This window comes from Triticum urartu, chromosome 1 (assembly GCF_003073215.2).
Source record: "Triticum urartu cultivar G1812 chromosome 1, Tu2.1, whole genome shotgun sequence".
In the NCBI taxonomy this organism is placed as follows: Eukaryota; Viridiplantae; Streptophyta; class Magnoliopsida; order Poales; family Poaceae; genus Triticum; species Triticum urartu.
Window position 1 is genome coordinate 335420949 of NC_053022.1, and position 72089 is coordinate 335493037.

The 72089-nt window shown below is 44.8% G+C and overlaps 4 protein-coding genes and 1 non-coding gene across 6 annotated transcripts; 1 reads left to right on the plus strand and 4 right to left on the minus strand.

Annotated features, from left to right (window-relative positions):
- Positions 1–43906: 43906 nt before the first annotated feature.
- LOC125510630 (GDP-mannose transporter GONST3-like) lies at positions 43907–46531 on the minus strand. Its single transcript, XM_048675865.1, has 2 exons — positions 46302–46531; positions 43907–45369 (listed from the first exon to the last, which is right to left on the minus strand). The coding sequence occupies exon 2, from the start codon at positions 45367–45369 to the stop codon at positions 44263–44265; it is 1107 nt and encodes a 368-aa protein (XP_048531822.1). The 5' UTR covers positions 46302–46531; the 3' UTR covers positions 43907–44262.
- Positions 46532–47047: 516 nt separating this feature from the next.
- TRNAH-GUG lies at positions 47048–47119 on the minus strand. The gene has a single exon. It is a non-coding gene; the product is annotated as a tRNA-His (tRNA).
- Positions 47120–47802: 683 nt separating this feature from the next.
- Positions 47803–49209, minus strand: LOC125510637 (protein SAR DEFICIENT 4). Its single transcript, XM_048675876.1, has one exon. It carries the CDS (start codon positions 49114–49116, stop codon positions 48118–48120), a length of 999 nt encoding a protein of 332 aa, XP_048531833.1. The 5' UTR covers positions 49117–49209; the 3' UTR covers positions 47803–48117.
- Positions 49210–52739: 3530 nt separating this feature from the next.
- On the plus strand, positions 52740–56287 carry LOC125510642 (protein FAR1-RELATED SEQUENCE 5-like). Of its 2 annotated transcripts, none has more exons than XM_048675894.1 (7): positions 52740–52899; positions 52979–53203; positions 53694–53961; positions 54049–54737; positions 54924–55371; positions 55468–55755; positions 55829–56287. In XM_048675894.1, the coding sequence occupies exons 4-7, from the start codon at positions 54655–54657 to the stop codon at positions 56186–56188; spliced, it is 1179 nt and encodes a 392-aa protein (XP_048531851.1). In that variant the 5' UTR covers positions 52740–52899; positions 52979–53203; positions 53694–53961; positions 54049–54654; the 3' UTR covers positions 56189–56287. The 2 variants fall into 2 exon arrangements, with proteins under 2 accessions (XP_048531851.1, XP_048531845.1); XM_048675888.1 differs by having other exon boundaries at positions 53697–53961.
- A 14853-nt stretch (positions 56288–71140) lies between these two features.
- LOC125533099 lies at positions 71141–72021 on the minus strand. The gene is made up of 2 exons (XM_048696875.1): positions 71842–72021; positions 71141–71769 (listed from the first exon to the last, which is right to left on the minus strand). The coding sequence occupies exons 1-2, from the start codon at positions 71980–71982 to the stop codon at positions 71383–71385; spliced, it is 528 nt and encodes a 175-aa protein (XP_048552832.1). The 5' UTR covers positions 71983–72021; the 3' UTR covers positions 71141–71382.
- Positions 72022–72089: the final 68 nt, after the last annotated feature.

The window sequence follows — 72089 nt, forward strand, 5'->3', positions numbered from 1 at the left end:
GTGGCACCCGGTACAGGTGGCTTGGGACAGACTAGGCACAGTGGCACGGTGTACCAAGTGGCACCCGGATGGTGGGCTTGGGAACCCTGCACACATCGTTTGGGGCCGTGAGCGACACCCCGGCCGGATCTCCTTGCGGATGGAACCCGAATAGGCGATAAACCTGGACGAGAGACTTGTGTGGTTAGTCAGGTCGTGGCCGACTCCCTCGCCAGGCTTCGCTTGAAGGTTGCCGAGGTACATGACGTGTACAGGGCGATAAGTGGCGAGAGCGTGTGTGAAGAAGTAACACCCCTGCAGGTATCATTATCTAATTCGAATAGCCGGATTCTGCTGCTTGTAGAGGTGAGTACAAGTGGCATAACTGAGAGCGTGTGTGAAGAAGTACACCCCTGCAGGGTTATCATTATCTATTCGAATAGCCGGATTCCTCGGATATGGAAACTTGGACCCCTTGCATAGTTCATAGACAAGTGAAAGTGGATACTCTAAAATGCGCAAGATAAGCGTGAGTGCTATGGATGGCGTTCTCGTAGGAGAGACGGGAGCGGATCCATAGTGGTGTATTGATATGGTGAATTGTGGACTCGTGTGTGCCACCTCAAAAGAGTTACTTGCAGTCGTAGTTCAGGTAGCCACTGAGTCAAAGCTGGCTTGCTGCAGTTAAACTCCACCACCCCCTTTGTTGATACCGATGCATATGTAGTAGTTCTGATGTAAGTCTTGCTGGGTACATTTGTACTCACGTTTGCTTAATTTATGTTTTGCAGAGAGACTTCAGTCTCGCTAGTAGTTCCGCTTGGACTTCGACGTTTAGCTTGATACCTCAGCTACGATCTTGTGCCCTCGGCAGGTCTTGTAGATAGTCAGGCTTCTCCCTTTTTTTCATTTGTAGATGTCTGTACTCCAATGTTAAGCTTACGCATGTGCTTTGACTTGTATGCTCTGAATGTTGGGTCATGAGACCCATGTTTGTAATATCTCGCTCCTCGGAGCCTAATGAATAAATACTTGAGTCGTAGAGTTATGTTGTGATGCCATGTTGTATTTACACATATCGAGCATATTTGTGTGTATGATTGAAATGCTTGGTATGTGTGGGATCCGACAACCTAGTTGTTTATCCTTGGTAGCCTCTCTTATGGGGAAATGTAGTCTTGTGCTTCCATGAGCCATAGTAGTCCGCTACAGCCCGGTTCACCGGAGTCCTGCTAGCCCAGCACTACTGCTCCGGAACACTTGACTGGCCGGCATGTGATTCACTTTTCCTGTGTCTGTCCCTTCGGGGAAATGTCACGCGGTGACATCCGGAGTCCTGCCTAGCCTGCTACAGCCCGGGTTCCCCGGAGTCCTGTTAGCCCAGTGCTACAGCCCGGATTCGCACGCTGCTGACCGACATGCTCGATGTTGATTCATGTATGCCTGTCCCCATAAGTTAGTGCCACCTTGGGTTCACGACTAGTCAGTGTCGGCCCGGGTTCTCTGTCATATGGATGCTAGCGACACTATCATATACATGAGCCAAAAGGCGCAAACGGTCCCAGGCCATGGTAAGGCGACACCCGTGGGAATACCGTGCGTGAGGACGCAAAGCGATATGAGGTGTTACAGGCTAGATCGATGTGACTTAGAATCGGGGTCCTGACAGCTTTGGTATCAGAGCCTAACTACCTGTAGGATTACCAAGCCAAGCTGGTCATAGTCGTGTCTAGAAATGCTTTAGTTATATAAGGGAATGGATTGTGGAAGGGAACGTAAGGCTCTTTTTACTCCTTATCCTCATGACCTTCTGATCTGAGTCATCTTATCTTTTCTACGGGGTTAAGAACTAGGCTTCTCTTCTATCTCTCAGGATGACGTGTTACTAAACCGTAGTTGCCTAGGATTGTTGAGTTCAAGCCTCAGTTCAGTTCCTACTACTTCCATATGTTCATATGCCTCAGAACCTTGATATGGTGATGTTGTGGTTATGCCACCATTTTTGCAGGATGTCTCAAATCATTTTGAGCATTTACAGCCGTTATGTTGTCCGAGTCATCCCAGGTTTCTAAATAGTCTGATGCATTTGCAAATCCCTTCTTTCCGTTCTCGATGTTCCTTTGGGCCAGATTAAGCACACTAATCGGTCTGTTGAGGTACTCCGTTGCCTTGATATGTATGTTGGAGTTAGTATTATGGCCCTAGGTGTCTCAGAAGATTACCTAGTAATCTAGCATGTTTTGTGTTCCCGTGTGATGATTCTGGCCATCATTCTTGAAAGCATCCTGTGATGCCATTTAGTAGTAGGTATTCTACTCCTGTGTTCTTGACCCAAGAATCACTCTGTTCATTCGTGTTGATATTGCTGCTAGTTCCTTTAGGATATTAGTAACCTTTGCGATAGTCCTCGAGGTCCATGGTATTTCCTTCTTCCAAATACCATGAACCATTAAGGCAGAAGTTCTTTGAACCAAAAGATCACCATTAGAGTACTCCTGAGGAGTTCTCCATTCATAATTGTGACTCTGCCAGTCCTACCTCTCATGCATGGGTTATCCGGAAGAAATATGTTGAACTTGTTCGACATACTAACCTATGCATCCACAACTCAGAAAGTTAATATATTCCTTGAGTTGTCCCCCTTTAGTTGTATTCCGACCTTAGCCTATCAGTTGATAGTCAGAAGAGTATGTGTGCATTCGTGTTTATCGGTGCCTTTTACTCTTGTGGTCCGTCAAGCCATTCTATTCCAGAATGACTAGGAGAAACAAACTCCAGTACCTCATCCATTTCTAAGATTGGGTCAAAGCAGTTGTATTCCGCAGATCAAATGCAATCAAGCTTTTGAGTCTGTTCTACCCTGAAGTATTACCCACTTTATGTCAAGAATATCATGAGAATTGCACCATCTCTTATGAATTCTTGATGCAGTGATACTTCTTGCCATCATTTTTCATTCCTCGGTCCCGTGTTGTCGCAACCGGAATGCCGGCAAGTGAACTATGATGTGTGAAATAAATACTCCTAGCAACTCCGCTGCTTAGTAGTTAATGGACATTAATATCATTCTTAGTGTGCTGATTATTGAATCATCACCCTAAGGTTGATCGTGCTACCTAGTCCTTATTTCTGGTGCACTCTTCGATCAATGAGTTAGGATTTTCAACCCCTTTCTTATTGGATCATATCATCTTGCCTCGAAAGCAAGATTGTTCTCGAGCATAGTAACATATCGGTGGTTTGTGATGTTCCGAATATCTTCTTCGGAAGTATTACCAGGTTGACACCTGACCGCTATGTTGAGTTCGTGATCATGCTGGTTTTCCTCCACACCAAACCCATTCTCCAAGAATCTATCTGTGATTACAGCGGATACCCCGCTAGTTATAATCTGTACACATGAAATGTTCGTCGACGGTGGATAGTGTGGCGCACGGAAGCCGACGACGGCGGATAATAAGCCCGCAGCATGAACGCTTGTCCCCCCCGGTGCTTTTCCGATGATGATAAGAAACTGGCGGATATCTATCTGCGGTGGTACTCCCAGGAGTAACACACGACTTTAAGCCGGGCCTCCTGCACATCGTGTTGAGGGATCCCCTGAGCTAGTGATTAAGCTAAACAACAACTTGGAGAGTTGGAGGATAAAAGCTTGTCTGACTTAGTTCGTGTCATGGGATATCTTTTGTGTGTGTGTGTTGAAGGAAGATGATATCTCCGTCGATTGGTCCTCGTGATCAGTTATTGGATCTATTGCCTTGTCAAAACTTTGATTTGAGTATGGGCTATCGTCAAGTCAAATCAGGAACCAACGATGTGCGTAATGTTGTCTTACTCGTGGTTGGTTCCTCGAGCATACACCATTACATCCTTTGGGTCTGATCAATGCTATCGCCGTGTTCACATGATGGTGGAAGTCCAGTGATATGGAAATTCCGATGAGTTGCTGTTGAACCCATCAGCAACATTTTGTCTCCCCCATGATTCATGTTGAACATCAAGCTTGCATTGGAAACTTTGTAAGCAATGCCTTCGTGTTCCGTTCATGAAGCTTATGCTTGGATGGAAGAAGTGACTTCCTCAAATTCATGTGCATTTGGAGCAAGTTGCGCCATAGTTCGAGAAAGATTGTTTTGTTTCCTCTGGTACCATCCCAAGTTAGTTATGCATACGTGCGAAGTATTCTATGGTTTGGTAGATTAATTACCTCCAGTCCATATGTGTCCCTAGCACACCAAGCCACTGACTGATTTGTTCTAGGAGAAGGAGTTAAGTGCTAATCCATGGTAATGCACAAGACCTCGATATCCTCGATGATGGTTCCCCACCTGAACTCGGTAGTGTTTCATTATAAGACTACTACGTGGTCATGCTTGTCTGGGACAGTGTGTTCACATGTTTGTAGCAGAACCAGCTCATGTTTTGGAGCTTACCACCATAGTCCATTTCCCGAGAATCCTGCAACGTCATCTCGTCGACTTGTGTTGCAAACTTTCTTTTTTCTCTCTAGACTTGATGAGTCTGGAATATCCTGACACCAACCAGATCTGAATCTCAGGCAGATATGATGGTTGGAGCATTTTCCAAGAACTATAATATTGGTCTCTCGATAACCGGTAAAGTGGATGTCGTGGCCAACACATCCAGCCGGAAGACCTATTATTGTAGTATCTCGATTGAAGAAAGTTTGTAGGATCGAGAGTATGTCTAGAGGGGGGGTGATTAGACTACTTGACCAAATAAAAACTTAACCTTTTCTCAATTTTAGTTCTTGGCAGATTTTAGCTATTGTAGGACAAGTCAAGCAATCATCACAACAATTCAAGCAAGCATGCAAAGAGTATATTGGCAGCGGAAAGTAAAGCATGCAACTTGCAAGAATGTAAAGGGAAGGGTTTGGAGAATTCAAACGCAATTGGAGACACGGATGTTTTTCCCGTGGTTCGGATAGGTGGTGCTATCCTACATCCACGTTGATGGAGACTTCAACCCACGAAGGGTAACGGTTGCGCGAGTCCACGGAGGGCTCCACCCACGAAGGGTAATGGTTGCGCGAGTCCACGGAGGGCTCCACCCACGAAGGGTCCACGAAGAAGCAACCACCCACGAAGGGTCCACGAAGAAGCAACCTTGTCTATCCCACCATGGCCATCGCCCACGAAGGACTTGCCTCACTAGTGGTAGATCTTCACGAAGTAGGCGATCTCCTTGCCCTTACAAACTCCTTGGTTCAACTCCACAATCTTGTCGGAGGCTCCCAAGTAACACCTAGCCAATCTAGGAGACACCACTCTCCAAGAAGTAACAAATGGTGTGTTGATGATGAACTCCTTGCTCTTGTGCTTCAAATGATAGTCTCCCCAACACTCAACTCTCTCTCATAGGATTTGGATTTTGTGGAAAGAAGATTTGAGTGGAAAGCAACTTGGGGAAGGCTAGAGATCAAGATTCATATGGTAGGAATGGAATATCTTGGTCTCAACACATGAGTAGGTGGTTCTCTCTCAGAACATATGAGTTGGAATTGTGTATGTGTTCTGATGGCTCTCTCCACGAATGAAGAGGAGGTGGAGGGGTATATATAGCCTCCACACAAAATCCAACCGTTACACACAGTTTTCCAATCTCGGTGGGACTGAATCAACAAACTCGGTCGGACCGAAAAGGTAAACCTAGTGACCGTTAGAGATTTTCGGTGGGACTGACATGCAACTCGGTAGGACCGATATGGTTAGGGTTTGGGCATAACGTAATCTCGATGAGACCGATTACACAAACTCGGTGAGACCGAGTTTGGTAATAAGCTAACCAGAGAGTTGGTCAGGTAAACTCGGTGGGACCGATTTGCTCTTTCGGTGAGACCGAAAAGTTACAAAAAGGAAACAAAGAGTTTACACTGCAATCTCGGTGGGACCGATTCGCTCTTTCGGCGAGACCGAAAAGTTACGAAAGGGAAACAGAGAGTTTGCAATCCCATCTCGGTGAGACCGAGATCCCTATCGGTAGAACCAAATTGCTAGGGTTTGGCAGTGGCTTATGACAAGTGAAACTCGGTGGTGCCGGATAGAAAGAATCGGTAGGACCGAGTTTGGCTTAGGGTTTAGGTCATATGTGGATATGGGAAAGTAGTTGAGGGTTTTGGAGCATATCACTAAGCACATGAAGCAAGAGGCTCATTAAGCAACACCTCATCCCTCCTTGATAGTATTGGCTTTTCCTAAAGACTCAATGTGATCTTGGATCACTAAAATATAAAATGAAGAGTCTTGAGCTTTTGGGCTTGAGCCAATCCTTTGTCCTTAGCATTTTGAGGGTTCCACTTTCACATCCATGCCATGCCAATCATTGAGCTTTCCTGAAATAGTCATCTTGGAATAGCATTAGCTCAATGAGCTATATGTTGTTATGAATTACCAAAACCACCTAGGGATAGTCGCACTTTCAAAGTTGGCCACCTCCCCATGAGGATTTCGTAGGATTTACCTCCATAGTTAATCCTTACGGATTCTTGTGCTCCCGAAGTCTGACCTTTTACTTGATGTTCTATATATCAAACCATATCTATGAATGGGATACACTAGCACATCAAGGAGAACATTAGAAGCGGAGTGCTATATGTCTCTCGGTCGATCATCCAGATTTTGTTCCCTTGGCCTCGCTAAGGTGAAATCTAAGAAAGTGTTATTTTCCTTTGCATCTGCATCATCCATCACCATTCATCATCGTGGTATGTTGTGTTGCCAGGATCCTTGACACGGATATTGGTAAAACCTTGATGAATATGGAGATGCTCAAGTTCTTGAGAGCACGCGCAAGCACTAGGTTTTACCGTTGGCGTTAACTGGGATTTGCTTCCAGTTTCCTCGGTTATGATATAACCTTTTCAAACAATGGACTCACTCTCGACTGTTGAGTTCTTCCCCAGTTACCAGAATCATTCCCAACATTTGCATTTTGTTCCCAGCTTGCACCTTAGTAGTTGTTGTTCAGGATCATCTTCAAAAGTGGACTTACTATGGGTCCCTTCCATTTCCGGTGATAAGCAAAAATCATCCCTTGCGTTGTCTTCAACAAGGTAGTCCACATCATCCATCCTAGTCGGAGTATGCCATTCTTTCGAACCCCTTCCAACGATCGATTGTGATTACCTCAGGCTGGTATAAAGAGTTTCAATGATCTTTGTATCAAAAGTAATTCTTTTTGCCACTTAAGGGAAATGCTCTACGAGTCACCTTTCCCTAAGGTGTCCCGTTATGGAATCATGGCAATTACCTCCTCGCTACTTTGAAACCATGCACCATCCTACTCCGGCGTGGAATTGTTGCCTACCAATTTGAACCCTTGTCATCTATTACCTTCCATATCTCTCAATGTGTGTTTTGTGTCTCAGCTCAAGAGATGTTCTAATGTCTCACTCCATGAGTTGATCTTGAGTTGCTCGATCTTTGAGAAGATCGTTCCCTGTAGAGTTTCCTTCCGTCTTCATCGTGTTGGATGAAGATCTCGAAGACAAAGACGTCAAGAGCAATGTGATGCAATATATTGGTATCTTTGAGAAGGGCAGTTGGATCGAGAAGACTGTGATAGTTTTGTGACCCCTCTGTCTTCTTACTCCACTTCTTGAATCTCGGGACGAGATTCTTGTTTTAGTGGGGGTGAGTTTTCACAGCCCTAGAGTTTGATTGCACTTAGTTTCATAAGCATTCATGTCATCATGTTCAATTTAATAAATTTGAAATGGGGATTGATAAACCCTAGCACAAATGCAATTCAAATAGGTTCAACCAAAATATTTTCAATGACCTCAAAATATCCTTTTAAAAATGTTCATGATTTATGGAAAAAGGTGAAAGCCTCTACCAGAGATGATGCATATTTTTCCAGGACATTTTGGTCATTGAATTAAATCATTATGGTATTTGAGTTGGAGTTTAAAAGTTACCATTAAATATTGGTTGCTCCAAATATTCTGAAATTTATTGTGTGGTTTGAAAATAATTCAAATATTCCTCACAAAAATTTACAGAATTAACCAAAGTGTTTTGGTTGGTATTTTATTTGCAAACATAAAGCAGAAAAATAGAATAAAATTAGAAAGGACAGAGAGAGAGAAGCCCAGCCACTTACCTGGAGCTGGCCCAGTTGGCCCAGCTCACCAACCCCTGCCAGTCGTCTCCTAGCTTCTGCCAGGAGGACGACGCCGTGTCAACGTGCGCGCAACCGAGCTCCACCTCCTGCTTCCACCTCCTGCTCCCCCTTTGCCCTGTCCTCGCGACGCCACGAAGATGCCAGAGACCCCTGTCCTCTCTCTCCCTCGCCCGCAACCTCTTCCTCCCCTCTGCTCTCTCTCCCATAGCCGACCGAACGAGCCGGAGTGCACCGACGCCGTTCGGCATGGCTGCAGCCACTCCCTGGCTCCCTCTCCGCGTCCCCGAGCTCCGCCACGACCCCGTGGAGCAACACACCGACGCACGCGACCAGAAGAGGCCCCAGTCGACCGGAGCGTCGTCGTCTTCACCTCCGGTGCCTGGAGATCAACTCCATCGATTCGCCTCGTCCCGTGCGTCCCCGAGCCCGCTGAGCTTGTCTACGTGACCGCTGCGAGCTCACCGTCTTCTCCCCCTCGATATCTTCGTCGTTTGCGACCTCCAGCGTCCGTAACCGCCATGGCCGAGCTTCCCCTGCTGCCGGCCATGTTGCTGTCGTCATTGCAGCGACTGCAGCTCGAGCCTGAGAGCGTCACCGTGCTCAGCGTGTCTGTAGGAGCACGAAGCACCGCACTGCTCGAACCGCCATGCACTACAACGCTGATTCCGAGCTTGACCGAACCATGGCCGCCACAAACCTCGTCGCCGGCATTGATTCCGGCGAGCCCCGCGCCCAACTCCGCCTCCTCTTGATGCGGGCGAGCAAGGGCTATGCCCTGGTGCCCTCAGCGCACTAACCCGACGCCTCTAGCGCAAATCCGGCGCGCCCCGCCGTGTTCTGTGGTCGCCGCCGGTCATTAGTAGCTAACAGCCCCACTAATTAACCCTCCAATGACACCGACATATGGGCCCCACGCCCTTAATTATCCATAGTTTAGTTTCTGAATAGTTTTAACTAATAACTGTGGCCCCACCAGTCAGAGTTGACCCTGCTGACATGGCCATTGACCGGACCCACCTGTCCGTGACACTGATGACCCCGGGTCACTGACCAGTGGACCCCACTGGTCAGGTTTGACCTGGACCGGCCTGTTGACCCTGCTGACGTCACCCAGACGCAATGCTGATGCAGTAATTTATTTTCTGGATTTAAAATAATTAGAAAATTCTAGAAATGCCCAAAACTTCTAAAAATCATAGAAAATTATCTATCACTCCAAATAAGATAAATTATATATGAAAAATTATCAAAAAAATCCAATCTATCCATTTATGCTAGTTTCATGCATGTTAGAACACTTTAACCTTGCTGTTTAGGTGAAACAAGTTAATGCACTTATATGACTTCATAAAATGGGTTTGCATTTGAATCCTTGGTTCAAATGGACTCATTTCAATATGTTCTAGCTTGCATTAGCCCAAAACACATTCATATTGCCATGTCATAGCATGCATCAGATTGTTGCATATCGTCATGTATTGATTGTATTCTTCCTTGTTTGCCGGTAATTGCCCCCTCTCAGTAGACGTTGTTTCCAACGACATGATCGATGACACCGATGAAGAGCTATTCTATATTCAGAAGTGCCAGGCAAGCAAAACCCCCTTGTTCATTCCGATACAGTCCCACTCTCTCGCTCCTGCTCTCTTTTACTGCATTAGGGCAACACTGATTCAACTGTTACATGCTGCGGTAGTTGAACCCTTTCCTCTGCATGACCTGTCATTGACACAGTAAATAGATGAAACCCACTAGCATGAGTAGGAGTTGTTTGAGCCTTGATGTGCCTACTCATTCATGCTTGTTGTCATGCCTGCTACTGCTTAGAGTTGAGTCGGGTCTGATTCATCGGGAATGAATTGGAATGTGGTGAACATGTCCTACTATTGAGAGCTAAGTGTGTGAACACGATTTGGTAAAGGTAGCGGTGAGAGGCCATGTAGGAGTACATGGTGGGTTGTCTCATTGAAACCGTCCTCAGGAACTGAATTCTGTGTTTGTGATCCATGAACAGTTACTACCACACATTGGGCTCCGGGCGCTCCAAGCTCTCTCGACTTATTAATCAACTTGATCTCTGTCCAGGAGTTGCAACTAGTTTCTGGTGTTTGTAGGTATTGTTAGTAGTCTACCAAGTGGCACCCGGTACAGGTGGGCTTGGGACAGACTAGGCACAATGGCCCGGTGTACCAAGTGGCACCCGGATGGTGGGCTTGGGAACCCTGTACACATCGTTTGGGGCCGTGAGCGACACCCCGGCCGGATCTCCTTGCGGATGGAACCCAAATAGGCGATAAACCTGGACTAGAGACTTGTGTGGTTAGTCAGGTCGTGGCCGACTCCCTCACCAGGCTTCCGCTTGAAGGTTGCCGAGATACACGACGTGTACATGGTGGTAAGTGGCGAGAGCGTGTGTGAAGAAGTACACACCTGCAGGGTTATCATTATCTATTCGAATAGCCGGATTCCTCGGATATGGAAACTTGGACCCCTTGCATAGTTCATAGACAAGCGAAACTGGATACTTTAAAATGCGCAAGATAAGTGTGAGTGCTATGGATGGCGTTCTCGTAGGGAGACGGGAGCGGATCCATAGTGGTGTATTGGTATGGTGAATTTGTGGACTCGTGTGCGCCACCTCAAAGAGTTACTTGCAGTCGTAGTTCAGGATAGCCACCGAATCAAAGCTGGCCTGCTGCAGTTAAACTCCACCACCCCCTTGTTGATACCGATGCATATGTAGTTAGTTCTGATGTAAGTCTTGCTGGGTACATTTGTACTCACGTTTGCTTAATTTATGTTTTGCAGAGAGACTTCAGTCCCGCTAGTAGTTCCGCTTGGACTTCGATGTTTAGCTTGTTACCTCAGCTACGATCTTGTACCTTGGGAGGGTCTTGTAGATAGTCAGGCTTCTCAGCTTTTTTTCATTTGTAGATGTCTGTACTCAGACATGTTAAGCTTCCGCATGTGCTTTGACTTGTAAGCTCTGAATGTTGGGTCGTGAGACCCATGTTTGTAATATCTCGCTCCTCGGAGCCTAATGAATAAGTACTTGAGTCGTAGAGTTATGTTGTGATGCCATGTTGTATTTACACATATCGAGCATATTGTGTGTATGATTGAAATGCTTGGTATGTGTGGGATCCGACAACCTAGTTGTTTATCCTTGGTAGCCTCTCTTATGGGAAATGTAGTCTTGTGCTTCCATGAGCCATAGTAGTCCGCTACAGCCCGGTTCACCGGAGTCCTGCTAGCCCAGCTCTACTGCTCCGGAACACTTGACTGGCCGGCATGTGATTCACTTTGTTCCTGTGTCTGTCCCTTGGGGGAAATGTCAGGCGGTGACATCCGGAGTCCTGCCTAGCCTGCTACAGCCCGGGTTCCCGGAGTCCTGTTAGCCCAGTGCTATAGCCCGGATTCGCACGCTGCTGACCGACATGCTCGATGTTGATTCATGTATGCCTGTCCCCATAAGTTAGTGCCACCTTGGGTTCACGACTAGTCGTGTCGGCCCGGGTTCTCTGTCATATGGATGCTAGCGACACTATCATATACATGAGCCAAAAGGCGGAAACGGTCCCGGGCCATGGTAAGGCGACACCCGTGGGAATACCGTGTGTGAGGACGCAAAGCGATATGAGGTGTGACAGGCTAGATCGATGTGACTTAGAATCGGGGTCCATGACACCTGTGGGCGGTGGTTCCTCTTCGCCTCCCGCATCATTGTCCATACCGTCGATGTCTTCGGAGTCGAAGTCGAGCATGTCGGTTGAATCATCGATAGTGGCTATTAAGTGGGTGGTGGGTGGGCGTCGAATTTCTTTGTCGTCCACATCCCAATCCTGTTGGCCATGATACGGCCAGGGCTCTCCTGACAAAGAGAGTGACCTTAGTGAATTCAGAATGTCGCCGAAGGGCGAGTGCTGAAAGGTATCCGTGGCGGTGAATTTCATGATCGGTGCCCAATCAGATTCGATTGGCAGGGCGCGGATGGTTCGGGGTCCGGAAGAGAGTCTGGCACCTTGGAGTCACGGGCTGCACAGAGATTTATGCTGGTGTTCGGCTCGATCGCCGTTGAGACTGCAACCCCTGAGGCGGTGTCTAACCACCCGTCCTCTATTGGCGCAGTTGGCTCCGAACTAAGGGTCGGAGCTGATGCGGGCGCGGCTTCTGGGGTACTATTCGGCGGTAGAGCTAGGTCATACCCATCGCGATAGTGGGGCGCGCCCGACTGCAGCGCGAATCCTTCGAAGATCAAGTCTCCGCGAATGTCGGTCGTGTAGTTCAAACTTCCAAATCTGACCTGATGGCCAGGGGCGTAGCTTTCAATCTGCTCCAGATGGCCAAGCGAATTGGCCCGCAGTGCAAAGCCGCCGAATACGAAGATCTGTCCGGGGAGAAAAGTCTCACCCTGGACCGCATCGCTATCGATGATAGCAGGAGCCATCAAGCCCAATGGCGACAACACAAAGGAACTCTCAATGAAAGCATAAATGTCAGTGTCAAAACTGGCGGATCTCGGGTAGGGGGTCCCGAACTGTGCGTCTAGGCCGGATGGTAATAGGAGGCAAGGGACACGAAGTTTTACCCAGGTTCGGGCCCTCTTGATGGAGGTAAAACCCTACGTCCTGCTTGATTAATATTGATGATATGGGTGTTACAAGAGTAGATCTACCACGAGATCAGAGAGGCTAAACCCTAGAAGCTAGCCTACGGTATGATTGTATGTTGTGATTGTTGTCCTACGGACTAAAACCCTTCGGTTTATATAGACACCGGAGAGGGTTAGGGTTACACAAGGTCGGTTACAAAGGAGGAGATATCCATATACGTATTGCCTAGCTTGTCTTCCACGCCAAGTAGAGTCCCATCCGGACACGAGACAAAGTCTTCAATCTTGTATCTTCATAGTCTAACAGTCCGGCCAATGGAGATAGTCCAGCTGTCCGAAGACCCCCTAATCCCGGACTCCCTCAGTTGTCATTTGATGAACGAGATCACATCATTAGAGAATGATGTGATTGACTTGACCCATCCATTAGCTTAGCACTTTGATCGTTTAGTTTACTGCTATTGCTTTCTCCATAACTTATACATGTTCCTATGACTATGAGATTATGCAACTCCCGAATACCGGAGGAACACTTAGTGTGCTATCAAACGTCACAATGTAACTGGGTGACTATAAAGATGCTCTACAAGTGTCTCCGATGGTGTTTGTTGAGTTGGCATAGATCAAGATTAGGATTTGTCACTCCGTGTATCGGAGAGGTATCTTTGGGCCCTCTCGGTAATGCACATCACTATAAGCCTTGCAAGAAATGTAACTAATGAGTTAGTTACAGGATTTTGCATTACAGAACGAGTAAAGAGACTTGCCGGTAATGAGATTGAACTAGGTATTGAGATACTGACGATCGAATCTCGGGCAAGTAACATACCGATGACAAAAGGAACAACGTATGTTGTTATGTGGTTTGACCGATAAACATCTTCGTAGAATATGTAGGAACCAATATGAGCATCTAGGTTCCGCTATTGGTTATTGACCGGAGATGAGTCTCGGTCATGTCTACATAGTTCTCGAACCCGTAGGGTCCGCACGCTTAACGTTCGGTGACGATCGGTATTATGAGTTTATGTGACTTGATGTACCGAAGGTAGTTCGGAGTCCCGGATGTGATCATGGACATGACGAGGAGTCTCAAAATGGTCGAGACATAAAGATTGATATATTGGACGACTATATTCGGACACCGGAAGTGTTTCGGATGATTTCGGAGAAAACCGGAGTGCCGGAGGGTTACCGGACCCCCCCCCCCCCGGGGAGAAGTAATGGGCCTCATGGGCCTTAGTGGAGAGAGAGAGAGGGCCAGCCAGGGCAGGCCGCGCGCCCCCTCCCCCGGTCCGAATTGGACTAGGGAAGGGGGCGGTGCCCCCCTTTCCTACTCCCTCCCCTCCTTCCTTTCCCCCTCCTAGTAGGAGTAGGAAAGGGAAGTCCTACTCCTACTAGGAGGAGGACTCCTCCTCCTGGCGCGCCCTGCAAGGGCCGGCCGGCCTCCCCCTTGCTCCTTTATATACGGGGGCAGGGGGCACCCTAGGAGACACAAGTTGATTGTTCCAAGCCGTGTGCGGTGCCCCCCTCCACCATAATCCACCTCGATCATATTGTAGCGGTGCTTAGGCGAAGCCCTGCGTCGGTAGCAACATCATCATCGTCATCATGCCGTCGTATTGAGAAACTCTCCCATGAAGCTCTGCTGGATCGGAATTCATGGGACGTCATCGAGCTGAACGTGTGCTGAACTCGGAGGTGCCGTGCGTTCGGTACTTGGATCGGTCGGATCATGAAGACGTTCGACTACATCAACCACGTTCTCATAAAGCTTCCGCTTACGGTCTACGAGGTTATGTGGAAGATACTCTCCCCTCTCGTTGCTATGTATCACCATGATCTTGCGTGTGCGTAGGAATTTTTTTGAAATTACTGCGTTCCCCAACAGGTTGGGGCTCCGCACTTGCCCTTTGGCTTCGCCTTGAAGCGAAGTTCGGGCGCGCCTTGTGCCCGGGGGCTACTGTCGGTGTTCTGGGACCGGGGGTGCCCAGACTTGCCTGCCTGCAGCCCAAGGCGTGGCTCCACCAACGGCCTGGTATAGCCCATCTTCAATAGCAACAACTCAAGACCCTCGCAAGGGGCCAAGCCACGTGAGGCAGATGACGCCAAGACCTCCCTAAGGACAGCCTCACTAGGCAGGCTCCTGATACGTCCATTTTGCATCATGCTTTTATATCGATATTTATTGCATTATGGGCTGTTATTTCACTTTATGTCACAATACTTATGGCTGTTCTCTCTTATTTTACAAGGTTAACATAAGGAGGGAGAATGTCGGCAGCTGGAATTCTGGGCTGGAAAAGGAGCAAATATTAGAGACCTATTCTGCGCAACTCCAAAAGTCCTGAAACTCCACGGAACGTCTTCAAATAAATAAAGAAAATCCTCGCCAAAGATGAAGGCCAGGGGGCCCACACCCTGCTCACGAGGGTGGGGGGTGCCCCCCCCCTAGGGCGCTCCCCCCTACCTCGTGGGCCCCCTGGTGGCTCTCCGACGCCCATCTTCTCCTATGTGAAGTCTTTCGATGAGAAAAAAAATAAGAGGGAACTTTTCGGGACGAGACTCCGCCGCCACAAGGCGGAACCTTGGCGGATCCAATCTAGAGCTCTGGCAGAGCTGTTCTGCCGGGGATACTTCCCTCTCGGAGGGGGAAATCATCACCATCGTCATCACCAACGCTCCTCTCATCGGGAGAGGGCAATCTCCATCAACATCTTCACCAGCACCATCTCATCTCCAAACCCTAGTTCATCTCTTGTATCCAATTCTTGTCTCAAAGTCCGGGATTGGTGCTAGTAGTGTTGATTACTCCTTGTAGTTGATTCTAGTTGGTTTATTTGGTGGAAGATCATATGTTCAGATCCCATATGCATATTATTACCCCTCTGATTATGAACATGAATGTGCTTTGTGAGTAATTACGTTTGTTCCTGAGGACAAGGGAGAAATCTTGCTATTAGTAGTCATGTGAATTTGGTATTCGTTTGATATTTTGATAAGATGTATGTTGTCTAGCCTCTAGTGGTGTTATGTGAACGTCGACTACATAACACTTCACCATTATTTGGGCCTAGAGGAAGGCATTGGGAAGTAATAAGTAGATGATGGGTTGCTAGAGTGACAGAAGCTTAAACCCTAGTTTATGCGTTGCTTCGTAAGGGGCTGATTTGGATCCATATGTTTCATGCTATGGTTAGGTTTACCTTAATACTTTTGTTGTAGTTGCGGATGCTTGCAATAGAGGTCAATCATAAGTGGGATGCTTGTTCAAGTAAGAACAGCACCCAAGCACCGGTCCACCCACATATCAAATTATCAAAGTATCGAACGTGAATCATATGAACGTGATGAAAACTAGCTTGACGATATTCCCTTGTGTCCTCGGGAGCGCTTTTCCTTATATAAGAGTTTGTTCCGGCTTGTCCTTTGCTACAAAAAGGATTGGGCCACCTTGCTGCACTTTATTTACTTTTGTTACCTGTTGCTCATTACAATTTATCTTATCACAAAACTATCTGTTACCACTTGTTTCAGTACTTGCAGAGAATATCTTGCTGAAAACCGCTTATCATTTCCTTCTGCTCCTCGTTGGGTTCGACACTCTTACTTATCGAAAGGACTATGATAGATCCCCTATACTTGTGGGTCATCAAGACTCTTTTCTGGCGCCGTTGCCGGGGAGTGTAGCGCCTTTGGTAGGTGGAATTTGGTAAGGAAAAAATTATATAGTGTGCTGAAATTTACTATCACTTGTTATTATGGAAAGTACTTCTCTGAGGGGCTTGTTCGGGGTATCTTCACCCCGTCCAGTAGAGCAAAGAGTTGCTCCTCAATCTACTGAACCTATTGAAAATGAAACTCCTTTCGAATTTCCTTTGGGTATGATGGAAAAACTGCTAGCTAACCCTTTACAGGAGATGGAACAAAGCATCCTGATGAGCACTTAATATATGTGGATGAAGTTTGTGGATTATTTAAGCTTGCAGGTATACCCGATGATGTTGCTAAGAAGAAGGTCTTCCCTTTATCTTTGAAGGGAGACGCATTGATATGGTATAGGCTATGTGATGATATGAGATCATGGGACTATAAAAGATTGAAATTGGAATTTCATCAAAAGTATTACCCTATGCATCTTGTTCATCGTGATCGCAATTATATATATAATTTCTGGCCTCGCGAAGGAGAAAGCATCGCTCAAGCTTGGGGGAGGCTTAAATCAATGTTATATTCATGCCCCAATCATGAGCTCTCAAGAGAAATGATTATTCAAAATTTATATGCTCGGCTTTCTAATAACAATCGCACCATGCTCGATACTTCTTGTGCTGGCTCTTTTATGATGAAGACTACTGAATTCAGAAGGAATTTATTGGATAGAATTAAACGCAACTCTGAAGATTGGGACCTCGAGGAAGGTAAAGAGTCAAGTTGTAACGCCCTCGATGCGGCTATATCTCCCACGTGTCAAAGCACGACTTAGAGGCATAACCGCATTGAAAGCAATGTCGCAAGTGAGGTAATCTTCACACAACCCATGTAATACATAAGGGAAAGAGATACATAGTTGGCTTACAATCGCCACTTCACACAAATACATGAATAAAGCATTACATCATCCAAATACAATCAGGGTCCGACTACGGAACCAAAATAAAAGAAGAACCCCAAATGCGACAAGGTCCCCGATCGACCCCAACTGGGCTCCACTACTGAGCAACTAGAACGAAACAACACAAAGGACAAGATCTTCATTGAGCTCCTCCTGAGCTTGGTTGCGTCATCTGCATGGACTCATCGGCACCTGCAAGCTGGTTTGGAAGTATCTGTGAGCCACGAGGACTCAGCAATCTCGCACCCTCACGATCAAGACTATTTAAGCTTATGGGTAAGGTAAAAGTTATGAGGTGGAGCAGCAGCAAGCGACTAGCATATATGGTGGCTAACATACGCAAAAGAGAGCGAGAAGAGAAGGCAAAAGCACGGTCGAACAACTATGATCAAGAAGTGATCCTAGAACAACCTACGTCAAGCATTACTCCAACACCGTGTTCACTTCCCGGACTCCGCCGGAAAGAGACCATCACGGTAACACACGCGGTTGATGCATTTTAATTAAGGTTAACTTCAGGTTTTCTACAACCGGACGTTAACAAATTCCCATCTGCCCATAACCACGGGCACGGCTTTCGAAAGTTCAAATCCCTACAGGGGTGTCCCAACTTAGCCCATCACAAGCTCTCACGGTCAACGAAGGAATAGACCTCCTCCCGAGACATTCCGATCAGACTCGGTATCCTGGTTCTACAAGACATCCTCGACAATGGTAAAACAAGTCCAGCAAGACCGCCCGATGCGCCGACATCCTGATGGGAGCTGCACATATCTCGTTCTCAGGGCAACACCGGATAAGCAATCCGTACAACTAAAACCAGCCCTCGAGTTTCCCCGAGGTGGCGCTGCAAGGGGCTCTAGTTTGGACCAACACTTAGACAGGCACTGGCCCGGGGGGTTAAAATAAAGATGACCCTTGGGCTGGCCTAACCCAAGGGAAAAAGGCTAGGTGGAGAATGGTAAAACCAAGGTTGGGCCTTGCTGGAGGAGTTTTATTCAAAGCGAACTGTCAAGGGGTTCCCATTATAACCCAACCGCGTAAGGAACGCAAAATCCGGGAACATAACACCGATATGACGGAAACTAGGGCGGCAAGAGTGGAACAAAACACCAGGCATAAGGCCGATCCTTCCACCCTTTACCAAGTATATAGATGCATTAATTAAATAAGATATAATGTGATATCCCAACAAGTAAACATGTTCCAACAAGGAACAACATCTCCATGTTCCAAACATGGAACAAACTTCAATCTTCACCTGCAACTAACAACGCTATAAGAGGGGCTGAGCAAAGCGGTAACATAGCCAAACAACGGTTTGCTAGGACAAGGTGGGTTAGAGGCTTGGTTCAACAAAATAGGAGGCATGATAAGCAAGTGGTAGGTATCGCAGCATAGGCATAGCAAAAGAGCGAGCAACTAAGTAAGCAAAGATAAAAGTGATTTCGAGGGTATGGTCATCTTGCCTGAGATCCCGCAAGGAAGAAGAACGAGTCCCTGAAGAAGACAAATGGACGTAGTCGAATGGTTCCTCACAAACGCGACGTTATCGGAACTAGCCCGAAGAAGCAACACCGGAAAGGAGCAAACAACGTAGTAAACAACCATCACATAAGCATGACACGATGCGCAAACAAGTATGATGCATGTCCGGTTTAATGAGGCATGGCATGGCAAAGTGCACAAACAGCCCTACAAATTAAGTGGAGCTCAATATGCAACTCCGTTGCACATTGACGAAACACCACATTCAAGTTATTTAGTTCGATCTCATTTATGTACCCCACAATATTAAATGTTGTTAAGCATGTCAAGAGGTGAAACATAAAGGGATTATCTATCTAAACAATTTAAATGGGGCCGGATATAGCAAACAACAAATCCGGTAAATCCCCATATGCATTAGTAAGTTAATGCAAACAACAATTTTAAACATTCAAAAGTTGTTAACATGATGCGGATGACATGTTCAAGTTTTATGCAAGTTTTATTAAAAGTTGACAGGATAAGAGATGAGGCATTTGACATCGTGGTGGAAACAAAAGGGGTGCCACGGTGATGATAACGAAAACGGTGCCACTGCAACGTTCTAGTTCCAGTAACTCGATTGAGATACCGATGCAAAGGAGAAGTGTGCGGATGCATGCAAAAGATGGTGGGGCACTCCCGGATACAGGGTGTCCCATGAGTCGACGACGGTGATAAGGCAAAAGAGGGGCAACGTGCACCGACAATTCGGGCACAGAGCAAGCACGGGCATCTCAAACAACATGCATTCATTCTCGGAAGGTCGTCTCGGCGGTTATACCTTCGAAGCGTGCAAACAAGACGGTTCGAGTTCGTCGAGGGATGTAGTCGTTCCGCGATGGTAGAAGAAGTAGTGGTACAATTGGTCCTCGGCGGTAGTGGTACACGTTCGTTTTAAAGAGGTACTTGACGCATCCAAGGTTTCCGAAGGCGACGGTAGTGGAACTTGGTGAATCCGAGTTCTTCGAAGGTCGTCATTGAACTTGGTCAAAAAAACACGGCGTGGGTAGACGTTCACTCGAAGGTCCTTGGCAACGGTCACCGTACACGGTTCGTAGACGTTCGGGTCTTCCGTAGAGGTACTCAACGCACTCCGGGTGTGTAGTCGACACGGTTCATAGATGAACTTGGCGGGTCCTCAACATCCTGGTACTTGGCGTTCGGAGCGGTGGGCGTTCATGTGTCGTAAGTCGTGGTACTTGCCGATCTTGGTGAATCCAAGTGTCTCGGTGGCGGCCATGGTACTCCTTGATTTGGAGGGTCTTGACAACGACAAGAGGGGCCAGAGGTTGTGCACGACGGCAGCGAGAGCTTCAGTGGCATGCAGCGCACGGCGGCGATGCTTGGGTTCCATGGAGGGGCACAGAGGCAAGCAGGAAATGAGGCAGGGGCGACGTGGGAGGAAGCAGGGGTGCCGGACGCGCGTGGAGAGGCTCGAGGTCGAGCTCCTGGTTCCGGCGAACTACGAACGGAGCGGCAGGGACCTGTTGGCTTGCTCCGGCGTGGTGGCGAGGACATGGTGGCGGCGTCGAGGTACGGGGCCCCGCTGGAAGAAGGAGTGGAGGGGCTCAGGCATGAGCTCCTGCTCAAGGAAGACGATGGGGAGGCAGCAGAGCAGGGTGAGGTCAGCCTGATTCGGAGCTGAATGGCAGCAGGACGGCGGCGGCTGCAGGCATCCATGGCCTTGACGAGGAAGCAGACGATGCAGCGGGGCGACGAGGATGGACGGCGCCGGCGTAGAAGAGGAAGGAGGGCGGCGCTTGGCGTCCCCGGCGATGCGGCGGCCTCCTGGCGATTTTTGTTGGAGCTCCGGAAAATGACGAAAGAATTTATGGGCAAAGTTTGGAGACCAAGAATTGAGATAATAAAGGCATGGGATATTTGCAAGTGTGTTATGGTTAATTCCAAATAAATGGAATAATTACTATGGCTCTCTAAATATCGAGAGGATATGTTGTAAAGAGAATCACCATGTGAATTCCCTTGGTTTAAATGGATCGAAGATCCATACGGTTTATTTAGTTGAGTTAAGAAAAGAAATTACATGATGGCATGATGACATGATGCAATGCACATGATGCAAAGATGAATGCAACAGACGAAACAAATCACACAACGAAATCTCGGAAACCCTGTAAGACATCTGAAGCTCTGGTCTTGGGGCGTTACACAAGTATGACACCTAAGTTTGATTTTGTTAAATCTTTTATGGACACCAATATTTTCCGTAAGTTTAGCACTAAATATGGACTTGACTCTGAGATAGTAGCTTCTTTCTGTGAATCTTTTGCTACTTATGTTGATCTCCCTAAGGAGAAGTGGTTTAAATACCATCCTCCCATAGAAGTAAAAGTAGCTGCACCTATTAAAGTTGAAGAAAAGACTGTCACTTATAATGATCCTATTGTTCCTACTTCTTATGTTGAGAGACCACCTTTCCCTGTTAGGATAAAGGATCATGCTAAAGCTTCAACTGTGGTTCGTAAAAGCAATATTAGAACATATACACCTCCTGAGCAAGTTAAAGTTGAACCTAATATTGCTATTGTTAAAGATCTCTTGTCTGATAATATTGATGGGCATGTTATTTACTTCTGTAATGAAACTGCTAGAATTGCTAAACCCCGTGATACAGATAAACCTAGACCTGTGCTAGGCATGCCTGTTATTTCTGTTAAAATAGGAGATCATTGTCATCATGGCTTATGTGATATGGGTGCTAGTGCTAGTGCAATACCTATTGACTTATACAAAGAGATTATGCATGAGATTGCACCTGCTGAGTTAGAAGGTATTGATGTCACAATTAAACTTGCCAATAGAGATACTATTTCACCAATTGGAATTGTTAGAGATGTTGAAGTCTTGTGCGGGAAAACTAAATATCCTGCTGATTTTCTTGTTCTTACTTCTCCGCAAGATAGCTTTTGTCCCATTATATTTGGTAGACCCTTCTTGAACACTGTTAATGCTAGGATAGATTGCGAAAAGAATGTTGTTACTATTGGCTTGGATGATATGGTTCATGAGTTTAATTTCTCTAAATTTAGTAAACAACATCGTGAGGAAGAATTACCTAGTAAGGATGAAATTATTGGTCTTGCTTCTATTGTCGTACCTCCTAGTGATCCTTTAGAACACTATTTGCTAGACCATGAAAATGATATTTTCATGAATGAAAGAAGGGAAATAGATGAAGTATTCTTTAAATATGAACCTATTCTGCAACACAACTTGCCTGTTGAAATTTTAGGGGATCCTCCTCCACCCAAGGGGTTTGAACTTAAACCTTTGCCTGAATAATCTTAAATATGTTTCATCTTGATGAAAAGAAGATGTATCCTGTATTATTAGTGCTAACCTTTCAGAGCATGAAGAAGAAGATTATTGAAAACTCTTGAAAGAAGCATCGTGCTGCTATTGGATATTACTCTTGATGATCTTAAGGCATTTAGTTCCCACTCTATGTCAACATAAAATTAAATTTTGGAAGCAGATGCCCAAAACCCAGTTCGTCATTCCTCAACGACGTCTGAATCCTAAAATGAAAGAAGTGTAAGAAAAGAAATACTCAAGCTTCTTAGAGGCAGTATAATTTATCCCGTTGCTGATAGTCAGTGGTAAGTCCTGTCCATTGTGTCCCTAAGAAGGGAGTATTACTTGTTTCCTAATGATAAAGATGGATGATTCCACAAAGAATTATCACAGGTTATAGGATGGTAATTGATTTCCGCAAATTAAAAAAGGCTACTAAGAAAGATCATTACCCCTTACCTTTTATTGATTCAAATGCCTAGAAAGATTATGCAAACCATACACCACTATGCTTTCTAGATGGTTATTCTGGTTTCTCTCAAATACCTGTGGTCGGCTAAAAGACTACTTTTACATTCCCTTTTGGTACTTTTGCTTATAGACGTATGCCTTTTGGTTTATGTAATGCACCTGCTACCTTTCAAAGATGCATGATGGCTATATTCTCTGACTTTTGTGAAAAGATTTGTGAGGTTTTCATGGACGATTTTTCCGTCTATGGTTCCTATTTTGATGATTGCTTGAGCAACCTTGATCGAGTTTTGCAGAGATGTGAAGAAACTAATCTTGTCTTGAATTGGGAAAAGTGCCACTTTATGGTTAATGAAGGTATTGTCTTGGGGCACAAAGTTTCTGAAAGATGTATTGAAGTTGATAAAGCTAAGATTGATGCTATTGAAAAGATGTCATGTCCCAAGGACATCAAAGGTATAAGAAGTTTCCTTGGTCATGCTGGTTTTTACAGGAGGTTCATTAAGGACTTCTCAAAAATCTCTCGGCCTCTGACTAATTTATTGCAAAAATATATACCATTTGTCTTTGATGATGATTGTGTAGAAGCATTTGAAATACTTAAGAAAGCATTAGTCTCTGCACCTGTTGTTCAGCCACCTGATTGGAATTTACCCTTTGAAATTATGTGTGATGCTAGTGATTATGCTGTAGGTGATGTTCTAGGGCAAAGAGTTGATAAGAAATTAAATGTTATTCATTATGCTAGTAAGACTCTAGACAATGCTCAAAGAAATTATGCTACTACTAAAAAAGAGCTTTTAGCAGTTGTATTTGCTTGTGATAAGTTCAGACCTTATATTGTTGATTCTAAAGTAACTATCCACATTGATCATGCTGCTATTAAATACCTTATGGAAAAGAAAGATGATAAACCTAGACTTATTAGATGGGTTCTCTTGCTACAAGAATTTGATTTGCATATTGTTGATAGAAAGGGAGCTGAGAACCCCGTTGCAGACAACTTGTCTAGGTTAGAGAATGTTCTTGATGACCCACTACCTATTAATGATAACTTTCCTGATGAACAATTAAATGTTATAAGTACTTCTCGTAGTACTCCATGGTATGCTGATTATGCTAATTATATTGTTGCTAAGTTTATACCACCTAGCTTCACATACCAGCAAAAGAAAAAGTTTTTCTATGACTTGAGACATTACTTTTGGGATGACCCACATCTTTATAAAGAAGGAGTAGATGGTGTTATTAGACGTTGTGTACCTGAGCATGAACAGGAACAGATCCTACGCAAGTGTCATTCCGAGTCTTACGGAGGACACCACGCTGGAGATAGAACTGCACATAAGGTATTGCAATCTAGTTTTTATTGGCCTACTCTCTTCAAGGATGCTCGTAAGTTTGTCTTGTCTTGTGATGAATGTCAATGAATTGGTAATATTAGTAGACGTCAAGAAATGCCTATGAATTATTCTCTTGTTATTGAACCATTTGATGTTGGGGGCTTTGATTATATGGGACCTTTTCCTGCCTCTAATGGATACATACATATTCTAGTTGCTGTTGATTACGTTACTAAGTGGGTAGAAGCTATTCCAACTAGTAGTGCTGATCATAACACTTCTATTAAAATGCTTAAAGAAGTTATTTTTCCGAGGTTTGGAGTCCCTAGATATTTAATGACTGATGGTGGTTCACACTTTATTCATGGTGCCTTCCGTAAAATGCTTGCTAAATATGACGTTAATCATTGAATTGCATCTCCTTATCACCCACAGTCTAGTGGTCAAGTAGAGTTGAGCAATAGAGAGCTCAAATTAATTTTGCAAAAGACTGTTAATAGGTCTAGAAAGAATTGGTCTAAAAAACTTGATGATGCATTATGGGCATATAGAACTGCATACAAAAATCCTATGGGTATGTCTCCGTATAAAATGGTTTATGGAAAAGCATGTCACTTACCTCTCGAACTAGAACATAAGGCATATTGGGCTATTAAAAAGCTTAACTATGATTTCAAACTTGCCGGTGAGAAGAGGTTATTTGATATTAGCTCACTTGATGAATGGAGAACCCAAGCTTATGAAAATGCCAAGTTGTTTAAAGAAAAAGTTAAAAGATGGCATGACAAAAGGATACAAAAGCGTGAGTTTAATGTAGGTGATTATGTATTGCTATACAACTCTCGTTTAAGATTTTTTGCAGGAAAACTTCTCTCTAAATGGGAAGGCCCCTATGTTATCGAAGAGGTCTATCATTCCGGTGCCATAAAAATCAACAACTTCGAGGACACAAATCCGAAGGTGGTAAACGGTTAAAGAATCAAACATTATATCTGTAACATCCCAAATTTTCAATTTGGAATGTTATACATAGATCATCCATGCATATCATGTTTTATTGCTTTTCCATTCCGTAATCCTCGAAATCCTAAGCAGCTCAAGGACCCTCGGAGAGAGTTTGGGATTTCCCGGTCTTCATATTTGATTCTTTTATCAAATAATGAAAAGAGGATTTGATTTTAATTATTTCTCTCCGAAAAATATTTCACATTAAAAATTAAAGAGAGGAGATAATATGACTTCTCCAAAATAAATGAAATATTGGAGGAAAAATATTAAAATCATTAAATTGATTTTTTATTTGATTTTATTCGGATTTTATTTGCAAAATTGCATGTTTTTTCAAAATTGCATTTTAGGGCCAATTGGCATTTTTATGTTTTTATTTATTTTTTTCTAGGATTTTATTTCGGTCGGCGAAGTTTTTTTAAAAAAAAGGTTCCGCGCCGACTGGGCCTAAGGCCCAGCCGCGCCAGGCCGCCACCGCCGCTCCTGCGCGCACGCTGCCGCCGCCGCCACTCGGACCGGAGTCCGAGTTGGACTCCGCAGCCGCCGCGCCTTGCCCCCTCCTCCAAGTCGCCGCCCCCGCCCCTTTATATACACCGCCACCCCCGCCCCAACACCACCACCACCACCGCCAACCCTGCCGCCCGCGCCGCGCTAGCTGCCGCAGCCGCCGCCGCCGCCCGCGCTCGCCGCCGCCGCCAAGCCCCGCCGCCCTCGCGAGCCGCTGCCGTGCCTCGCCGGAGCCCTCTCGCCGGAGGTAGCCACCGCACCCCACCGCCGTTTTTTTAATAAAAACCGTTCGGTTTTTTTCAGAAACCCTAGATCCGTTTTTTTGGGGGATTCGCCGGTTTTTTTTGGTTCTTCCAGTTAGCGGACGTTCGTCCGTATGTTCGTTTTAACGAACGGTTTTCGCCCATTAGTTACAGCTAACGAACGCTCATTCGTTAGTCTGTTCGTGAGTTTTCTTTTATCGGATTTATTCCGCGATTTTTCTGATCGTGATTTCTGATCCAATCTTAGTTTCTGTTTATCTTTTCGCTTGTTTAACGGAATCAGGCGATTCAAGCGCCTGGAGTTTCGTCTCGAAACCCTCTTTCCGTTTAACCAACTCAAATAAGTGTTTGCTACTGTAAAATTTGACCTAGTTTCATATTAGTAAACGAAGCTTCTTTCTTTCGCCGTTTGAGTTTCGTTGCTCCGTTTGATTTGATTCTTTTTGCGAACCGGAGTTCTTAATTTGAACTTTCTAGTCAACCTCTCTTATTTGAGTTTTGCTTGTGCATCGTTGCTTGTTACTTATGTATGTTATTGTTTGCTTGCGATAGAATTCCCGTAGTGTGAAGCGTGTTACTATGAGTCTCTAGGATTCGCGGATCGTCAGCAAGGCAAGTAACACTTTGATCATATCCCATTATTACCCAGTTTTTATGCATGAGTTCCAATCCTCAAACATTGCATGATTAGGATGTCATTAACTTGTGGGTTGGGAAGTAGTTGTTGAGGTAGAACCTATTGCCCTGTTATATTCAAACCCTTGGGAGTTACTTCTACGTATTGCTTATTGCTATGCTATGATCGTAGACGTGGTTTGGGTTTGAGTGAAATTCATGTCAGATGTGAGATTGTTAATTAATGGTTCAACTTAAGGTGGCAACTTAATCAAACAACTGGGTGGATTGAGGCACCTGGGGAACCCAGTGTTGTCTGTTTATTTTGGAAATCCCGGGGTACCCGTGTGATCTTCCTATGGACCGCCACCCAGGCTCAAAGGGAACTGAGATGATTCATGCTAGAAACTTCCGTGTGCAGCCACAAGCTATTATGGGCTCTAGCATAGTTGAGTAAGTTACATGAAGCTCTTGAAGAGGTAGATCAGCAGGTGGTGGGTTTTGTAGGTTTGGTATGGTCTACCCGGAGTAGAGAGTTAACGTTTCTGAAAGACTGTGTCTCGGTCATCCGTTTCTCAAACACCATGTAGTGCGAGAAATCCAACGGAGGCGATCGAGTCTTGTGGGGAAAAGTGCGCAAACCTCTGCAGAGTGTACAATCTAATCATGGTTAGCCGTGTCCCTGGTTATGGACAATTCTTGAGTATCTAGTACTTGGGTTATCCCATGTATCTCACCATGCTTAATTAATACTGTTGAGATGTTAATCACTTTAATTGGGATTGAGTTGGGGATACCTTCTCAATGATGTTTCAACCACCATTATAGTAAATTAAAATCTATTCTGTTGTTGTAGGGAAAAATTGGCTTTTCGCAAAAACTACAACCATACAGCTTTCCACCAGCCATATATGCATGTAGTGATAGCATTATTCTGTTTCTGCTCTACTGTGTTATATTGCCAGCATATTCCATGTGCTGACCCGTTTTCGGGATGCAATGTATTATGTTGCAGACTTTTCAGACAAGGGGTAAGGTTCGTTAGGTCGTTGCCGTGCAGCTCAGCTATGCCGTTGGAGTTGATGGACTCACCCTATCTTCCAAGCCTTCCGCTGTTATCACATTAGATGGCCTTAAGCCATATTATTGTAATAAGTTCTCTTTGGATACACTCGATGTAATAGTGTGTGATTGTTACTCTGTTATAAATCCTTCGAGTATTGTGTGTGTCAGCATTACCGATCCAGGGATGACACTGAAGCACAGAGACTTGACCATCTGAGGTCGGGTCGCTACAAGATGGTATCAGAGCACACGCTGAGTGTAGGACACGACCACTAAGATAAACCCTAGGTCACACTTCTCTTCTCATTTCTGACTCCTCTCCATTTTCTACTCTTTAGGATGACGGAGATGAAGAACAAGTTTGCACAACCGGATGAGGACACACCTTTTGGATGCCACTTGAAGGAAGTCACTAGGTACTTGAACATTGGAATACCAAGCTTCACCGGGACGTACAACGCCACTTTACCTGAAGAGGAGCGCTGGATGATTCAAGTACAAGTTCCAGGAAGGACGTTCTCGCCAACTTCTAAACCCATAGAATTTTCCTTCGATGCACCAACCTGGAGTTTAGGAAAGAGTATGGCAGCTCACATCACCATGGGACGCATTGGAGAAGTTTACAACAGGGAGCTTAAGGACACTATTTACCAAATATGTGGGCGCCGAGACGAGCAATGGGAAGTAATCAGCACTAAGAAGGATAGATCCATTGTAGCTTTCATCCAGGAGTTAAACCAGCACGTTCGACGTCAGGAGAACCAGATGTGTGCGGACATGATGGACTTGAAGAAGGCGAAGAATAGGATCATCGAGCTGGAGGAAGAACTCAAGTTTACCCGCGATGGATATGAGGAGGAAATCAAGACCCTACTGGAGAAGAATGACGACTTAGTCAAGAAGATCGGAGTATTCATGGGAGGACCAGCACCAATAGAAGAAGAAGAACCCAAGGAAATACGCCCCGAGGACTACATAATCATCGACGACACCGACTCCGACCCTAGTGATGATGTCTTTGAAGACGAAGCTGGAGCAGACATCATGGACTCTTCCACCGATCAAAATTTCTAGATGACTACCATATATTAGTAGTATTTCCCCCATGTATATAGTAGTAGTGAGCACTTTTGTGATAGTTCTAGACCGTTTGTATACCCTTGCTTGATCGATTGAGTGAAATGATTGTGTTTGTCTCATGTGCATATGGGTAGTGTTCTCTCATTAGACCTCTTCTATTCTAAATCTCTCCCATCTAAACCCCTTAGATGCCTCCGAGACGTGACACCGGTTTTGCCTTCCCGCCGGAGCTCACCCAGTTGATCCAGCAGCAGAATGCCTTGATGCAATTGCTAGTTCAGAACCAGGGCAACAACAACAACAACAACCCACCACCAGTGGACAACCTAGCCCGTTTTCTAAGGTTACAGCCGCCGGTGTTTTCCAGTAGCACCAAGCCTATAGTTGCTGATGATTGGCTATGCCGTATTGGAAGGGAGTTGACCACCGCAGGTTGCATAGATGCTGAGAGAGTGCGCTTTGCCGCACATCAATTGGATGGACCAGCAGCCTCATGGTGGGAGAATTACACGGCCACTTTTCCTATAGCCAATGTCACTTGGGACCAGTTTCAGCAAGCTTTCCACACAGCCCATGTCTCCACTGGAGCTATGCAAATGAAGAAGCGGGGGTTCCGCAACTTACGCCAGGGGAACCGTACTGTGGCTTAGTACGTGGATGAGTTTAGCAAGTTATCTCGCTACGCCCCTGATAATGTGGCCACAGATGCCGCGAAGTAGGAGAAGTTTATGGAAGGGCTGAATGATGAGATGAGCATGCAGTTGATGGTAGCAACCTTCAACAACTACCAAGAGTTGGTAGATAAGGCTCTTATGATTTAAGGGAAACAGCAGCAGATTGAGAGCCGCAAGAGAAAGTATGGGCAAGGGAAGTATAACTCAGGAGCTCAGCAGAAGCCTCGCCTAACCCCGAACACGGGAGGACTTGTTCACAACCATGGAGGTCACAACCACACTGGAGGAGGATCACATAACCACAGTGGTGCTAAGAATGGGAATGGGAATGGAGCTAACAACAATCAGAACCGCTCCAACCCGTCCACTCCCGCCAAAAGAGACTTAAGTCAGGTTACCTGTTTTAAGTGCGGGAAGACAAGGCACTATGCCAATGATTGCCCCGAAGGAAGGAATGGAAACGGAAATGGAAGCACTAGGAAGAAGCCTAATCCATTCAACAAAGGACAAGTGAACCACGTTAACGTGGAGGAGGTTGAAGAGCAGCCGGACGCGGTAATAGGTAAGTTTTTGGTTAAGTCATTTACCGCTCTTGTTCTTTTCGATACTGGTGCATCGCATTCATACATATCAAGGGGATTCGTGGATAAGTTTAAACTACCAACCCAAACCCTTAGGACCCCTCTTTTAGTGAGTTCACCCGGAGCAGAGTATATGGCTAGCCGATGGTGTGACCAGATACCCTTAACCATTGGTACACATGTTTTTCCGTCTGACCTAATTATCTTGGAGTCACAAGGATTGGATGTGATATTGGGTATGGACTGGATGTCAAAGTTTGGAGGAAGCATTGACTGTGCTAGTAAGTCGATTTATCTCACCACCCCGGAAGGAAAAAGGATTAAGTATGTATCTAGGCATGTGCCTAGGAGGAGTCAAGTGAATGCCCTTACGGGGGTTGTTCAGGAGGAAATGCCTGTAGTGAAGGATTACCCGGATGTTTTCCCAGAGGAGTTACCAGGCATGCCACCAGACAGAGATATTGAGTTTTTGATAGAGCTGTTACCAGGAACAGGACCAATATCCAAGAGACCCTATCGGATGCCCGCAAATGATCTGGAAGAAATTAAGAAACAGATCGAGGAGTTATTGGAGAAAGGATATATCCGAAGAAGTTCATCACCTTGGGGAGCCCTAGTACTTTTGGTTGAGAAGAAGGATAAATCCCTAAGGATGGTTGTTGATTATCGAGCATTGAATGAAGTGACGATTAAGAACAAGTACCCACTGACGATGATCAACGATCTGTTTGATCAGTTGCAAGGAGCTAAAGTGTTTTCGAAGATCGATTTGCGATCGGGGTATCATCAGTTGAAGATACGAGAGAAGGACATACCAAAGACGGCGTTCACAATGCGATATGGATTATACAAGTACACGGTCATGTCGTTTGGACTGACTAACGCCCCTGCCTATTTCATGAGCATGATGAACAAGGTGTTCATGGAGTATTTGGACAAGTTTGTTGTGGTGTTTATTGATGATATCATGGTATACTCGAAGAACGAGGAGGAGCACAAAGAGCATTTGCATTTAGTTCTCGAGAAGCTCAGGGAACACCAGTTGTATGCTAAGTTTAGCAAATGCGAGTTTTGGCTGAAGGAAGTCGGATTCCTTGGACATGTTATATCAGGAGAAGGTATAGCAGTAGACCCCAGCAAGGTTCAGTCAGTCACTGAATGGTTGGCACCCACCTCAGTTAGCAAGATCCACAGTTTTCTTGGACTCGCGGGATACTACCAGAGATTCATTGAGAATTTTTCCAAGATTGCAAAACCAATGACTGAACTGTTGAAGAGGGACACCAAGTTTAAATGGACAGAAAATTGTGAAGCAAGTTTCCAGGAGTTGAAGAAACGTTTGACTACAGCCCAGTGCTAGTACTGCCAGATATACATAAAGAGTTCCAAGTGTATTGCGACGCCTCTCGCTTAGGACTTGGATGTGTGCTTATGCAGGACGGAAGAGTTGTTTTGTATGCCTCATGACAACTAAAACCCCATGAGTTGAATTATGCCACGCATGATTTGGAGTTAGCAGCCGTAGTGCATGCATTGAAGACCTGGAGACATTACCTTATTGGAAACCGTTGTAATGTGTACACGGATCACAAGAGTTTGAAGTACATCTTCACCCAGAAGGAGCTGAACCTTAGGCAGAGGAGATGGTTGGAGCTTATAAAGGATTATGACATGAAGCTACACTATCATCCAGGAAAGGCCAATGTCGTAGCAGACGCATTGAGTCAGAAGAGTTATGCTAATACCCTTGAAAGTAAAGGACTGCCGAAGGAATTAGCAAAGGACATCATGGAACTTCGGTTAGAGATTGTACCTAGAAGGTTCATTGCCACAATGGAGGTTCAGTTGACATTGTTGGACAAGATTCGGGAAGCTCAGAAAGATGATAAAGAGATTGCCGAGATAAAGGAGAAGATGGGCAAAGGAAAGGCCAAAGGATTTCATGAGGATGAGCACGATACCCTATGGTTTCAGGACCGAGTTTATGTGCCCAACAACCAGGAGATTAGGAAGTTAATACTTCAAGAGGCCCATGACTCACCATACTCGATACACCCCGGAAACACCAAGATGTATTTGGATTTGAAGGAACGTTTCTGGTGGAATGGTATGAAGAAGGACATTGCCGAGTATGTAGCCGTATGTGATGTATGTCAGAGAGTTAAGGCAGAACATCAGAAGCCAGCAGGACTGTTACAGCATATGCCGATACCCGAATGGAAGTGGGATAAACTTGGCATGGACTTTATCACCGGATTACCCAGGACTAAAGCAGGATAAGATTCCATATGGGTAGTAGTTGATCGTTTGACCAAAGTAGCTCACTTCATCCCAGTGAAAACCACCTATACAAGTGCAAAGTTGGCCAAGATCTATATGTCCAAAATCGTATGTCTGCATGGAGTTCCGAGGACCATCATATCGGATCGAGGAACACAGTTTACTTCAAAGTTTTGGCATCAGTTACACCAGACTTTGGGAATGAGATTGGAGTTCAGTACAGCATTTCACCCGCAGACAGATGGACAGACTGAGAGAGTCAATCAAATTTTGGAGGACATGTTGAGATCCTGTGCGCTAGATTATGGATCCAGTTGGGATGACAATTTGCCATATGCAGAGTTCTCATACAACAATAGCTACCAAGCCAGTTTGAAGATGGCACCGTTTGAAGCCATGTATGGACGCAGGTGTAGAACACCGTTGATGTGGGATGAGGTAGGAGACCGACAGTTGTTTCGACCTGACTTGATTAAAGAATCTGAGGAGAAGGTAAAACTGATCCGAGACCGATTGAAGATTTCTCAGTCCAGGCAGAAGAGTTACGCAGACTCAAAACGCAAGGAGGTAACCTACGAAATTGGAGATAGAGCATATCTGCGAGTATCACCCTTGCGAGGAGTGAAACATCTTAGAGTTAAAGGAAAGTTAGCCCCGAGATTTGTAGGACCGTATCGCATTTTGGAACGGATGGGAGAAGTCGCCTACAAGTTGGAGTTACCTGAGGGATTGTCAGGAGTCCACGATGTGTTCCACGTTTCACAGCTGAAGAAGTGTCATGCTGAGATGGCGGAAATACCGTTAAGAGATACAGTACCCTTGGAGGCAATTCAATTGGACAGTGATTTGACTTACGAGGAAAAGCCAGTAAAGATTCTTGAGTTTGCCAGCAGAGTCACCCGCAGTAAGGTTATCAAGTTTTGTAAAGTTTAGTGGAGCCACCATACCGAGGATGAAGCTACCTGGGAACGAGAGGATGATCTCCGCAAGGACCACCCATACATATTTTCTAGCCAACCCGAATCTCGAGGGCGAGATTCATCTTAAGGGGGGTAGGTTTGTAACATCCCAAATTTTCAATTTGGAATGTTATACATAGATCATCCATGCATATCATGTTTTATTGATTTTCCGTTCCGTAATCCTCGAAATCCTAAGCAGCTCAAGGACCCTCGGAGAGAGTTGGGGATTTCCCGGTCTTCATATTTGATTCTTTTATCAAATAATGAAAAGAGGCTTTGATTTTAATTATTTCTCTCCGAAAAATATTTCACATTAAAAATTAAAGAGAGGAGATAATATGACTTCTCCAAAATAAATGAAATATTGGAGGAAAAATATTAAAATCATTAAATTGATTTTTTATTTGATTTTATTCGGATTTTATTTGCAAAATTGCATGTTTTTCAAAATTGCATTTTTAGGGCCAAGAAAACGTTCATCTTGTTCTAAATATTTTATTTAGACGGTGAAAAATTGTTTTGGCATTTTTAGGTTTTTTTTCTAGGATTTTATTTCGGTCGGCGAAGTTTTTAAAAAAAGATTCCGCGCCGACTGGGCCTAGGGCCCTGCCGCGCCAGGCCGCCGCCGCCGTCTCCTGCGCGCGCGCGCGCTTCCGCCGTCGCCGCCACTCGGACCAGAGTCCGAGTTGGACTCCGCAGCCGCCGCGCCTTGCCCCCTCCTCCAAGTCGCCGCTCCCGCCCCTTTATATACACCACCACCCCCACCCCAACACCACCACCGCCGCCGCCAACCCTGCCGCCTGCGCCGCGCTAGTTGCCGTAGCCGCAGCTGCCGCCGCCTCGCGCAGCCGCCGCCGCCGCCCTCGCGAGCCGCTGCCCCGCCTCGCCGGAGGTAGCCACCGCGCCCCGCCGCCGGGTTTTTTTATAAAAACCGCTTGGTTTTTTTTCAGAAACCCTAGATCCATTTTTTCTTGGATTCGCCGGTTTTTTTTTCGTTCTTCCAGTTAACGTACGTTCGTCCGTACGTTCATTTTAACGAACGGTTTTCGCCCGTTAGTTACAGCTAACGAACGCTCGTTCGTTAGTCTGTTCGTGAGTTTTCTTTTATCGGATTTATTCCGCGATTTTTCTGATCGTGATTTCTGATCCGATCTTAGTTTCTATTTATCTTTTCGCTCGTTTAACGGAATCAGGCGATTCAAGCGCCTGGAGTTTTGTCTCGAAACCCTCTTTCCGTTTAACCAACTCAAACAAGTTTTTGCTACTGTAAAATTTGACCTAGTTTCACATTAGTAAACGAAGCTTCTTTCTTTCGCCGTTTGAGTTTCGTTGCTCCGTTTGATTTGATTCTTTTTACGAACCAGAGTTCTTAATTTGAACTTTCTGGTCAACCTCTCTTATTTGAGTTTTGCTTGTGCATCGTTGCTTGTTACTTATGTATGTTATTGTTTGCTTGCGATAGAATTCCTGGAGTGCGAAGCGTGTTACTACGGGTCTCTAGGATTCGTGGATCGTCAGCAAGGCAAGTAACACTTTGATCATATCCCATTATTACCCAGTTTTTATGCATTAGTTCCAATCCTCAAACATTGCATGATTAGGATATCATTAACTTGTGGGTTGGGAAGTAGTTGCTGAGGTAGAACCTATTGCCCTGTTATATTCAAACCCTTGGGGGTTACTTCTACGTATTGCTTATTGCTATGCTATGCTCGTAGACGTGGTTTGGGTTTGAGTGCAATGCATGTCACATGTGAGATTGTTAATTAATGGTTCAACTTAAGGTGGTAACTTAATCAAACAACTGGGTGGATTGAGGCACCTGGGGAACCCAGTGTTGTCTGGTTTTTTTGGAAATCCCGGGGTACCCGTGTGATCTTCCTATGGACCGCCACCCAGGCTCAAAGGGAACTGAGATGATTCATGCTAGAAACTTTCGTGTGCAGCCACAAGCTATTATGGGCTCTAGCATAGTTGAGTAAGTTACCTAAAGCTCTTGAAGAGGTAGATCAGCAGGTAGTGGGTTTTGTAGGTTTGGTATGGTCTACCCGGAGTAGAGAGTTAACGTTTCTGAAAGACTGTGTCTCGGTCATCCGTTTCTCAAACACCATGTAGTGCGAGAAATCCAACGGAGGCGATCGAGTCTTGTGGGGAAAAGTGCGCAAACCTCTGCAGAGTGTACAATCTAATCATGGTTAGCCGTGTCCTCGGTTATGGACAATTCTTGAGTATCTAGTACTTGGGTTATCCCATGTATCTCACCATGCTTAACTAATACTGTTGGGATGTTAATCACTTTAATTAGGATTGAGTTGGGGATACCTTCTCAATGATGTTTCAACCACCATGATAGTAAATTAAAATCTATTCCGTTGTTGTAGGGAAAAATTGGCTTTTCGCAAAAACTACAACCATACAGCTTTCCACCAGCCATATATGCATGTAGTGATAGCATTATTCTGTTTCTGCTCTACTGTGTTATATTGCCAGCATATTCCATGTGCTGACCCGTTTTCGGGCTGCAACGTATTATGTTGCAGACTTTTCAGACGAGGAGTAAGGTTCGTTAGGTCGTTGCCGTGCAGCTCAGCTATGCCGTTGGAGTTGATGGACTCACCCTATCTTCCAAGCCTTCCGCTGTTATCACATTAGATGGCCTTAAGCCATATTATTGTAATAAGTTCTCTTTGGAGACATTCGATGTAATAGTGTGTGATTGCTACTCTGTTATAAATCCTTCGAGTACTGTGTGTGTCAGCATTACCGATCCACGGATGACACTGAAGCACAGAGACTTGACCATCTGAGGTCGGGTCGCTACAATATCTCAGGTAATCCCATAAATGTTGAAACCAATATTATTGAAACCGTAACCCCGGAGGAGTACATAAGGGACACTTTCCAGAACGTTTCAGACTCCGAAAAGGAATAAGTATGTGGTACGGTAAGTAAACCGACTCCAAAACAATTTTTAAGGCAATATTTCTCCGTTTTAGAATATTTAGAAAAATAGAAAAATAAGTAGCAGTCCGGGAAGGACACGAGGGCCCCATGAGGGTGGTGGGTGCGCCCTACCCCTCTAGGCGCGTCCCCTACCTCGTGAGCACCTCGTGTGCCTTCCGGACTCCGTTTTCTTGCACGATACGTATTTTGGTCGGTAAAAATTCATTATATATTCTCCCAAAGGTTTTGACTCCCGTATCACGCAAATATCCTCTGTTTTTGTTTCGAGCTGTCCCGTTGCAGATTAAATCAACATGTCTTCCCAGGATTCGGAAGGAGAAATCTATGTGGATGATTACTTAGCAAATCCCAAGGTCTATGGAGATGTGGAACACGATGGATGGACCACGGAGGAAGAAGAGGACTATGAACCCAAAGGGAAGGAGGAGATGAGCTCAGATGAAGATGAAGCACCATTACCTCAACCTGGGGACATGCACGTGGAGTTCAAAAAGTCAAGTCTCCCTGATAGGGTAAAGAAACCCAAGTTCGAGTTTATCCCTTTTCGTCTCTTGCAGGAAAATAAGCAGGACCTATGCAAAAAGATATTAACCCTGGAGTGGGAGATTGGTGATCTGAGGGATCAAAATGCCGTCCTCAAGCGCAAATTAAGGGAGAAGGCTGAGCCATCAACTAAACCAACATCACCACTACCTTCTTCACCGACAAAGGAGACATAATCACATGGGTATGGGCACTCCCCTTGGCAACTGCCAAGCTTGGGGGAGGTGCCCCAGTATCGTATCACCATCACAACTCCTATCTTTATCGTTTTTTCCTTAGTTCGATCCTATTAGTAGTATCTTGATCTAGTAGAATAAAGTTTATGGCATGATCTAGTTTTGAGTTTGCTTTATGATCTCTCTTTGTAATCGAGTCCGTGAGCTATATATAATAAAGTTTAGTGTTGAGTCAAGGGCTTGATTATTTTGCCATGATCTTGGGTGAATAAAAGAAAAGAGAAAAAGAATAAAAAGAAACAAAAAGTTCATATTGATCTTATTAAGAGTAATGACTTCACATAGAAAGAGTATGATGATTAAAAGTTGTTGGGAGTTGGCAGACATAGCTTTGGTCATTGTTGCAATTTAATAGGAAGTAATAAGGAAAGAGAGGTTTTCACATATAGATATATTATCATTGACATATTTTATGATTGGGAGCACTCATTAAAATATGACATGCTAAAGAGTTGATGTTGGACAAGGAAGACAGCGTAATGAGTTATGTCTTTCTTATATCTGAGATAAAGTATGTTGTCATGGATCCTCTAACTTGTTGAGCTTGCCTTCCCCCCTCATGATAGCCAAATTCTCAGCACCAAGTAGAAATACTACTTGTGCTTCCAAAATCCCTAAACCAGTTTTGCCATGAGAGTCCACTATATCTACCTATGGATTGAGTAAGATCCTTCAAGTAAGTTGTCATCGATGCAAAGCAATAAAAATTGCTCTAAATATGTATGATTGATTGGTGTGGGAGAAATAAGCTTTATACAATCTTGTGATGTGGAAGTAATAAAAGCGGCGGACTGCATAATAAAGGTTCATATCACAAGGGGCAATATAAAGTGACGTTCTTTCGCATTGAGATTTTATGCATCCAACCATAAAAGCGCATGGCAACCTCTGCTTCCCTCTGCGAAGGGCCTATCCTTTATTATTATCTTCTACCTTATGCAAGAGTCATAATGATCTTCACCTTTCCTTTTTCATTTTATCCTTTGGCAAGCTTAGCATGTTGGAAAGAACATGATATATATATATATATATATATATATATCTAATTGGATGTAGGGGAGCATGAACCATTATTGTTGACATTACCCTTGAGGTAAAAGGTTGTGGGGCAAAACTATAAGCCCCTATCTTTCTCTGTGTTCGATTAAAACTCCATAACCACAAGTATTGCGTGAGTGTTAGCAATCATGGAGGACTAGATGATAGTTGAGTATGTGGACCTGCTTTTTAGCTCTGACATAGACTCTTTCTGATGTTATGATAAATTGCATTTGCTTCAATGACTGAGATTATAGTTTGTCGGAGCCCAATAAGGTTTATGATTTATACTTTTGCATTGTGAATAGATCATCACTTGAACATAAGTAATCATATGACAAAATCTATATATGTTGCTGTTATGAGAAAACTCATGATGCCTTCATGTCCGTATTTTATTTTTATCGACGCCTCTACCTCTAAACATGAGGACATATTTATTATTATCGGCTTTTCACTTGAGGACAAGCAAGGTCTAAGCTTGGGGGAGTTGATACGTCCATTTTGCATCATGCTTTTATATCGATATTTATTGCATTATGGGCTGTTATTTCACTTTATGTCACAATACTTATGGCTATTCTCTCTTATTTTACAAGGTTTACATAAGGAGGGAGAATGCCGGCAGCTGGAATTCTGGGCTAGAAAAGGAGAAAATATTAGAGACCTATTCTGCGTAACTCCAAAAGTCCTGAAACTCCACAGAACGTCTTAAAATAAATAAAGAAAAATCCTCGCCAAAGATGAAGGCCAGGGGGCCCACACCCTGCTCATGAGGGTGGGGGGCGCCCCCCTAGGGCGCTCCCCCTACCTCGTGGCCCCCCTGGTGGCTATCCGACGCCCATCTTCTCCTATATGAAGTCTTTCGATGAGAAAAAAATAAGAGGGAACTTTTCGGGACGAGACTCCGCCGCCACGAGGCGGAACCTTGGCGGATCCAATCTAGAGCTCCAACAGAGCTGTTCTGCCGGGGATACTTCCCTCCCGGAGGGGGAAATCATCACCATCGTCATCACCAACGCTCCTCTCATCGGGAGAGGGCAATCTCCATCAACATCTTCACCAGCACCATCTCATCTCCAAACCCTAGTTCATCTCTTGTATCCAATTCTTGTCTCAAAGTCCGGGATTGGTGCTAGTAGGTTGCTAGTAGTGTTGATTACTCCTTGTAGTTGATGCTAGTTGGTTTATTTGGTGGAAGATCATATGTTCAGATCCCATATGCATATTATTACCCCTCTGATTATGAACATGAATGTGCTTTGTGAGTAATTACGTTTGTTCCTGAGGACAAGGGAGAAGTCTTGCTATTAGTAGTCATGTGAATTTGGTATTCGTTTGATATTTTGATAAGATGTATGTTGTCTAGCCTCTAGTGGTGTTATGTGAACGTCGACTACATAACACTTCACCATTATTTGGGCCTAGAGGAAGGCATTGGGAAGTAATAAGTAGATGATGGGTTGCTAGAGTGACAGAAGCTTAAACCCTAGTTTATGCGTTGCTTCGTAAGGGGCTGATTTGGATCCATATGTTTCATGCTATGGTTAGGTTTACCTTAATACTTTTGTTGTAGTTGCGGATGCTTGCAATAGAGGTTAATCATAAGTGGGATGCTTGTTCAAGTAAGAACAGCACCCAAGCACCGGTCCACCCATATATCAAATTATCAAAGTATCGAACGTGAATCATATGAACGTGATGAAAACTAGCTTGACGATATTCCCATGTGTCCTCGGGAGCGCTTTTCCTTATATAAGAGTTTGTTCCGGCTTGTCCTTTGCTACAAAAAGGATTGGGCCACCTTGCTGCACTTTATTTACTTTTGTTACATGTTGCTCGTTACAATTTATCTTATCACAAAACTATCTATTACCACTTGTTTTAGTACTTGCAGAGAATACCTTGCTGAAAACCGCTTATCATTTCCTTCTGCTCCTCGTTGGGTTCGACACTCTTACTTATCGAAAGGACTACGGTAGATCCCCTATACTTGTGGGTCATCAGCTCCTGAGGAGCGGAGATATCTATGTAGGGAGCACCTCGCGAGGTTCACGTGACGTGAGCCATGACGACCAAGGCCAGGCGGGCGCCAGCGGGCGCAGTGTACCAGTTTCCTCTTTGGTGCTAAGGAGGCAAGCGCAGGCGCGAGGTCCCGAGGAATCAGGAAAAGGTTTCCATATCGGTGCAACAAGACCAAGACTAGAAGGACGACAGGACGGAGGTCATCGCGGAGCCCACAACAGCATCACCACCAGAGCCTTCGGCAGGCGAAGACCACCTTTTGTCAGGATAGCATGTACTTGTTATCCCCCTTCAAACTTGGCTGTTGTGGGATCCCTTCCCGCCTAACATTTGGGAAGAGGACCAAGGCCACTATAAATAGGGCCTAGCCACCACCATGGAGAGGGGTCGGAATCAGATTCATTCCACCCTAACAAGCTCACCAGTTCATCCATCCCAAGAACACCTCACCTCCTGAGGCGGTTCATCCATTGTACTAGTTCATCCTCAGCCCCTCGAGGCAATCCACCCACAAACTGGAGTAGGGTATTGCACCGCAAGGTGGCCCAAACTAGTATAAACCCTCGCATCTCTTGTTCTTTGGGTCTGTCGAGCTAGGCCGTGGAATCGTTGAGCAAGCGAGCGAGGAAGAGAGTGTTCTTCGTGCGCACCCCAGAGTTCAAACCTCACAAGGGTTTGCCAGAACCCGCAATCCGACAACGGTATATGATAATGTTCATCATATAAATCAAAGAGGTTCAAGCCTATTCAGGAAATGAAAAATTTGCATAAAGTAATTCGTAAGGATGTGGTGTTGGTAATACTCATCTGCGACAAAGTCAGTCAATGCATCATTTGCAACAAACTGCACGAACTCTTAGTAGAATCCGGCTTCATTCATGAAGGCATTGTGTGGCCATTCGCACGTTGAACCTCTGTCCTACGCGAAATGTTGAGGTCGCTATCTGAGGAGTCCCCAAGGACTCCCTTGGCATTCCGTTTAGAGGAACTCCTCTGGAAGAAATTCATTTTTCCTACGAACAAATTTCTGAAATTTTGGGCCACAAAATGATATCAGTAAAACTTCACAAGATTGATAGCAACTACTCATATGGATGTCTAGAGGCTATATCAAGCATTCAAACTACTTGAAACTCAAAGAATTCAACATGCAAGCTCATTTTCAGTAGCACCAAGAGCAGCTAATTATGCAACATATAATCCACTAAAGAAAAAACTGATTGCAGCAATGGAGGAGTCACATACCAAGTAGCAATCCCCCAAAATAGTTTCGAAAACAGAACTCAAAGCAAAGAGTTTGAAAATCTTAGGTTTGGGAGTAAGAACACGAGAGAGAGAGAGAGAGAGAGAGAGCTACCAGGAATTTTTCCTAGAGTTAAGGGACGAAGTGAGCTAAAGTAATAAGTGAGTGGGGCCCTATGTGGCCCACAAGCCACCAGGGCGCGCCTAGGGGGGTGGGCGCACCCTGGTGCCTCGTGGGCACCTGGGGCAGCCCCCGGGGTGTTTTCAGTGTCAGGAATTCTTAAATATTCTATAAAAATTCATGTTGAAATTTCACATCATTCCGATCACTTTTATTTTTGGGCTATTTTTATTGCACAGGTAATTCAGAAAACAGGATAATCATGGCATTTTATTGCATTTAACTAATAATAACAGAGAGCAAAAAGTAGGTATCATACGTCTCCAATGTATCTATAATTTTTTATTGTTCCATGCCATTATAGTACCAACCTTAGATGTTTTATATACACTTACAAGCAATTATATATCATTTTTGGGACTAACCTATTAACTTAGTGCCCAGTGCGAGTTGTTGTTTCTACCTACTTTTGGTTTTTCAGAATATCAGTACCAAACGAAGTCCAAATGCCATGAAACTTTTTGGAGATTTTTTTTGAACATAAGAAACCCTGGAAGCTTCGGGAGGGGACAAGAAGATGGAGCAGTGGCCCACAAGGCACCAGGGCGCACCCTGGTGGCTCGTGGGGTCCACGTGGCTCCGTTTGACCTAACTCTGACTCTATAAATTCTCTAAAATCGGGAAACCAACAAAGGTGTCCACGAAATACTTATTCCGCCACCGCAAGTTCCTATGTCGAGAGATACCATCCAGAGGCCTTCTCCGACACTCCGCAGAAGGGGGAATCAATCACAGAGGGGCTCTATATCAACCTTGTTGCCCTTTCGATGATGCGTGAGTAGTTTACCACAGACCTGTGGGTCCATAGTTAGTAGCTAGATGGCTTCTTCTCTCTGTTTGTTCTTCAATACAATGTTCTCCTCGATGTTTTTGGAGTTCTATTTGATGTAATTACTTTTTGCGATGTGTTTGTTGGGATCCGATGAATTGTGAGTTTATGATCAGATTATCCATTATATTACATGAGTTTTCTTTGAACTCTTTTATGCATGATTGTTATAGCTTTGTATCTCTCCGATCTGTTGATTTGGTTTGGCCAACTAGATTGATTTATCTTACAATGGGAGAGGTATTTTGTGATGGGTTCAATCTTGCGGTGCTTAACCCCAGTGACAGTAGGGGACATGACACATATTTGTATTGTTGCCATTAAGGATAAAAAGATGGGGTTTATTCATGCGTGAGTTTACTTTGTCTACATCATGTTATCTTGCTTAAGGCGTTACTCCGTTCTTTATAAACTTAATACTCTAGATGCATGCTGGATAGTGGTCGATGTGTGGAGTAATAGTAGTAAATGAAGAATCGTTTCGATCTACTTGTCTCGGACGTGATGCCTATATTCATTGATCATTGCCTCGGATATCGTCATGATTATTTGCTTTTCTATCAATTGTCCAATAGTAATTTATTTACCCACTGTATGCTATTTTCAAGAGAGAAGCCTCTAGTGAAAACTATGGCCCCCGGGTCTACTTCTATCATATATTTAAAACCCTAAAATACCTTGCTGCAATTTTACTTTATTTGTTTTTATTTGTATTTTTGTTCGATCTATCTATCTATCACCATATGATTTAATCTTGTAATTAACCGCCAAGGGATTGACAACCCCTTGTTCACGTTGGTACAAGGATTTTTTTATTTTGTGTGCAGATACTGTTAACGAGTTGTTGCGTGATTCTTCTACTAGATTGATGACCTTAGTTTCATAACTAAGAGAAATACGTATCTCTACCATACTGCATCATCTCCTCCTCTTTGGGGAAAACCCAACGCAACTCACAAGTAGCAGGAAGAATTCCTAGCGCCGTTGCCGAGAAGATATCATCAACATCTATCAAGTACCTACACATAAACTTTCATCTCTTTGCATTTACATTATTTGTCACGTGCCTCTCGTTTTCATCTCCCCCACTTCTAATTTTTTTTTACAAAAATACAAAAATATTTTTCGTTTGCCTTTTTGTTCATTTATTTGTTTGCTTGCTCGCTTGCTTTTATTGCGTTAATGTCAACACTCAAAAATTAAAAAAGGAACAAGAAAAGTAAAGACATATGGATCCTCATCCACTTGCTAATCTTTTCAAAAGATCAAATTATGATGAACCAATTGCTATTGAGTTGAGTGCACTAGATTATCTTTGTGAAGCTTTGCTTGAAAATCGTGAATCTGAAAATTGTGACGGAATATTAAAAGAATAAATTTATAAGGTGATCCATGATATCTCCTTGAACAAAAAGCATGATTGTAATGATGTTATTATAAATTCTATTAATGTCAATTGTGCCAATAATACACAAAACTAGAAGTTTGGGGATGTCAATTTTGTCATGTCCACTACTCATTGTAGTGGTCATGATTGGGGGAGCCGCATGCTGGGACATCTTAACGTAAATCAGGAAACTTCAAAAAATGATTTTTGAATTCTTGAATTTTTCAAGAAAATTCACAAACTTGAAACTTCATAAAATGATTTTTGAATTTTTCAGAAAAGGGGCTCCATGGAGCCCAAGCTCCAATAGCAATTTTCGTATTACCCTTATAAAGTACACTGTTAAGGGTATTTTTCCATCTAGTGTGGTTTGCTATCTCAAAATGAACCCAAAAAGACAGTGCATGGGGTGATGGCTCGCCAAAAAGGTAGTCCATTACAGTACGAACATACAATATGTGTTCCACTCAATGTGCCACCGCTACTGCTAACAACTAAGAGAAAAGAAAGAAAATGATAAAATAACTAAATAAGGAAATGTCTACTGTATATGATCTGCATTCAGGGATCAGGCCCTAGAGCTCAGCGGTTCTCTCTAACAAACGAAAACGATAAACAATAACAAAAAAGAATCGTAGAATGATACTGAGGTTCCTCTGCATTTCCTAACTAATCTCAACTATGCCCTGTAGATAAACATTTCTTTCCAATGGTCCACGCAAGCTGTTGCCAGAAGTGAAGTATCAATAACAAACTTCAGCGATGAGGCTTATGAGGAATGCTCTTCAGTTGAACTGATGTCACGCCCTTGCTGCATCTCAAGCAACTTCTGTTCCTCCTCATCATTCTCTTCCTTCGGCTCAACATTTGGTGCCTTGGGCTTTGTGGTGGATTGCTGGTACAGAACACCACCAGACATGCAGATCAACAGCCCAATTGTTCCCACAAGGGATGAATGCTTGTCCCAGATAAGCAGATTAATCACGACAGTGAGGAGCTTGTTTACTATACCAAGGACCGTAAATCCAGTAGCTGAGATAGCCCGTCTGCAGGAGAACCCAAAGAAGGATATTGCTAACCCAAAAAGGCACGACAAAGCAACCGGAAGAATCATGTCGAATGACAGCCAGTTTGTCATCTTAGAGCTGTCGACCTTCATCTGACTGAACTCTCCCATTACAAGGAGCTCAATGGGGAACAGCATCAAGGCCTCAAGATTGTTGTAAAGCACAAGGCCCCATGTATTCAGGCCAATGGTCATGACAACGTGCTTGATGTATACGAAATCAATGGACATACTCGCTAGGTAGGCCACTGCCCAGCTATAAGCAGTCACAGTGAACTGGTTGTCTGTGAAAACGTAGATCACACTTCCACCAAGTATGGTGGATAGTGAAAGCCATGTCTTGAATGACGGCCATGGTTGGTGAAGGTACAACGTCTCTCCGATGGCCACAAATATTGGCACAGCAGAGCGAAACACAATGAAAGTGTCCACATTGGCATGCAGCAAGAGTTCGCTGTTTGTGAAGATGGAGATGTAGAACATCACAGCAGCAGGTAAGAACTTCCACATGGTTGCGAAATTAAGGCCATCATGCTCAATAAGCTTTGCTTGTCCACATAGGAGAACTCCAACAACACTGGTCAAGTACTGTAGAGCTGTCAGTGCCCCAGGGTACGGAAATTTCATGATTGCCCATTTGTTGATAATGGAGAGCAAAGATGCTGACAGGCAATAGCCAGCAGCCAAGCCATACACTGAAGCTTGCTGGACAAGAGTGCTCAATATGCTACTCCAGGCTCCAGTTTTTTGGAGAGCACTGGAACCATTGGCTGAAGAACCTTCTTTCGAGGGCTCCGAGGAATCAGACATCTGCAGCATCCAAAATTATATTTTAAGTGCTCGGAATAAATAAACGAACTGTTAAAATTCACGATGGATCCTACTCATCTTATTGGAATAAGTAACCAGGAGCCTACTGTAACATACTCCCTCCGTTCCAAAATTCTTGTCTTAGATTTGTCTAAATACGGATGTATCAAGTCACGTTTTAGTAGTATTAGATACATCCGTATCTAGACAAATCTAAGACAAGAACTTTGGGAAGGAGGGAGTATGACATAAACAAAACTCTCAGTTCAAAATTCTATGCACATGATGAGCGTTGAAAATCTCATGAGAAATATATGAACAGGAAAGGTAACCAACATTTCGAAAGTGCCAACCAAGATAACAAAACTGACAAAGTAGTGGTATTAAGCAAGATAACCAACATTAGGGAATTACAACATTGTTTCCGTACTAGTCCGTCTAGTAAAAGAGCAACACTTTCTTGATGTTTAAAGAAACAATTAAGCCTTGTATGATCACATAAGTTAAGTATCCTACATGGACAGGGGTCAGAGGGCATAAACATAGCATGCAAGAGTAACCATAGTTAAGTTCCTCATTATCTGCAGTGATGCAGATCCTCTGAAGCAATGACTATGCAACAACAAATGCAAGTTCAGGGATTCAAAATTTCAAAGGGTGGCACATATAAACATGCAGCACGCTTAATTAACACATCCAAGATGCTGCAAATCATGTAGGACGGGATGCATCCCCAACGTTTCCTCAGAGTAAATCAAAATCTGCTTGCCAAGGTAACACGGGGCATGAGCAGAAGATAGATGGTGCCTCCTGCGATTGCTAGCTCTAATCGAACCGGAGAACAAACTTAGGCGACATAAATGACGAAATGCGCCCCGGAGCCGCACGCCCCGAACCCTAGATCAAATCCGAAGAAGAATCGAAGCATATACCTGGAGGGCTTTCTGCGGGCTGGGATTTGGAATTGGAGCAAAATCTACGGGCGGGGAGTCGTCGGGGGCTCGTGATCCTCACCGGGGCGACCGGCGCTAGGGAGCGGGGTGGAACAGCGCCGGCGCTGCAGGGCATGGGCTGTCGGACTGCGCCATTGTGGCAAGGGGGGGACTTTGAGTTGAGGAGGTCGGTGGTGAGGTTGGGTTTGTTTAGAATGAGACAGAGAGACACGGAGGAAGAGAGAGGGGCCGTTTTCGCCTGTCCCTATTTTGGGCCAGGCCCAGTTTACCGATGCGACCTCATCGTGCCCGTCGGCTTAAAAGTTCAGACAGGTTTGCTCAAATAAAAAGTTCATAAAAAATATCGAAGTGTGGCTAGTTTACCGATGCGACCTCATCGTGCCCGTCGGCTTAAAAGTTCAGACAGGTTTGCTCAAATAAAAAGTTCATAAAAAATATCGAAGTGTGGCTAGTTTACCGATGCGACCTCATCGTGCCCGTCGGCTTAAAAGTTCAGACAGGTTTGCTCAAATAAAAAGTTCATAAAAAATATCGAAGTGTGGCTAGTTTACCGATGCGACCTCATCGTGCCCGTCGGCTTAAAAGTTCAGACAGGTTTGCTCAAATAAAAAGTTCATAAAAAATATCGAAGTGTGGCTAGTTTACCGATGCGACCTCATCGTGCCCGTCGGCTTAAAAGTTCAGACAGGTTTGCTCAAATAAAAAGTTCATAAAAAATATCGAAGTGTGGCTGCTGGGATTCGAGCCCAGGTCTCCACGGCCACAACGTGGAATTCTCACCACTAAACTACAGCCACTTTGATGTTCGAAACCATGTACACCTTACTTAACACACTGCGTAGGAGTATCTGTTACAGGCGAAACATAACGGCAGGTAACTCAGTATAAAGAATCTGGATCATTTGGGAACTCAATCTCTGCTGCTGTAAATGCGACGATAAAAGCTAGTGAAGTCAATCTGTCAGAACACACAATTTTGTATTACGGCATACCATGAATGTCTTCATGCTTTATCTTAACCCCAATGCCGTTCAACATAGACAAAATCATTCTAAGCTCGTTATGACACTCATGGAGCTGTTACGCTCGGTGTTCCTTCAACAAAATTCAGGTCCTCCAGGACATGTCAGTCACTCAACATGAGTTTTCCTTGCAGAGAACCGAGCTAGCTAGGTTGTCACAGTTCCAGATGGATGCCTATATTACAATTGCGCGGTATAAGCTAATAATATTGAAAACCAAGAAACAAGTGATGTGGGATCAGTTGCTTTTGAAGATAAAGATGGCTCAACTACAACCATCCGGTGATGCTTTTACATCTGCTTCCCCCCACTTATTAGGGTTCTCCCATTATCTGAAAACACTTGTATTAAGGTCTGAGCTCATCCTTGCCCGAGAGAGCATTCAGATGTGCAGCCATATTGGCAATCATGATGGTCCTGAGACCTGAGTCCTGACATTGCAGCACACTCAGCAACAATGCCAACAATACAAAAGATTTGAGTTCACAGATAAGCCATTACACTGTAATTCTCCTTGATAAATACCACACCATGTTATTAGAATCGGATACAGAGACAAGGTACCATGAGATGACAACACCTTCTTATTCGAATCGGCCTAACAACAGGTGAATATGCCACAGCTGATGATCAGAAGCACAAAGTGCTAATCTGATCAGTTTTATTTATTTGTATTTCGCCGATGATGACTCTCTGGAAGGAACAGCCTGTGCAACCTGCCTGCAAGAAGAAGAGCCTTCTCGCAATCCATGAGTTCCATGCATCGATCGACCTCACGCGTTCTTGGCTGCAGTGTAGTTCTCGTAGGCCAACTGTGCCGCCAAGAGATCGACGACGGCCGTGCCAACGGACTTGAACACGGTGATCTCATCGTCGCTGCGCCGCCCGGCCACGGTCCCGGCGGCCAGCTCCGCGAGCGTCCCGGCCACATCGTCCCTCCGCAGCACGCCGCGCTGCAGCGCGCCCACAAGCTCCCCGGCCTCCTCCAACGCCGCCTCGAAGTCGATGAACACCCTGCCCCGACGGAGCGCCTCGTCGTCGCACTCCCGCATCGCCGGCGTGAACGACCCCACCAAGTCCAGGTGCGCCCCGGGCTTCAGCAGCTCCCCCCGCACGATCGGCTCCTGCGACCCCGTCGCGCAGCTCACGATGTCCGCCGCGGACACCGCCTCGTCCATGCCGTCGACCTCCTCGACGGCCACTCCCGGGTGCGCGTCCCGGAGCTTGGCGACGAGCGCGGCGGATTTGGCCTTGGTGCGGTTCCATACCAAGATGCGGGAGAGTGAGGGGAGGGCGGACAGGTGCGCTTCGGCGAGGTAGGGCGCGAGGGCCCCGGCACCCGCGAGCGCAAGGGTGGAGGGAGGCCGGGAGGGGGAGACAAGGAGGGAGGCGGCGAGGGCGGAGACCGCGGCGGTGCGGAGGAGGGTGAGCGCGGAGCCGTCGACGGATGCGAGGGGAACGCCGGAGGCGGAGCTAAAGAGGGAGACGGTGGCGTGGATGGAGGGGCGGTGCGGGGAGTTGGCGGGGAAGGAGGTGACGGCCTTGAGGGCGAGGTAGGGGAGCGACGGGTGGGCGCACCATGAGGGCATGAGGAGCAGCGCCGCGGAGGGCGAGGTCGGGACCGGGAAGGAGACGCGGTGCGGGCAGTGGATGTCCCCGGAGAAGGCGGGGAGGCCCGCGCGGAGGTGGGAGATCAGGGACGGGAAGGGGAGGACGGCGTGGAGCGCCTCGGCGTCGATGTAGACGAACGGGTGGGACGGCGGCGCTGCCATGCTGCCGCGGTGGGGCTGCTCCTGCGCTGCTCGCGGCGTTCGCGATTGCGTGTTTGGGAATGGGGATTGCGTTGACTAGCGAGTCCTAGTCGTACACAGGGTTGGTCTATTTCATATTCTCTCCGCCCCTGCTTTGTCAGCCACACACTTGTTAGAGCATCTAGGGCTAATGCCAAACAATTATCGTCTACGGCATTTGATGCAAAAACGTGCTTGAACAGATAAAAGAAACTATGGTTTAAGGCATTTGATCTGAAAATGTGCTTTAGCAGATAATGCATCTTCAAATGACGGTAGGAGGGCTCTCTTTTTAGATATTCTTCGAGTTGTATAAGAGCATCTATAATCGGCCCTCTCAAACTCGTCTCATATGTCTGGGCGGGCCGTCCAGTCACTGCTCGGTCACGATTTTTTGACCCAGACGGGCCTCTCATACGGCCCTCAAACGCCCGGGCTAACTGGCATCCCCCATACCCATCCTACATATGGGGTTGATATGAGGACGCCCGAGCACGCCCACCACGTTGGACCCGACAGCCAGACCCCACCCTAAATTGCACCAAATCTACCCCGAAGACCAGCAGGATCCATTTGATATCTCCTCTCTTCTTCCTCCTCTGCGCCGTCCGTCTTGCGCTCCGCCGCCGTTCCCAGGCTCTTCGCCGCCAGCTCCGAAAGAGCGCTCCCGTCCTCGCCGCGGGAAATGTCGTCGCCGGCCCGGACGCCACCGTGGTACGTCTGGCAACTCTCCGCTCCGCCTTGCACTTGATGTGTTCGACACATTGACCGCCCGGAACTATTGTGGTTTTGTTAGGTAAATGATGGATTCTGATGCTTCATCGGACAAGGAGTATGGATCGACAGAGCTTGACCAAATGATTCAAGATGAGTTCTTCGATTCGTCGGATTTGGACGAAGAAGTGGACATGAGCATGCAAGAGGAAATGGAATGGCAAGTGGAGTATGTTCTCAACTTTAAGGGCTCAATCAAAGGGAGAAGAGTGATCAACCGAAATAGGGTGTCCATAGCAAAGCTACTGCACAATGACTACTTTGCTCCCACACCTGCTTTCCCCGGAAGATCCATGGTTTCGTCGTCGTTTTCGCATGCAGAAAACATTGTTTTGTGCATTGTGGGGGGAATGGAGGCACATGACGACTACTTCAAGCTCAGAAGGGATTGCTGCGGCCAACTCTCTTTCTCGGCCAAGCAGAAGTGCACGACTGCTCTGAGGATGCTTGCACTTGATATTGCTGCAGACGCCGTTGGTGAGATGGTTAGGATGGGGGGAGCACGTGCCTGAAGACCACTGTCAAATTTGCCCGCGTCGTGGTTGAGGTGTTTGGACCTGAGTATCTCAGAGAACCAAATGCGCAAGAGAAGTTGTTGGCCATTAGAGAGGCAAGGGGTTTCCAGGAATGCTCTGATCAATTGATTGCATGCATTGGTAATGGAAGAAGTGCCCCAAAGATCTGCGGGGAATGTATCAGATCACACAAGAGAGGCCGCCATCACACTAGAAGCGGTGGCATCACATGACTTATGGATTTGGCATGCTTTCATTGGAATACCTGATTCTCACAACTACATCAACGTGCTTCAACGATCTCCGGTGTTCAGGAGGCTTTGCAATGGGGAATCACCACCGTGCAACTACACCGTCAATGGCCGGGACTACAACGTGGGGTACTATCTTGCCGATGGTATCTATCCTCAGTGGACGGCGTTTATGAAGACCATATCCAAGCCGCGTGGCAATAAACAGAGCCACCTTGCAACAATGCAGGAAGCGGCTAGGAAGGACGTAGAGAGGGCATTTGGTGTGCTTCAGGCTCGTTGGGGAATTATGCAGAGCTCTGCAATGATGTGGGAATCGGAAACTTTGTGGCAGCCGATGACATGCTGTGTTATTCTACACAATATGATTGTCGAGAATGAGGGTGATGGTGTAGCCCAAACCCATGATTCGAAGCACCCGGAGAACAAGTTGAAAATCCAAAAGATCAAGATGTGGCTCAGCTTATGAACTTTCTGCAGATGCATCAGAACTTCGAGATCAGCAGGTGTACACACAACTACTCAATGATCTTGTGGAGCACATGTGGATCCACAATGGCAACCAAGGAGGCAATGCTTGAGTTTGGCACTTCAAATAAATTTTATGTAAACGCTATCTATGCTTGATACCAACAATTGCTATTTACGTGTGATATTGTGTTGCATGATTGACGTGCATGTATTTGCATGGATTTAAGAGTCTGGATTTGAGATATGTGGATGCACGAAAAGAAATGTGAGGGCCCGTCCAGATGCGCCCGCGGGCGTTTGACGGGCCGGATTTGCCAAGTCCGATTGTAAATGCTCTAACTTCATTTGCTTATTAAACTTTCAACCACACATCTTTATTTTGATATTTGATTATAATAATTATTGAACAATGCCATATTAGACAAAAAGACTAAAAGATGACAAAATGAAACTAATATGACATGATTACCTCAAATAAGAACCAAATTCAAATGCCTTCATCGACAGCAATAATACTTCAGTGCTTCGAGAAAAAGTTTATACATCAGAACCCTAGGCATGTACATAAAATTTATACATTAGAACCCTAGACATGTACATAGAAATTTAGGATGGATGAAGTACGTGCCAGTGAAAGATTGAATTAGAAATTTATACATCAAACTTGAAGCTTCGTGTACATTGAAATTGCAGGACGGATCATAGATGAATATGTACTTATAATTTGTTGAAAGACTGAACGAACTCACTGACGTCGAGTCACTGTTTGCGCAGGATGGCACGATGCCGTCGGATGCCATATGGCCGGGTCGCCGGCACGGCCACACGGTGCAATAGCAGGCTGCCTGTCGCGCCTGCGCTGCCTCGGCGAGGTCCTATTCAGTGATGTAAGCGCCGGTTCACGCTGCTGGCACTCGCACGTGCCGCGTAGTGGGCCGCGCCAGCAACCTACTGAAAAAAGAAGGAAATCGTGAAGGAAAAACTCCAACCTGATTTCAGCCCACGCGCGTTAACTACTAAAACAAGTCCCAGTTAGTTGATTATTACAGGAAACAAACTCTATTTGACCCTTCTCTTAGTACAAACATTAAATATATAGTGGTACTATATACCCCCTATAAATTATTTGAATAAAGAAAAACATAAATTGGAAAACGCATTCACGAAAACAGTGAATTGAGAAGAAAACACATTTGAACAAATGAAGTGCTTGCAAAATTTCAACTCATTTAAATAATCCTAGCTAATACTTCCTTCACCAAGTTTCCCTCTGGACAAAAACTTTAGAAAATTGCTGAAGAAGATGAGAGTGGCGTTAGACAGCATGGGTGCGCTTGCTCCTGATACGTGGCCCAATGGCGATATTCCATTTTGGTGGGCCTTGTCGGCCTGGCGTATCTGTGAACAGTACGTCCGTGGGCATACATATGGTACAAAAGTATGTAAACTGACGGTAATGTCAAACGTCGCAAATGTACTATCGGTACATGGAAGCTTTTGACAGTACATGGACGTCCATACACAAAGTTCCATCCACCAAACTCCGTTTCCGTGAGAGAAGACACTAAATGCCAATACTGGCCAACTGCATTTTTTCACCCCGTCTGTCGGGCGGCCGCGGAGAGGCAGAAGGCGGGGGAACGACTTAGTTTTTTTTTGCCTGATATGTAGAACGCTCGAGACAGAGGAGACCTTATGGCGACGGCGGAGGAGACCGGCGACGGGCTGGAGTTTCTCTCAGATCCGGTCGACAGGTATGGCTCCTGCCTCATCTTCTCCGATCCAAATGCCTCCTGCGACAAATTCCTCAAGTCTACATGGTTGTTCTCGCAGGTTTCCCCTGCCGGATCTTGAAGGCACAGATTTCAGCCCGGATGGCGAGGAAGATACTATTCTCACACAATCGGCTGCTGAATCAAGCATGGGGGATGTTGGCGATCCGGCGCCTGCTCTCCAATTAGCCATCGACAGTACGTGCGATGCACTAATCTTACCAACGACAAATTCGCAATGCTCAGCTAAAGAGGAAGGCGATGAAGCGACCGGATGGGCAAAAAGGTAATGCGATTCGTATGCTGCAGAATTTTTTTGATGTGTTGGTGCTGCAATGTGGTCCCTTGTCTTGTGCTTACTTGCCAACTTAGAAATTATGTTATCAATCAGGAGAAAACGTCATCTGAATAATTTACATTCTTCATGCCATGTAGAAATTATGGACTATGGAAGAATTCTGATTTTGGATGCTTAAAAACTTCAGTGCTCTGCCCTGCTTATGAACTTAGCCTGGTTGGAATGCTCAATGCCATGTCGTGTTCTGTGCATTCTTGAATGCTTGTAGCTTATGAACTGTGCTACCAGACTTCAGATTTATTCCCCACTGATTAGTTACTCTCATCCTTGTTGAATTGTTCATTACTCCATCTTGGCATGTTCATGCTTACATACTTGGCCATCATTTCGTACTGAAACCATCTTATTCCCTAACAACAAAAGATAAGCCATGCTTAGCAGCAGCATGACTTTGTTTTAACTTCAATTGTTGTTGCAGCAGAGTTCGAGTCAGGCAAGCTCCTATTGAACGTCCGCCTTGTGCGGGGAGGGTTTCCGCTCTTGAAAAAAGTCTCAGAGGATATGCAGAGAAGAAAACTGAGACAGTGGTGGTACCAGCTGTTGGAAACAACTTTGATTCATTGGGAGAAGCATACGACTACTACAATCTATATTCTTGGGAAATATGATTTGGAATAAGATATGGCAAAAGTAGGCTCAATGTGGAGAGAACTAAGTGTATGCAAGAGATAGTATGTGGATGCTCGGTGAGTACTAACTAAATTGATCATACAAAAATGTACATCTGTATAAAACGTGCACTCAATAAATGTCTGACATACTTGCAATTTCAGGGAAAACCAAAAAAAGGAAACACCCGCACAATTCAATGTGAGTGCCCGGCAATGATACGCCTCCTTCGAACAAATGACAGTGGATGATACATATGTGAACACCGTCCATCACACAACCATGCTTTGACAGCCAGATGTGGTGAGAATCTGTACTGGCCTTCACATAAGCATATTGATATATATACACGGGACCTTGTGAAGCAGCTTAGAGAGAACAACATCAGCATTGGTAAAGTCTACAACATAATTGGTAGCTTCTTCGAGTCAATGAGCAATGTCCCTTTCAGTAAGCGGGCTTTGAGGGGGCTATGTGGCGAGATAAGCCGAGGCCAAGCAGATGATGATGTCCGAAAAACTATGGATGTTTTCACAGAACTGGGCACAAAGGATGCAGGTTTGTACTACAGAGTACAGCCTGACTGTGATAGCCGGATAAGGAATTTATTGTGGTCAACTGGAGCAAGCAGGATGCAGTACCATTACTTTGGAGATGCAATAACATTTGACACCACATACCGGACAAACTATATGATATGCCATTTGGGCTGTTCGTTGGAGTGAACAACCACTACCAAAGTATTATATTCGGAGGTGTGCTTGTCAGGGATGAAACATGTGAAACTTTCGAGTGTGTGTTCAGTGAATTATCTGCATGATGGGTGGCAAAAATCCACAAACCATACTAACAGGTGAATTCATCAATTCCAGAATCCTATTTACTCTGTAACTCTGAATCATTTGATGCTTAAACTTCTAGTTCATGCGAAAGATTAGAAAAATTGTTGCAATTTTGCAAATGAACAATATTTTCACTCAAAATTTTATCTGATGTTACTGACACATAAAAATAATTTTCCCTCCACAAATCAATGCAGAGCTATGGAACTTGCATTGGAAAAGGTAATGCCAAACACCACACATCGCTGGTGCAAATGGCATGTTCTTAAAAAGTCCAAAGAAAAGTTGGGAGCATACTACACAAAGCGAAGTAACTTCATAGCAGAGTTTCATAAAATTGTGAACCACATGCTCACAGTTGATGAATTTGAAAAAGCGTGGTCAGAGCTGATTGATAAGTACAGTCTGCAAAAAAACACTTACTTGGCAAACATATATGAAGTCAGATCAAAATGGGCCAAACCATACTTCAATGGGAAATTTTGCGCGAAAATGACAAGCACACAACGCAGTGAGAGTGCAAATCATATGCTCAAAGGATATGTCCCAGCAAGCTGCCCGATGCACTTATTTGTAAGACAGTATATGAGACTTCTTTTTGACCGAGAAGCAAATGAAAACTATGAAGAACGGCGAACAAAAATAGTAAGTTCATTTCAATTGATTCATGTATATATATCATTCCATTCCAAGCTTATTCTAGTAATGATACTGACTGAACATTACATTCTCTTGCCTCAGGTGTTACCTGCTATGAAGCTTAATTCACCACTAGAATACCATGCAAGCAAGATCTACACTATCGCAATGTTAGAGAAATTTGGTGATATCCTATATGAAGCACAACAATACAGAGTAGAGGAGGTTGAAAAAGCATCAAAATATTATGTACATCGATATAACCCCAAGAAGCATGCCAAGTGGTGCAAAGTTATGTACATAGTGCATGTGCTTCAAGATGGGGAAGAGCTTATCTGTGAATGTGCTGGCTTCGAGCACATTGGGTTACTTTGCTGTCATTCACTCAAGGTACCACCTTACTACATAGAGTGATATGTATAATTAAAAACAGTTCATAATCAATTGAACTGTAAAATTACAGGTGCTTGATTTTTTGGGTATATCCACAATACCATCGAAGCACATCATCAAAAGATGGACTAGGGATGCACGAGATATACTCCCAGGACACTTGGCACACCTGCAGAAAGACCAAATCTCAGCTAATTCCATCACATTCAGACATACCAATCTTTATACCCATGCTTTGGAGGTTGTAAGACTTGGCGATGCGAATCCAATTGCATATGACTGTGCAATGGATCTTCTTAGATCAGCTATGGATAAACTCACTCCTTTAGCTGCTGATCAGGATGGATTGGGACTGCAGCACAGACTAGAATTCAAAAAATTGAAAGTTTCAGAGCTAAGTCTAGTACATGTTGAAGGAAATATGCCCTAGAGGCAATAATAAAGTTATTATTTATTTCCTTATAATCATGATAAATGTTTATTATTCATGCTAGAATTGTATTAACCGGAGACATAATACATGTGTGAATACATAGACAAACAAAGTGTCACTAGTATGCCTCTACTTGACTAGCTCGTTAATCAAAGATGGTTATGTTTCCTAACCATGAGCAATGAGTTGTTATTTGATTAACGAGGTCACATCATTAGTTGAATGATCTGATTGACATGACCCATTCCATTAACTTAGCACCCGATCATTTAGTATGTTGCTATTGCTTTCTTCATGACTTATACATGTTCCTGTAACTATGAGATTATGCAACTCCCGTTTACCGGAGGAAACACTTTGGGTACTACCAAACGTCACAACGTAACTGGGTGATTATAAAGGAGTACTACAGGTGTCTCCAAAGGTACATGTTGGGTTGGCGTATTTCGAGATTAGGTTTTGTCACTCCGATTGTCGGAGAGGTATCTCTGGGCCCTCTCGGTAATGCACATCACATAAGCCTTGCAAGCATTGCAACTAATGAGTTAGTTGCGGAGATGATGTATTACAAACGAGTAAAGAGACTTGCCGGTAACGAGATTGAACTAGGTATTGGATACCGACGATCGAATCTCGGGCAAGTAACATACCGATGACAAAGGGAACAACGTATGTTGTTATGCGGTCTGACCGATAAAGATCTTCGTAGAATATGTAGGAGCCAATATGGGCATCCAGGTCCCGCTATTGGTTATTGACCGGAGACGTGTCTCGGTCATGTCTACATTGTTCTCGAACCCGTAGGGTCCGCACGCTTAAGGTTACGATGACAGTTATATTATGAGTTTATGCATTTTGATGTACCGAAGGTTGTTCGGAGTCCCGGATGTGATCACGGACATGACGAGGAGTCTCGAAATGGTCGAGACGTAAAGATTGATATATTGGAAGCCTATGTTTGGATATCGGAAGTGTTCCGGGTGAAATCGGGATTTTACCGGAGTACCGGGAGGTTACCGGAACCCCCCGGGAGCTAAATGGGCCTTGATGGGCCTTAGTGGAAAGGAGAAAGGGGCAGCCCAAGGTGGCCGCACGCCTCCCCCCTTCCCCTAGTCCTATTAGGACTAGGAGAGGTGGCCGGCCCCCCTCTCTCTCTTTCCCCCCTCAAGGAATCCTATTCCAATTAGGATTGGGGGGAGAATCCTACTCCCAGAGGGAGTAGGACTCTCCTGGCGCGGCTCCTATGGCCGGCCAGCCTCCCCCCTCTAGTCCTTTATATACTGAGGCAGAGGCACCCCAGAAACACACAAGTTGATCCACGTGATCTATTCCTTAGCCGTGTGCGGTGCCCTCTGCCACCATAGTCCTCGATAATACTGTAGCGGAGTTTAGGCGAAGCCCTGCTGCTGTAGTGCATCAAGATCGTCACCACGCCGTCGTGCTGACGGAACTCTTCCCCGACACTTTGCTGGATCGGAGTCCGGGGATCGTCATCGAGCTGAACGTGTGCTCGAACTCGGAGGTGCCGTAGTTTCGGTGCTTGATCGGTTGGATCGTGAAGACGTACGACTACTTCCTCTACGTCGTGTCAACGCCTTCCGCAGTCGGTCTGCGTGGGTACGTAGACAACACTCTCCCCTCTCGTTGCTATGCATCACATGATCTTGCGTGTGCGTAGGAATTTTTTTTGAAATTACTACGAAACCCAACAGTGGCATCCGAGCCTAGGTTATTTATGTTGATGTTATATGCACGAGTAGAACACAAGTGAGTTGTGGGCGATATAAGTCATACTGCCTTCCAGCATGTCATACTTTGGTTCGGCGGTATTGTTGGACGAGACGACCCGGACCAACATTACGCGTACGCTTACGCGAGACCGGTTCCCCCGACGTGCTTTGCACACATGTGGCTTGCGGGCGACTGTCTCTCCAACTTTAGTTGAACCAAGTGTGGCTACGCCCGGTCCTTGCGAAGGTTAAAACGGAGTCTATTTGACAAACTATCATTGTGGTTTTGATGCGTAGGTGAGATTGGTTCTTGCTTAAGCCCGTAGCAGCCACGTAAAACTTGCAACAACAAAGTAGAGGACGTCTAACTTGTTTTTGCAGGGCATGTTGTGATGTGATATGGTCAAGACATGATGCTGAATTTTATTGTATGAGATGATCATGTTTTGTAACCGAGTTATCGGCAACTGGCAGGAGCCTTATGGTTGTCGTTTTATTGTATGCAATGAAATCGCGATGTAATGCTTTACTTTATTACTAAGCGGTAGTGATAGTCGTGGAAGCATAAGATTGGCGAGACGACAACGATGCTACGATGGAGATCAAGGTGTCGCGCCGGTGACGATGGTGATCACGACGGTGCTTCGAAGATGGAGATCACAAGCACAAGATGATGATGGCCATATCATATCACTTATATTGATTGCATGTGATGTTTATCTTTTATGCATCTTATCTTGCTTTGATTGACGGTAGCATTATAAGATGATCTCTCACTAAATTATTAAGAAGTGTTCTCCCTGAGTATGCACCGTTGCCAAAGTTCGTCGTGCCCAGACACCACGTGATGATCGGGTGTGATAAGCTCTACGTCCATCTACAACGGGTGCAAGCCAGTTTTTGCACACGCAGAATACTCAGGTTAAACTTGACGAGCCTAGCATATGCAGATATGGCCTCGGAACACGGAGACCGAAAGGTCGAGCGTGAATCATATAGTAGATATGATCAACATAACGATGTTCACCATTGAAAACTACTCCATCTCACGTGATGATCGGTTATGGTTTAGTTGATTTGGATCACGTGATCACTTAGAAGATTAGAGGGATGTCTATCTAAGTGGGAGTTCTTAAGTAATATGATTAATTGAACTTAAATTTATCATGAACTTAGTCCCTGATAGTATCTTGCTTGTTTATGTTGATTGTAGATAGATGGCTCGTGCTGTTGTTCCGTTGAATTTTAATGCGTTCCTTGAGAAAGCAAAGTTGAAAGATGATGGTAGCAATTACACGGACTGGGTCCGTAACTTGAGGATTATCCTCATTGCTGCATAAAAGAATTACGTCCTGTAAGCACCGCTGGGTGCTAGGCCTGCTGCAGGAGCAACGCCGGATGTTATGAACGTCTGGCAGAGCAAAGCTGATGACTACTCGATAGTTCAGTGTGCCATGCTTTACGGCTTAGAATCGGGACTTCAACGACGTTTTGAACGTCATGGAGCATATGAGATGTTCCAGGAGTTGAAGTTAATATTTCAAGCAAATGCCCGGATTGAGAGATATGAAGTCTCCAATAAGTTCTATAGCTGCAAGATGGAGGAGAACAGTTCTGTCAGTGAGCATATACTCAAAATGTCTGGGTATAATAATCACTTGATTCAATTGGGAGTTAATCTTCCGGATGATTGCGTCATTGACAGAATTCTCCAATCACTGCCACCAAGCTACAAGAGCTTCGTGATGAACTATAATATGCAAGGGATGAACAAGACTATTCCCGAGCTCTTCGCAATGCTGAAAGCTGCGGAGGTAGAAATCAAGAAGGAGCATCAAGTGTTGATGGTCAACAAGACCACTAGTTTCAAGAAAAAGGGCAAAGGGAAGAAGAAGGGGAACTTCAAGAAGAACAGCAAACAAGTTGCTGCTCAGGAGAAGAAACCCAAGTCTGGACCTAAGCCTGAAACTGAGTGCTTCTACTGCAAGCAGACTGGTCACTGAAAGCGGAACTGCCCGAAGTATTTGGCGGATAAGAAGGATGGCAAGGTGAACAAAGGTATATGTGATATACATGTTATTGATGTGTACCTTACTAGAGCTCGCAGTAGCACCTGGGTATTTGATACTGGTTCTGTTGCTAATATTTGCAACTCGAAACAGGGACTACGGAATAAGCGGGCACTGGCAAAGGACGAGGTGACGATGCGCGTGGGAAACGGTTCCAAAGTCGATGTGATCGCGGTCGGCACGCTACCTCTACATCTACCTTCGGGATTAATATTAGACCTGAATAATTGTTATTTGGTGCCAGCGTTGAGCATGAACATTATATCTGGATCTTGTTTGATGCGAGACGGTTATTCATTTAAATTAGAGAATAATGGTTGTTCTATTTATATGAATAATATCTTTTATGGTCATGCACCTTTGAAGAGTGGTCTATTTTTGATGAATCTCGATAGTAGTGATACACATATTCATAATGTTGAAGCCAAAAGATGCAGAGTTGATAATGAAAGTGCAACTTATTTGTGGCACTCTCGTTTAGGTCATATCGGTGTAAAGCGCATGAAGAAACTCCATACTGATGGACTTTTGGAACCACTTGATTATGAATCACTTGGTACTTGCGAACTGTGCCTCATGGGAAAGATGACTAAAACACCGTTCTCCGGTACTATGGAGAGAGCAACAGATTTGTTGGAAATCATACATACCGATGTATGTGGTCCGATGAATATTCAGGCTCGTGGCGGATATCGTTATTTTCTCACCTTCACAGATGACTTAAGCAGATATGGGTATATCTACTTAATGAAACATAAGTCTGAAACATTTGAAAAGTTCAAAGAATTTCAGAGTGAAGTTGAAAATCATCGTAACAAGAAAATAAAGTTTCTATGATCTGATCGTGGAGGAGAATATTTGAGTTACGAGTTTGGTGTACATTTGAAAAATTGTGGAATAGTTTCGCAACTCACGCCACCCGGAACACCACAGCGTAATGGTGTGTCCGAACGTCGTAATCGTACTTTACTAGATATGGTGCGATCTATGATGTCTCTTACTGATTTACCGCTATCGTTTTGGGGATACGCTCTAGAGACGGCCGCATTCATGTTAAATAGGGCACCATCAAAATCCGTTGAGACGACGCCTTATGAACTGTGGTTTGGCAAGAAACCAAAGTTGTCGTTTCTTAAAGTTTGGGGCTGCGATACTTATGTGAAAAAGCTTCAACCTGATAAGCTCGAACCCAAATCGGAGAAATGTGTCTTCATAGGATACCCAAAGGAGACTGTTGGGTACACCTTCTATCACAGATCTGAAGGCAAAACATTCGTTGCTAAGAATGGATCCTTTCTAGAGAAGGAGTTTCTCTCGAAAGAAGTGAGTGGGAGGAAAGTAGAACTTGACGAGGTAACTATACCTGCTCCTTTATTGGAAAATAGTACATCACAGAAAACTGTTTCTGCGACACCTACACCAATGAGTGAGGAAGCTAATGATGATGGTCATGAAACTTCAGATCAAGATACTACCGAACCTCGTAGATCAACCAGAGTAAGATCCACGCCAGAGTGGTACGGTAATCCTGTTCTGGAAATCATGCTACTAGATCATGATGAACCTACGAACTATGAAGAAGCGATGGTGAGCCCAGATTCCGCAAAGTGGCTTGAAGCCATGAAATCTGAGATGGGATCCATGTATGAGAACAAAGTATGGACTTTGGTTGACTTGCCCGATGATCGGCAAGCAATTGAGAATAAATGGATCTTCAAGAAGAAGACTGACGCTGATGGTAATGTTACTGTCTACAAAGCTCGACTTGTCGCGAAAGGTTTTTGACAAGTTCAAGGGATTGACTACGATGAGACCTTCTCACCCGTAGCGATGCTTAAGTCCGTCCGAATCATGTTAGCAATTGCCGCATTTTATGATTATGAAATTTGGCAAATGGATGTCAAAACTGCATTCCTGAATGGATTTCTGGAAGAAGAGTTGTATATGATGCAACCAGAAGGTTTTGTCGATCCAAAAGGAGCTAACAAAGTGTGCAAGCTCCAGCGATCCATTTATGGACTGGTGCAAGCCTCTCGGAGTTGGAATAAACGCTTTGATAGTGTGATCAAAGCATTTGGTTTTATACAGACTTTCGGAGAAGCCTGTATTTACAAGAAAGTGAGTGGGAGCTCTGTAGCATTTCTGATATTATATGTGGATGACATATTACTAATTGGAAATGATATAGAATTTCTGGATAGCATAAAGGGATACTTGAATAAGAGTTTTTCAATGAAAGACCTCGGTGAAGCTGCTTACATATTAGGCATAAAGATCTATAGAGATAGATCAAAACGCTTAATTGGACTTTCACAAACAACATACCTTGACAAAATTTTGAAGAAGTTCAAAATGGATCAAGCAAAGAAAGGATTCTTGCCTGTGTTACAAGGTGTGAAATTGAGTAAGACTCAATGCCCGACCACTGCAGAAGATAGAGAGAATATGAAAGATGTTCCCTATGCATCAGCCATAGGATCTATCATGTATGCAATGCTGTGTACCAGACCCGATGTGTGCCTTGCTATAAGTCTAGCAGGGAGGTACCAAAGTAATCCAGGAGTGGATCACTGGACAGCGGTCAAGAACATCCTAAAATACCTGAAAAGGACTAAGGATATGTTTCTCGTATATGGAGGTGACAAAGAGCTCATCGTAAAAGGTTACGTTGATGCAAGCTTTGACACTGATCAGGACGATTCTAAATCGCAAACCGGATACGTGTTTACATTAAACGGTGGAGCTGTCAGTTGGTGCAGTTCTAAACAGAGCGTCGTAGCAGGATCTACATGTGAAGCGGAGTACATAGCTGCTTCGGAAGCAGCGAAAGAAGGAGTCTGGATGAAGGAGTTCATATCCGATCTAGGTGTCATACCTAGTGCATCGGGTCCAATGAAAATCTTTTGTGACAATACTGGTGCAATTGCCTTGGCAAAGGAATCCAGATTTCACAAGAGAACCAAGCACATCAAGAGACGCTTCAATTCCATCCGGGATCTAGTCCAGGTGGGAGACATAGAGATTTGCAAGATACATACGGATCTGAATGTTGCAGACCCGTTGACTAAGCCTCTTCCACGAGCAAAACATGATCAGCACCAAGGCTCCATGGGTGTTAGAATCATTACGGTGTAATCTAGATTATTGACTCTGGTGCAAGTGGGAGACTGAAGGAAATATGCCCTAGAGGCAATAATAAAGTTATTATTTATTTCCTTATAATCATGATAAATGTTTATTATTCATGCTAGAATTGTATTAACCGGAGACATAATACATGTGTGAATACATAGACAAACAAAGTGTCACTAGTATGCCTCTACTTGACTAGCTCGTTAATCAAAGATGGTTATGTTTCCTAACCATGAGCAATGAGTTGTTATTTGATTAACGAGGTCACATCATTAGTTGAATGATCTGATTGACATGACCCATTCCATTAACTTAGCACCCGATCATTTAGTATGTTGCTATTGCTTTCTTCATGACTTATACATGTTCCTGTAACTATGAGATTATGCAACTCCCGTTTACCGGAGGAACACTTTGGGTACTACCAAACGTCACAACGTAACTGGGTGATTCTAAAGGAGTACTACAGGTGTCTCCAAAGGTACATGTTGGGTTGGCGTATTTCGAGATTAGGTTTTGTCACTCCGATTGTCGGAGAGGTATCTCTGGGCCCTCTCGGTAATGCACATCACATAAGCCTTGCAAGCATTGCAACTAATGAGTTAGTTGCGGGATGATGTATTACAGAATGAGTAAAGAGACTTGCCGGTAACGAGATTGAACTAGGTATTGGATATCGACGATCGAATCTCGGGCAAGTAACATACCGATGACAAAGGGAACAACGTATGTTGTTATGCGGTCTGACCGATAAAGATCTTCGTAGAATATGTAGGAGCCAATATGGGCATCCAGGTCCCGCTATTGGTTATTGACCGGAGACGTGTCTCGGTCATGTCTACATTGTTCTCGAACCCGTAGGGTCCGCACGCTTAAGGTTACGATGACAATTATATTATGAGTTTATGCATTTTGATGTACCGAAGGTTGTTCGGAGTCCCGGATGTGATCACGGACATGATGAGGAGTCTCGAAATGGTCGAGATGTAAAGATTGATATATTGGAAGCCTATGTTTGGATATCGGAAGTGTTCCGGATGAAATCGGGATTTTACTGGAGTACCGGGAGGTTACCGGAACCCCCCGGGAACCATATGGGCCTTGATGGGCCTTAGTGGAAAGGAGAAAGGGGCAGCCCAAGGTGGCCGCGCGCCTCCCCCTTCCCCTAGTCCTATTAGGATAGGAGAGGTGGCCGGCCCCCCTCTCTCTCTTTCCCCCCTCAAGGAATCCTATTCCAACTAGGATTGGGGGGGGGGAATCCTACTCCCAGAGGGAGTAGGACTCTCCTGGCGCGCCTCCTATGGCCGGCCAGCCTCCCCCCTCTAGTCCTTTATATACTGAGGCAGAGGCACCCCAGAAACACACAAGTTGATCCACGTGATCTATTCCTTAGCCGTGTGCGGTGCCCCCTACCACCATAGTCCTCGATAATACTGTAGCGGAGTTTAGGCGAAGCCCTGCTGCTGTAGTGCATCAAGATCGTCACCACGCCGTCGTGCTGACGGAACTCTTCCCCGACACTTTGCTGGATCGGAGTCCGGGGATCGTCATCGAGCTGAACGTGTGCTCGAACTCGGAGGTGCCGTAGTTTCGGTGCTTGATCGGTTGGATCGTGAAGACGTACGACTACTTCCTCTACGTCGTGTCAACGCTTCCGCAGTCGGTCTGCGTGGGTACGTAGACAACACTCTCCCCTCTCGTTGCTATGCATCACATGATCTTGCGTGTGCGTAGGAATTTTTTTGAAATTACTACGAAACCCAACACATGTACCACCAAATGGGTACAGAAGCGATGCTGAAGGTAGTGCAATTGGGAATTTTATTGGTTTATCTGCCCCGGAACACAAGCGCAAAGCTGGACGTCCGACCAATAGCAGAGACAAGCCTCCATATGATGATCACGGAGCAAAGTCCAAAAAAGCAAATTGGTTCCACATGTGGATAATGATCTAAAATCCAGTACCAGCAAGTGAACACGGTTCTGCACAATTTGCCGTGGGCCTGGTCATAAGAGCACAACATGTCCACAAAGGGGTGACATCCCTCAAAAGAAAAGGAAAGAAGCAAAATGCTCAATATGTGGGGTAGGCGGACATCGAAAGAACACCTGCAATAATCCTAAGATTGTGCTACATGTTGCTGAGAAAGCTCCTGATCAAGCTGTTGCCGGGATATGATCCTTACATGTACACCAATCTATCTAGCATTTGTAATATTGGTTTCCATCTGTTTCCCTCTTGTGTAACGCATGACAATTAGGCATTTCCTCTCTATAAACCCTTGTGTAATGAGAACCTGGTAATGTGTGTTTTTCTGAACCCTGTATTATGCATTTGCAATGTATCAGTACTAATTTTCATGCCACGAATGTTGCTGGCGCAACTTTGTCTGTCGTGTTGAGATATTTGTGTGATTATGGAAACATGAATTCATTACAACATCTTGTATACATAATTCTATCCTGGTTTCCCGAGAACACATTCGTATTATCAGAAAAAAATGATGTTACCGCACCATGAAAAACAGCGAACAAAAAACCCACTGGCACTTATATTTTTTGCTGGTACTACACATGGAACACACAACAAGAGTGGAGTCCTGCACCGACAGCACAGTGGCCACGCGTCACTTCATTTGGCCCGGCACCGGCATGCAACACTTTGATCATCCAGCTCATATTTTGAATCATTTTGGAGCACCCGCCCATGCCCGCTCGTACTCACTACGATCTGGTCCGGAGAAAGCCATCCCGCTCTCATAAATAGCCCTTCTTCCACCTAGCGCTCTATCACTTCCTCAAGAGCTCCCCTGCACTGTCTCTAGATCGTACTTTGTGATCGCAAAGAATGTCAGCTCCACTTTCAATTGCAAGCTCCCCACAGTATGCATCGTCTGGATCGAACTCGCCGCATGTTCCAATGGCCTCTGCCGTGCGCAATCCTGCTGTGTTGCCATTCTCTTGTGTTGGTGCAGGAGCCATTGTGCCAAGCGCCCCGATCTCGTCTCCTTCTACACTTCTGCGCGAGGTAAGCTATGTGCAACTCTGCATGACCAATCCATCTTCTAGATCTGTAATTCCATGCATAAATCCTTGTCTCCCTTTTCGCACATGCAGGACTCATTGAACGGCAGAGCCGATGGTCCCTGGACAAGTGGAGAAGATGTTGAGCTGGACGGCGACGCTGAAGTGCAGTCCAAGATATCTGCAATCGAAGAGGTGGGCGAGTACGATCCAGATAATGATTTGTCCGGCAACAATCAGGAGCCATCAAAAGCCCAATCGAAAACATCTCGATCCCATCCAGACAAACAATAAGCAAATCTGAGCTCCGACTGAAGCCAAATCAATTTAACAACATTTGTGTATTACAAAACACCAATTATTAACCATCGTACACACAGAAAATGGGAACATCACTCCTCAGCAAGAAAAAGTAAATCCCCCATCAACAAATTTCAACATTGCTGAACTTACATCCTGAAAAACTCGTTTTGGAAGCATTTTATTATTTTTAAGGTTCATGGTCAAGGACATTGCACACTACAAAACATAAAAATCTTACATTCTTCCTACATAACACGAGATGCATAATATAATGCCATACATTTAAGACACATGATTCCATCAAATCATGGGATTTATTGTCAAGCGGCGATGGAAGTTGAGTAACTGTCTTGGAAATAGGTACTCGTAAGTCAGGCACATATTCTAGTTCACTCCTCTCTGCTAAACCCCATCAGCATACACATTCATTTCACACTTCTCATCCCTCAGGTTCATCGAACGCCGCACGCAGAACACTCTCAGCAACAAATTCCCCACGCTCGTCGCATAAACGGAAGACCTCGAACACAACCAACTTCCGAAAGCTTGCAATGTTCTTCTACATTTTTCACAACCAACAAGCAGTCGAACATCTAACTAATATAATGTAACTATGAACCTCAAAATCTATTGGCCATATTAAATTTTTTTTAACTCCACCACAATTACCTTGGTAAGTGGCAACTTCATCTTTTCTCCGTCATACTGCCTGATTGCATGTACCATACAAATTCCAGATTCGTCCCTAGCGATAAAATAGAGCAATAATTTGAATAACTAAACAACAAATGAAACCTTCCCACCACAACAAAATTTGATTTACTTCCACTTCTGGATTACCTTGTGAAAACATCATTGGTAATCCTCGGGAATTTCCGTTTCCATTTTTCAAATGTGCAATGCCACTTTGCGAAAAATTCATTCAAGCAACTGAACATCGCATTATGGATCTGCGACACAGCCTCCTCATGCATCATATGACGTTGATCTGCCCCTTCAACTTGACAACACAAAGGGTCCAAAACATGGATCTCCTTCCTCATCATGTCCCACATATAGACAGCCCAACCTTGATCGAGAGTAGCAGGAATGAAAAACTGTAGATATTTTTACTTTGTTAAAAGACACACCCATCAATCATGAATTATGTCACTAATTAACACATAAAAACTACAAAAACAAACCATAAACCACTAACCATCCTACTTGCAGTAATATCATGTGCCGCATTTGCAAGCTGACATTGAACAGCCTTAATGTGCACAACTTTCTCCCCGGCAAGAACATGCGACTGTCACACAAAATAAAGTCAGAAGTACACATTGACATCTACCATATACATGCAACAACACATAAAAAACTAAAAAACAATCATGCCATCGGTCCAGTAGCACAAAACAAAAAAAACAATCGCGCAAATCTCACCGAGAAATCCGGTTCAAGAACTTCCCTCCATAACATGTAGACACTTGCTCCTTGGACAGCACTGTCAAGCTGGTGAAATCTCCGCAACACAAGAGTAGCAACCTCATGATCAAGATCTTTCATTCCCATGATCTGCTCCTTCACGCATAGAGCGTTTACCTTCACAAATCTTGGTACCGTGTGCAAAAACCATACACTACATGAGCAAAAGACAAATCGTGTTAGTGACGTATAAAAGAAAAAATCTACTTCGCATACCCTCCAAATGAAACATATATGTCCATGCTTAAAAAAATGACAACTTACCCATCCAGATGATAATCATGCCCTCCATCTAACCACTGGATAAACTTGGTAGTCATTGGTATTGGAGGCGGCTGTGGCAGACAACCCTGTGTCCATGGATCACCACAGAAACTTGCAGACGTGGCATACCTACGCCTTGGTAAAATCGCATCAGTTGAAGAAAAGTACACAACATTTTCCTCCTATGAATAGTTATCATATAAAGATTGAACCATGTCAACAATAGCCTGCGCATATGCAGCAATTCTATCACAGAAAAACTTGTTCTTATCAACAATTCGATGCTCCACAACAGGATTATTGTAAACATGAGCGTCATCCATATTATGTGATCGTCCGCCACCTATATCTGGTACAATGCAACATATAAAAATCACATATATATTCAATATCCTCCGCTCTCGACAAAAAAATATATATAACATATTTACATCCAAACTACTGACCTCCTGCACTTTCATTCTCAAAAATACACCTCCTTTTTATTCTTTGCTGATAAGCATCATCAATGCCATCCCGCGCATCTGAGAACCCGTGAATACAACCCTGAATTCCCATACCGAATAGAAAAAACCTAAAAATATCCACATAGATATCTCATACTACTGAAAATATACCTTCATCATCAAACATCTGTAGACGACGCCCCACTTCGAACACTCCTCCCCGTGATGCACCACCTTCCTCTTCACCTATTATTATATACACACATGCACATTAGTCTATCTCCATTAGTCTAGTACTACTCAAGAGGCACCAAAATCAGAGCATACCAGTTTTAGGATGAGTTAATAATCTATTATTATTCAATCAGCTACCCATAAACCACAAAATTTAGAGTCAATGACCAATAACATACCAGTTCTGGAAAGTGTAATGCACTTGGATAATCCTCTTTTTGCACAACATCTGCACCGGTCTTTTACAAACGGAACCATTTTCTCAGCGAAAGCGAACATATCGGACTGCAACTGGTTAGGCAACATAGTGGTACTCAAAATACACTTCGCATTGTGCTGTTTCAACATGAGGCTCATCTCCTCCAGCACCTACACCCCATGCAAAATGAAAGCAACGAATGGATGTCACACAATAAAAATAGGAAAAACGTTCCACACATGCAGAAAACATGGACCACACATACCGGATCATCTTTGCAAATCTGACGGAGATACTTGCTGAAATCAATGGGACCGACTGACCGACTTGCTGACATAGGATCTCCTAGAAAGTTGAATGCATCTGTCTTGACATTTGAAGAAGCCATTGATGCTCCATGATTGGGGGTATCAACTAACCCTACCACTGGTTGCTTTGAAGAAGATGGGATTGATGCCACACCTCTGCACGACGGACTGGCCGCAACTGCCCGAGTATAGCACACTGAATCTGCAGGCCTCACCTGACAACATGCAAAAATAAAATTAGAACAAAAAAAACAAAATGACACATAAAAATTAAACTTCATCATCTGCAAAGTCTGTCGTAAGTCCTTACAGCTGCTGGCACATATGTTACCACCCCCTGCTGCTCGCACCGCGCCATCAAGATCATTTGCCAAAGTCTTTTCTGATGAAAGCATTGTATGCGAGGGAACACAGAATGCTGCATGTTGAAAATCCCAAGATCAATGTTGTCCAGCACGAAAACCTGTTGACAACACAAACAAACAAAAAATCAGGCAGTCTTCTTTGTTATCTTAAGTTCAACCGTCGCTTTCGCTATACCTGAAAGAACAGATGGCAACCAAACAGATGAACTATCTGCGCCTTGTTCTCATACTCAGACTGCAACTTCCTCACAGCTTCCATAAGATAATCAACAGCATATTCGCACCAATTGAATTGTGATATCAACTCTGGATTAGACACAGCACCCCAAAAATCAATCACCTTGTACTCATGCTTCGTACTTGGACACAACAGGTATCCCATGACAAAAACAACAAATGCAATCTGAAAACAATCCTTCTCAATCTTGCTAGATTGTTCTGAAATATCCCTGTTTAGGAAATCTTCTGCCATTGTAAGATTTTGAGCAGGTGATCCATCCATCCCAATTGTCTGCTTTATAAATTCTATTGCTGCGCTGCTGATTTCACCGTCCCTCCCAAGAACAGCCCGGTTGCCACAAGGGACCCCAAAATTTTTATGAAAATTCTCTGGCGTAAACAAAATCACACGATCTTCATCTACACAAATTGTGCGCGATTTCACCTTCACCTTCCTCATAACCCACGCGCTCATCCTTAGATCTATCTTTTTCAGCAATGGTAGTTTTAGCATTCCCTCGAAATCGATCTCTACCACAAGCCACCTCTTGTAATCATCAAATTTCTGGACGACCTCAACAACATGCTTCACCGAGAGACGTGAGGTCAACCCTGGCTGCTCCTCTAAGTCTTCTGATGCCCAAACAACATCATCAGGTGACAAATCTTCAGCCACAGTGCCTTCTCCCAGGAGATCCACGAGCTTCATCCTCTTCGTCCATCTAAATGCCGATAAAATGTAAGAAATCATCAAAAGGGAAGCGAATCTCGACCCCAAAACGCAACCAAACGCATCTAAAAATGTATATGCATCAACTGTAGTTTAGAAGTCACTTACCAGACCAGCTTACAAGCGGCTTGGCAATCAACGCAGCAAAACCTCGTACCACCACACCTCTAGCTCCTCTTGCTGAGACGAGATCTCGATCTATATTGCCGCCGCCTGGAGAGGAGCAGAGCCTTTCAAATGTCACCGTCTCCAGAGAGAGCTGCCTATAGACACAGCTGGGAGAGCAAAACCGGTCGGGCCCACCTGCCTGATACAAACATCAGCCAACGCGGACAAACACGCTGGGTCCTGCCGATCCGCCACGTGCTATACATGCATAACGTTCAGGCAAACAACCCGTCTGGTCCCTATAATCAAAATCACACCCATAAATAAATTCACTACGTTGAGCACTAAGACTTCATTAATACTGGGCCAACCAAATGTACAACCAGAAGCTTAAACAACCCATAACAGATACCTAGAACACATACGACGGCGTCCCTCACTACCACCTACCATACATCAACCTTACCATACATCAACCTTACCATCTGGTGAGCACACACCCATAATCCATACCAGCAGCAACTACCAGCACACCTAACCACTACCATTACATGACGTAGGGATACATAAACCTCGACAGCAGATTAGCATGCCTAATCCCTGTCAAACACGCGCATCATGCTTGAAGCAACTACCAGCACAAGGATGGCAACGCAAATAGCCATATTCCCAACTGACACCACCAGATTGATTGACGCAGGGTCAAGCGCGATGGTAAACTGACGAGGAGCAACGACCGCCGCACCATGCACAGATCCTTCACCATCAATTGTCGCTGGCACCCGCGGGAGAACCGGTGCTCCATTCTGGCCCCCTGCCACACCATTCATCGCCTGCAACTGCCCACCTTGACCTCCTCCCCCGACTTCATTTTCTCCTAGATTGATTTGCGCCAGCGGAGGCGCCGTTGGCCCCAGCGAAGCCAAATGTTCGGCGTACGCTTCTTCCCACCTGTAGAAGTCGCACCCACCTTTCTTCGGCTGCCATTGGTACGAGAAATCGATTAAATAATCAACTCTTAAGAACACCAAGAACAAAACAAAATATCTTACATTGTGATTACGACACTTGTAGAACCTCTCCCCCTCGAACTGACCAGTCCTCGCCACGAACGTCACCACACGCCTACCACAATCCGGGCATGGAACTATAGGCAGCGCAACTGGATCTGCGACTTGGTTCACGTTCGCCATGAGCTCTCTCTAGGGTTCGTAGTTCTTCCACACGATTTGGGGGCGAACTGAGGTGCAGCCGGGTGGAAATGAGAAGATAAGGATAGGGTGGGTGGGCTGCTGGCATA

What these genes read in the sequence shown, in the direction of transcription:
- LOC125510630 (XM_048675865.1), bottom strand. Translation starts at nt 45,369, where the DNA reads ATGTCTGATTCCTCGGAGCCCTCGAAAGAAGGTTCTTCAGCCAATGGT.
- LOC125510637 (XM_048675876.1), bottom strand. Translation starts at nt 49,116, where the DNA reads ATGGCAGCGCCGCCGTCCCACCCGTTCGTCTACATCGACGCCGAGGCG.
- LOC125533099 (XM_048696875.1), bottom strand. Translation starts at nt 71,982, where the DNA reads ATGGCGAACGTGAACCAAGTCGCAGATCCAGTTGCGCTGCCTATAGTT. An exon ending in ACAAGTGTCGTAATCACAAT is followed by an intron (nt 71,770 to 71,841) that starts GTAAGATATTTT and finishes TACCAATGGCAG; the next exon opens with CCGAAGAAAGGTGGGTGCGA.
- LOC125510642 (XM_048675894.1), top strand. Translation starts at nt 54,655, where the DNA reads ATGAAACATGTGAAACTTTCGAGTGTGTGTTCAGTGAATTATCTGCAT. An exon ending in AAGAACGGCGAACAAAAATA is followed by an intron (nt 55,372 to 55,467) that starts GTAAGTTCATTT and finishes CTCTTGCCTCAG; the next exon opens with GTGTTACCTGCTATGAAGCT. An exon ending in TTTGCTGTCATTCACTCAAG is followed by an intron (nt 55,756 to 55,828) that starts GTACCACCTTAC and finishes GTAAAATTACAG; the next exon opens with GTGCTTGATTTTTTGGGTAT.